Source organism: the organism of the source record quoted next, unplaced genomic scaffold (genome assembly GCF_019419815.1).
Source record: "Pyrus x bretschneideri cultivar Hongxiangsu unplaced genomic scaffold, Pyrus_bretschneideri_v1 Contig3, whole genome shotgun sequence".
NCBI lineage: Eukaryota > Viridiplantae > Streptophyta > Magnoliopsida > Rosales > Rosaceae > Pyrus > Pyrus x bretschneideri.
Genome location: NW_025999612.1, coordinates 4,555,635 through 4,626,448, shown reverse-complemented (window position 1 = coordinate 4,626,448; position 70,814 = coordinate 4,555,635). Strand labels below are relative to the sequence as shown.

The 70,814-nt window shown below is 36.2% G+C and overlaps 8 protein-coding genes across 13 annotated transcripts; 7 read left to right on the top strand and 1 right to left on the bottom strand.

Moving 5' to 3' along the window:
• Positions 1–4,883: 4,883 nt before the first annotated feature.
• Positions 4,884–10,607, top strand: LOC125479556 (cation/H(+) antiporter 18-like). Of its 3 annotated transcripts, XM_048589007.1 has the most exons (5): positions 4,884–5,067; positions 5,179–5,227; positions 7,347–7,592; positions 8,098–9,099; positions 9,201–10,607. In XM_048589007.1, the coding sequence occupies exons 3-5, from the start codon at positions 7,392–7,394 to the stop codon at positions 10,419–10,421; spliced, it is 2,424 nt and encodes an 807-aa protein (XP_048444964.1). In that variant the 5' UTR covers positions 4,884–5,067; positions 5,179–5,227; positions 7,347–7,391; the 3' UTR covers positions 10,422–10,607. The 3 variants fall into 3 exon arrangements, with proteins under 3 accessions (XP_048444964.1, XP_048444962.1, XP_048444961.1); XM_048589005.1 differs by having other exon boundaries at positions 4,884–5,227; XM_048589004.1 differs by lacking the exons at positions 4,884–5,067; positions 5,179–5,227 and adding an exon at positions 6,369–7,064.
• Positions 10,608–21,174: 10,567 nt separating this feature from the next.
• LOC103927295 (cation/H(+) antiporter 18) lies at positions 21,175–23,751 on the top strand. 2 transcript variants are annotated; one of them, XM_048590042.1, is made up of 3 exons: positions 21,175–21,436; positions 22,061–22,313; positions 22,882–23,751. In XM_048590042.1, the coding sequence occupies exons 2-3, from the start codon at positions 22,113–22,115 to the stop codon at positions 23,233–23,235; spliced, it is 555 nt and encodes a 184-aa protein (XP_048445999.1). In that variant the 5' UTR covers positions 21,175–21,436; positions 22,061–22,112; the 3' UTR covers positions 23,236–23,751. The 2 variants fall into 2 exon arrangements, with proteins under 2 accessions (XP_048445999.1, XP_048445998.1); XM_048590041.1 differs by having other exon boundaries at positions 22,054–22,313.
• A 13,780-nt stretch (positions 23,752–37,531) lies between these two features.
• LOC103927316 (dirigent protein 5-like) lies at positions 37,532–38,088 on the top strand. The gene is given in 2 exon segments (XM_018642578.2): positions 37,532–37,565; positions 37,568–38,088. Coding segments are annotated over 2 exon segments (555 nt in total).
• A 5,607-nt stretch (positions 38,089–43,695) lies between these two features.
• Positions 43,696–44,092, top strand: LOC125479694 (eggshell protein-like). The gene is made up of 2 exons (XM_048589410.1): positions 43,696–43,783; positions 43,827–44,092. The coding sequence occupies exons 1-2, from the start codon at positions 43,696–43,698 to the stop codon at positions 44,090–44,092; spliced, it is 354 nt and encodes a 117-aa protein (XP_048445367.1).
• A 2,624-nt stretch (positions 44,093–46,716) lies between these two features.
• Positions 46,717–47,594, top strand: LOC103927296 (disease resistance response protein 206-like). Its single transcript, XM_009336199.3, has one exon. The coding sequence runs from the start codon at positions 46,827–46,829 to the stop codon at positions 47,382–47,384; it is 558 nt and encodes a 185-aa protein (XP_009334474.2). The 5' UTR covers positions 46,717–46,826; the 3' UTR covers positions 47,385–47,594.
• A 6,196-nt stretch (positions 47,595–53,790) lies between these two features.
• Positions 53,791–57,721, top strand: LOC103927297 (putative disease resistance protein RGA3). 2 transcript variants are annotated; one of them, XM_048589349.1, is made up of 2 exons: positions 53,791–56,795; positions 57,541–57,721. In XM_048589349.1, exon 1 carries the CDS (start codon positions 54,187–54,189, stop codon positions 55,336–55,338), a length of 1,152 nt encoding a protein of 383 aa, XP_048445306.1. In that variant the 5' UTR covers positions 53,791–54,186; the 3' UTR covers positions 55,339–56,795; positions 57,541–57,721. The 2 variants fall into 2 exon arrangements, with proteins under 2 accessions (XP_048445306.1, XP_009334476.2); XM_009336201.3 differs by having other exon boundaries at positions 53,792–56,795.
• Positions 57,722–57,918: 197 nt separating this feature from the next.
• On the bottom strand, positions 57,919–62,467 carry LOC103927298 (ubiquinone biosynthesis monooxygenase COQ6, mitochondrial). 2 transcript variants are annotated; one of them, XM_009336202.3, is made up of 10 exons: positions 62,307–62,467; positions 62,002–62,119; positions 61,699–61,798; positions 60,978–61,121; positions 60,688–60,746; positions 59,746–59,813; positions 59,606–59,657; positions 59,101–59,268; positions 58,352–58,951; positions 57,919–58,268 (listed from the first exon to the last, which is right to left on the bottom strand). In XM_009336202.3, the coding sequence occupies exons 1-10, from the start codon at positions 62,312–62,314 to the stop codon at positions 58,053–58,055; spliced, it is 1,533 nt and encodes a 510-aa protein (XP_009334477.2). In that variant the 5' UTR covers positions 62,315–62,467; the 3' UTR covers positions 57,919–58,052. The 2 variants fall into 2 exon arrangements, with proteins under 2 accessions (XP_009334477.2, XP_048445305.1); XM_048589348.1 differs by having other exon boundaries at positions 59,782–59,813.
• Positions 62,468–63,436: 969 nt separating this feature from the next.
• Positions 63,437–69,378, top strand: LOC103927299 (GDT1-like protein 1, chloroplastic). The gene is made up of 12 exons (XM_009336204.2): positions 63,437–63,755; positions 64,199–64,283; positions 64,423–64,725; positions 65,009–65,062; positions 65,756–65,817; positions 66,193–66,261; positions 66,646–66,697; positions 66,837–66,911; positions 67,035–67,164; positions 68,069–68,139; positions 68,377–68,424; positions 69,181–69,378. Exons 1-12 carry the CDS (start codon positions 63,577–63,579, stop codon positions 69,250–69,252), a joined length of 1,200 nt encoding a protein of 399 aa, XP_009334479.2. The 5' UTR covers positions 63,437–63,576; the 3' UTR covers positions 69,253–69,378.
• Positions 69,379–70,814: the final 1,436 nt, after the last annotated feature.

The following is a 70,814-nucleotide window of genomic DNA, read 5'->3' as shown; positions in this document are numbered from 1 at the left end:
AATAAAAAACGTAAAAAAAAAAGTACGCCTCGTTAAAAAATCACTCCAAAACAAATGCCCACACCGTGAGTTTGTTTTGTTCTCATAATGAGTTTATAATTATTATATATAATATTAGTTTTTTAAATTTGTATGACATCTTGGTTAAATTTGACACGCTAATTTTATGTACGGTAGTTTATTATTATTATTATTATTTTTTAAAAAAGAAAAACCACATAAGACAAAACTTTTGGATACGGAAAAAAGCACAAATTACAATTCGAATCAAAGAAATTAAGAGCTCGTTTGCTATTGTTGCGTTTTAATAAAAAAATTGTTTTTGTTGTGTTGTGAGGATAAGTAGCTGAAATAAAGTAATGAAGTGTTTGGTAAACTACAGTTGTAAAAGTGCTTTAAAAAAAAAACAGTGTTGTAGTGTTTGATAAATTTTTATGTAAATAGAATGACCAAAAAAGGCATAATATTAGAATTGCTATTAATTTAATTGTTGGGCAAATGAAGGTCAATTATTAAATATACCAAAAATGGCATAATACTAGAATTGCTAGAATTGCCATTACTTCAAAATATTAAATATTCGAAACTGAATTGCTATGATTCATTAGTACAACATTGTTCATGCACTTAAAATACCATCAATCAATTGATACATACTTCAATAGAATATGAATAACAATTCAAAAGTTGTGCAATGTAAAAGTAGCATAGTTAGATGCATTCATTAAACTTGCGGCTATGCTATTTCTTAATACTTGTATCTCATGTAGTCATTCGGCTTGATAATTATGGTTTTCGTCTCCATCATCACTATCATTATTACTATCGCTCTCTTCACAAAAGTTACTGGGGTCATCAAAATGGTGATTACATTCATAATGCTTCCGTATGTAGTTAAAGAGTCATTGTAGTAATTGACAACCTTCACTTGCTTATTGAAAAGCTAATTAGGCATATTACTTAAAATTGCCCATTTTTTCTTCCATACCCTAAATGTCTGTTTAATGATGCTCCTAAGAGAAGAATGCATGTTGTTGAATACCTCGGGCACCCCTACAAAAGTCCGGGAGATGATATCTTTATGGTCCCAAATACCCTCTCATTTTTCCCCCCATCTATCAAATAATATTTTCCGGTAAATTGATGCAAATGTAATAATTACACAAAATGAGTATGTGATATGATATAACAAGTATAAAGATTCCGGAAAAATAACAAGAAGATTACCACTTGGAGGCTTAGAGAAATTTAAATATGAATTTTGTAGCACCGATAGGAAAACCCTTGTATCATGTGCGGTGCCTTCCCATCTGACACAAGCAAATGTGAATTGCATGCCCAAAATTACATGCTTCCATAACATTATGAGTTGGCCTTCCTTTCCTACCAATGTATGAAACTTGACTCATAGGTGGTATTGAAGCATCAACATGTACTCCATCTATGGTACCCATAGGTCCATACAATCCTAAAAATAATATAACGTATTATAGTTACTAAAGAAGTTAGAAGAAGAGTAAATAAACTTTACCTTAAAATGAGCTAGGCATGTATCTAGTATCTCCCCTTATTTCTTGTGGAGTGTCACTAAGCACCCGATCCATTGGTGTGATAATATCTATTGTCATCTTACATACAATATCCAACATATAGAGCACCAAAAAATATCTACTAATAGTATCATCAGAATGTTGATATCTCTCTTACGCTAATCTATCTTTTCACACCGTCCCAACATATGCAAACTGCTTGTCGGTCTTAGGTGGAGGATCAATGGTTCCATCAACCAAACCGAATTTGGTCTTCGCGCTTAAGCTAATTAGCAAGACTCCGGGTATTGTAGTTGTCTCCTTGAAGTGTTATGGAAACCAATTTTCCCAAGTTGATTGGAGGGATGTAAAGTAAAAGTGTTTGAGACATCAGTGAACATCTCTAATGATTTTGGGTTTGAGACGTCAGTGGACATCATAGTTGATTTTGGGTTTGCTACTGGTTCGCCCATGGTGGCGATGTTGTCTGCTGAGGTTGCAAAAGCGATGTGGGTATTCAGAGTCACCAGAAACGATGCTACAATACCATGTTGAAAAATAGAACAGCTAGGGTTTGATGAACACCAAGACTAGGAGATAGATGGAGAGAATCCTCAAATGTTTTAATTGATTATCTTCTTTACATGGAATACAAGGTTTACACAATACAAAGTAGGCTATTCTGGGAAGTCAAATCTAAAATATCAATACATGATTTACATGGATTCAATCTAATCCTACAATCAAGGGAAATAAAATATCCTAAATAATTGTCTTCTAATTAAAACCCTAAACTATTCAGACCTACTCAACCACTCTTGTGCATAGTAAAGGCAAATTTCAATGGAGCTCACACAGCCGTACTATATTTTTTTTGGGAAATTTTATTTGAACCTATGTAACCACTTTCTACACCCAACTTACTCTCTACATCCATACTATTTTTAGTTAAATACTTCATATCTCTTTAAACCCAAATTTACTACCTAAACTAACCTCACAAACCCATTTCAAAATGTAAATTTATCTTTACACCCATTTAGAAAATAAAATCTCAAATTGAATAATTTGGTGAAGTTTCTAGTTATTTATGGGAATTATGAAAGCTTTATGGAGTTCGACTTCGGTGGAGAAGTTGAATAATTTGGTGAAGTTTCTACTTATTTATGAATCTTCCATATACTAATAATAATTTCATTTTTAGTTTCTCCTTCAGATTGTATGGCTCGAATTTGACGAATTGTTGTGTTCGTTGAGAAGACTAGATACGCAGCAATGGCAAAATAGTTAAAAAAAAAACTTCAAATTAATTAAAAATATATCCATAAAGAATATTAGGGTTTTTCTGTCGAATTTGAAAGAATATTAGGTTAAAAGGGTGAAAATCCTTCAGCCTCTCATCTACTCAATGCCGTTGCTATGCCTCTGCATATATCTAGTAAAAAAGAGAAACATTGTATTAACAATAATTTCATTTTTAGTTTCTCATTCAGAAAGAATATTAAGGCTAAAATTTGTTTTTCTTTATGAGAGTTCTTAGGGTTTTAATTGGAATGAAGGTAAGATAAACATTGTATGATGGTAGGGTTTAATTTTTTGGAGTGGGTTTATTGATAAATATTAGTTTTATTGTTAATTACATTTGTACTTGATGATAATTATACAATAGGCAAAAAAAAAAAAAAAAAAAAAAACAATTAACATTTAAAGTTTAAGTTGGGTGTAGAACAAGGTTATATAGGTCCAAATAAGAGGGGTGTGCTATCCACACATCCCATTTTACTTCTCACACACCTCTTGATAATTTCTGTCCGTTGATCTTCTTTAATTCATCCGATCTGACAGTAGAAAATTAAAAATTGTGTGAGAAGTAAAATGGGGTGTGTGGATATCTCACCCATAAAATTTTCTTATTTTTTTTCTTAGGCTTTTTAGCCAAAATGATATCTGATATTTGCATAACTCTTCACTATGGTCCCTGAGATTTGAAATTGATAGAGTTTGTCCACAATCAATCATTTTGGTTCGTCATTGAAAAATCTTCATAGATAAAATGACAAAAATACCTTCAATTATTTTTCAAATTATTTTGGCCTATTTATTATTAACTTGAGGATAATTTTATCATTTTGATCTTTATTTAACATAATTTTTCACCGCATGACCAAAATGATTGATGGTGGATAATCTTAAAGACCACTTCTATTGATTTTAAATCGCAAAGAGCAAACTGAGGAGTCATGCAAATCTCAGAGACGATTTTGGCTAAAAAATAATTTTCTAATACAAAGATACCTTTATCTTAAAAAATGATGCAATAAATTGGTATTGAACTCAACATTCCTGATATTTAAATATAAGACATCTCACTTACAAGTGAAAAATAATATCAGTAGACCGTAGTATTAAGTGGTCACACTACCATTATATTAATTATTGTTGAATAAGTTTAGATACTAAAATTTATAATTATTAACTTTTTTTTTGAACTGAAACTGGAATTAACCAGGGCACGACCAGCAAGAACAAAGAAAGCCAACAAAGGCTAACAAAGAAACAGAGCAAGCAGCGACATCTAAGGGATTACAAACAGACTATTTTATAATTGTTAGAATATCTCTAATTATGCTCACTATTTTATAGCAAAACTTAACTAAAATATCAAAAAAATTATTTTAGGAGCCATCTGATAAAGTTCTACTCCAACATACTCCGTACTTTGAAAACTATGAGCCAATTAGTAGGCAATATGTATTAATATATTATTTACTTAAAATATTATTGAAATAATTAGCATTAACTACAGAGAACCACCCGGAGCTCCTAGAGAAATCTCTCTCTAAGGAGGTGGACAGAAATTGAAGTTGCATTTGAAATCCCCTCTAAGTGTTTATTGTAGCTCATTTAATAAGCTCATCAGAGATGCTGTTAGATTAGTAAATCACATTAGACTGTAATCAATGAGGCGATGATGATTCCACTTAATATTATTGTAGTAATATTCATCTTAATATATAAGTAAAAAATTTTATATTTAAATCTCGTAAACAGTAAATTTAATATCACTTTATTTATCCCACCTCTTAATGTAAATATATAATTTTATATAAAAAATTGACGATGTAAATCTCGACGAGGCTGGCAAGCAAAAATAGTAAAATACACCTAAATTTCAATTCTCGTTAAATTGACGATGGCTCGTAGCAATTACTCTGCTACGCTGCTGCCTACCATTCAGAAAAATCAATCCGTTTTCAGTTCTTTTACGATAATGTCCTTAAAGATTAGTGACAACCCAATGGACAAATGAATATTTCACAATTTCTCCCACGGTTCTATATTTTTGGGGGATGTCCTGTCCCAAACCAATTGGCTCACTTTTCCGACTCTTCGTTTCCTCTTCTCCCCGGTCCCAATCTCTGCTCATTTTCTCAGCAACCAAACACCCCCATTTCTTTCTCTGCCCTTTTTCTTGAAAGTCCACAGCCAATGACCCAGAAAAGGCTCTGCCTTTTTTTGGTAGAAATGAAGATAAAATGTGGGTCACAGACTCTCTAAAGAAACAGTCCTTTTTTCAGAATTTATTGAAAAATCTGTACCCCTCTCTTTCTCCACTCTGTTTTATGCAAGTTTCTGTTTGGTTTCCCAGAAAATCTCAGGGAAAGGGAAGGGAAAGAAGGTGCAAGTTTACACTCTGTGTAAGTACACATTTCCCAAGCCTAAATGCTAATTTTGTATTTATTGTTGGTTCCTTTATCCCAAGTAATAATTTTTAAACATAGGACCTGATATGACATTAATTTCCAAGCTCATTTTATTTTATTTTATAATTTTTTGTTTATTTTATAATTCTTGCGGGTACACTTTTATTTAAATTTTGGGGAGACTGTAAATTTGATGGGTTGTAGTGGTATTATTGTCTTTCGCAACCCAACCAATAAAATGCAGGCTCACCATAGCTTTTGGTAGTTTACTAGGATCCCTCAAGACCAAGAGGATCCTCTTCGGTTTTTTTTGGTAAGAATTATAGAGATTTATAAATTGTGTTTGTTCATTGTATATAGTACGATTAGTTTTTATCAAATACTGTTTGTATTTAATTTTAAATAAAAATATTCAAAATGATTTCTGATCGCACGATATACGATGAATAGATATGATTCACGGATCTTTAAAATTATCACAAAGAGAATCCGTGAGAATTCGAATTACCCTCAAGAGATTCAGCTGTTACATTCATAATTTAAATTTTTATTTTGTTGCTTTTCATTTTCTCTTTGTTTTGTTAAGGTAGCTAACAAGCAGGGGAGTTGGTATTTGGTGCTTAACTACTTGTATCATAATCAAATGCCAATTTGGTCACATAACTGAAATCTTTTCTCTTTTATCTCCATCTCTATGGTTAGATCTCCATTTTTCCAATCCGGATCCTCGCCGGATCTTCTTTGTGAGGATCTCGAAAATTCGTTAATTTTGTCCATTCATCATACATCATGAGGTCAGAAATTATTTTAAATATTTTTATTTAAAATTAAATACAAACAGTACTTGACAAAAACTGACTGCACAATATACGATAAACAGACACGATTCACATATCTCCATGATCATCATCAAAAGGATTTGGAGAGGATCTTGTTGGCCATTTTCCATCGTATCTGTGTTATTTTCTTATGACCTCGGTAAACAGTTTAACATATTATTTTATGTTGTGAGATTATTATTTTAGTGTGCATAACTGCATAAATTTATTTTATTTAACTTTGAGATTAATAGTTTGACAACATAACATGCAATCAATATTCTTTTGGCGGTCGGAAAATAAAAATCTCTCAAACATCAATCGTTTCGTCGAATACTTAGGTCAGTCAGACACGTTTCCTAGGCCTAAATTTTCATGTTGGTTTCAAAGTATATTTTAATTTGGGGACGGAAGCAAAGAGAGTTCATTCAAGTTAACCTTTTCGGACTACTTTCTGTTGTCTCACTTCATAAATATTAAACAAGTTTGCTTAACTTGGAATTAGTACATAGTCATGTATGTTAATCAACTTGACTCACTGTCATGAGGTTGGTAGTTTTTACAGGGTCAGAGTTTTCACGCCATTTTTTCTTGAATATTCAACAGGCCAACACAGCTATTCATATTATACATGTATATTATTTCACTAGAGTTAGTTAATCGTGCCCTTAATCCGAGTTAGTTCGTCTTAGGTTATAGTTTAGGATTTGTTTAGTGTTGTTTGTGATTGATTTTCGTCTTAGGTTATGTTTCGGATTTGTTTAGTATTGTTTGTGAATGATTGCATAAAGTCGTACGTTGAACACGGATATTCAAAGATTGCATGTTGTGTAAGGAACTTTTGCAATTATATAGCCCAGGATTCTTTTAATAACCGAGAGTATGAGCCTTGCACATGAGCATGACAGACCTTATCTGGAATATGCGAAGGAGACAACTTCTCTCTGAGACACTTTGAGGACCACATTCTTGGGGCGTCTTGTAGAACTTTTTGGTGGCATATTGATTGTATTGTAAGTGCTCATTTTTATTTTCGGGTGAAAAAAGGTGATGATTTGAACGTGATTCATGGTCACTGTTAATTACTGTGCCACTGAAATCATTGCAAATTTGTTTTGTTAGCGTAGTTCTTTGAATCGTAAAAATTGATTACTGTCACTGTTTACGGTTTTGAATTCTGAACTATCACAGTCGGGCTTTTCTGGCGTTTGTTTTGGGTGGCATTGAATCTGGAAGCTATAGTTTTAACTATTGGAAAGAGAACTATGCTGATATGTGTAAATCACATTTTGCAGGGATTTAACTCAGACTCTTAGTTCCTTGTCTTTTGCTGGTGCAAAATGGCTACAAATACCACAGTTGCAAATGCATGTCCAGCACCGATGCAAGCAACATCTAATGGGGTCTTTCAGGGTGATAATCCTCTGGATTTTGCTCTCCCTCTTGCCATCTTACAGATATGCCTTGTGGTTGCACTTACACGGATTCTTGCTTATCTTCTTCGACCACTAAGACAGCCTCGTGTGATTGCTGAGATTGTGGTAAGTATATGTACTTCTTGTTTGCTGTATATACTATGATGGCCTTCAAAACGATAGTCAATTATGCAAATGATGTAATCAAATTTATGTGTGCGGAAATCTTACCCCTTCTCTTTTTGCCTTTGATTGAATATTTACTTGAGAACTTTTTGTTGAATATGCAAATGATGTTATCACTGAGAGAGAGAGAGAGAGAGAGAGAGAGAGAGAACTATCATGCACCGCTACAGGTGACTAAGAGGAGCGATGCATTTCTGAACAATAAGTTGTGGGAGCTAACAGATATTGGTCCTTTCATTGGCAACTTCTCGTCTGAAAGACAGATGTTTTCAGTGGCCTTTGAAGTAAAACCATATGTGCCGTTCAAACAATAATTCCTCGCGTCCAAAAGGAAGAATGAAAATAACATAAATATTCGGTTCTATTTACGTTTTTGTAAGTAGACAAGTATCTGAACATCCTTGTGCATTGGAGAGAGTTTAACTTAGTATTGCTTTTTCTGCAGGGCGGAATATTACTTGGCCCTTCAGCTCTTGGTCGCAACAAAGACTATCTCGAAGCAATATTTCCAAACAGAAGTCTCACAGTGTTGGATACTTTAGCCAATCTTGGTCTTCTCTTCTTTCTGTTCCTAGTGGGCTTGGAGTTGGATCCTAAGTCCCTCCGCCGCACTGGAAAGAAGGCTCTATGCATTGCACTTGCAGGAATTACCCTACCTTTTGTTTTAGGAATTGGTACATCATTTGCCCTCAAGGGAACTATTTCTAAAGGTGTAGATGGACCACCATTTCTTGTTTTCATGGGAGTGGCTCTTTCTATAACTGCCTTCCCTGTTTTGGCTCGTATTTTGGCTGAGCTCAAGCTTTTAACTACTGATATTGGCCGAATGGCCATGTCAGCAGCAGCGGTCAATGATGTGGCTGCGTGGATTCTTCTTGCTCTTGCCATTTCCCTCTCCAGCACTGGCCGTTCTCCCCTGGTTTCGCTATGGGTTCTCTTGTGCGGGTGTGCTTTTGTCCTCAGTTGTGTATTTTTTATTCGACCAATCTTTAAATGGATGGCACAGCGCTGTCCCGAGGGTGAACCAGTAGACGAATTGTATGTATGTGCTACTTTAGTTGCAGTTTTGGCAGCTGGGTTTGTCACTGATACTATTGGAATTCATGCCCTATTTGGAGCATTTGTGCTCGGAATTATTGTCCCAAAGGAAGGGCCATTTGCAGGCGCTCTTGTTGAAAAAGTTGAGGATCTCGTATCTGGTCTGTTCCTCCCATTGTATTTTGTCTCGAGTGGATTGAAGACTGATATAGCTACAATTCGTGGAGCTCAGTCATGGGGCCTCCTCGTTTTGGTCATTTCAACAGCCTGTTTTGGGAAGATCATTGGCACAGTAGCTGTTTCCCTCCTCTGCCGAGTGCCGTTTCAAGAGGCTTTGGCACTCGGGTTCCTCATGAATACTAAAGGGTTGGTGGAGCTTATTGTCCTTAACATCGGTAAAGACAGAAAGGTAAAATTAAGCATTTTCCATTTTTTATGGGAGTCTCAAGGCTTTTTCTTTAATATTTGTATACGCGTGTAACTTAAGGTGCTAGCTTTCTGTTATTGCAGGTTTTGAATGATCAAACATTTGCTATCATGGTTCTCATGGCTATCTTTACAACCTTCGTTACGACGCCTGTAGTAATGGCAGTATACAAGCCAGCTAAAAGAAAGAGTATATCTGATTACAAGTACAGAACTATTGAAAGGAAAGATCCAAACACTGAGCTCCGGGTTTTGATCTGTTTCCACGGTACAAGGAACCTCCCCACAATGATTAATCTCATCGAGGCTTCTCGTGGGACTGAAAAGAAGGAACGTCTTTGTGTCTATGCAATGCATCTTATGGAGCTTAACGAGAGATCTTCTGCAATTCTGATGGTTCACAAGGCAAGAAGAAATGGTCTACCCTTTTGGAACAAGGTGAAGGATTCAGATAATAATCAAGTAGTTGTGGCTTTTGAAACGTTTGAGCAGCTGAGTCGAGTGGCTATCCGTCCAATGACAGCAATCTCTTCCGTTTCTAGCATGCATGAGGACATCTGTGCAATGGCTGAAAGGAAAGGGGCATCAATTATTATTCTCCCATTCCACAAGCACCAGAGGTTGGATGGAGTATTGGAGACAACTCGAACTGAATACAGAGGGGTCAATCGTAGGGTTCTTGAGCATGCTCCATGCTCAGTTGGGATCATGGTGGACCGTGGCCTTGGTGGAAGCACCCATGTATCTGCCAGCAATGTTTCTTCAAGCATAGTTGTCCTATTCTTCGGGGGTAGTGATGATCGTGAGGCCCTTGCTTATGGAATGCGAATGGCTGAGCACCCGGGTAACAGTTTAACTGTCGTCCACTTCTTAGCAAGTCCTGAACTTCAGGGGGAAATAGTCCAAGTGGATATAAACGAGGGCTCCAACACTACAGCAGGGTCAGCGACTGAGATGTTTCTCGCTGAATTGAAGCAGAAGATTTCAAATAACAGCTCAATCAAATATGAGGAGAGGGCAGTGAGAAATGCTGCAGAAACTACTGATTTGATTCGTGAGTTTAACCGATGCAATCTATTTCTGGTTGGTCGAAGGCCTCATGGTCAAGTAGCTGCTGCCTTGAATCTGAAGGGAGACTGTCCGGAGCTGGGGCCTGTAGGTATCTTGTTAACCTCTCCGGATTTCACAACTACAGCATCGGTCTTGGTTATGCAGCAGTATCATGGGCTGGAAGTAGTTCAAGGTTCAGTTGGTTTGTCGAAGGTAGTTGTGTTGCCCAAGGACGAAGATTCAGAAACCGGCTGATCAGCTCTCCCTAGCCTGTGTTGGTTTCACTGTACAGATGGTGATGAAAAGTATGGTTAGATAAATGTCTCTCTTTCCCTCCATTTAAACTGCTTGTTTATGAAAGGTCATAATTTTTAGTTGTCAATTGTCATAGCTTATACTTATGTATGGATGGATCTATCACCTGTATAGATCATACCTAATGCCTAAACACATAATACTCTTTGCAATGCAAGTATTCTTTCTACAATTCCAGATCTAAGGGTGAAAGAAAATAAGAACACTACTCGTCTCCCTTATTGTAAGGAATAATTCATTCTTACATGCAAGTCACAATTTCACATATAAGCAAAACTAACTGATGGAAAGTACAAAAGAAACATTTATGTATGTGTCAAACTATGAATTATCTGCAAACTAGATCAAAAGACTCATAGAAAATGAGCAAAGTAATTTCCAAAAATTGGAAGAGAGAAAGTTGTGGATCTGCATTGCACATAGAAATAGATTTGAACTGCCAAGTGTTAAATGCTATTATATGATTCACAAAGAGATTGTTCATTTGCATTAATCATTTGCATTAATCTTCTAAACTATGAATGAAGAAGGGATATTATTGCAACATTCTTTCATGAAAATTAGGTTTAATTTTATTTTATTTTATTTTAATTTTTAATATTTTTTAATTTAGGGCTTAAAATAAGATTCTTCTTATATTTTAACCTAATATATCTAGGGGGTGTATTATGTATGAGAGAAATGCTAAAGAGATTCTCAAAAGTGGGACTTTCTATGAACTCTCTGTCACCTCATGTTTTTGACACAATATTTTTTAATGTTGGCAGGAGAATTGAGACGTTAAAGTGTGAGGTGATAGAGAGTCTATAGAGAGTCTCACTCTAAGAGAGTGTTCTTAGCATTTCTATATATATGAAGTTTAATCATAGACTTCGCTTGACTCTGAAATCTAGATGTATTCAATATAAACTTTTAATGAGTAAGTAAAAATCACCCAATTTTGAATGAGAACCAAATTTTTGGTACCCAAAATAGGTGTGGCCTCTCAGTGGCCACAATAAGTCACTAACACGTATGTATTATCTTAACTTTTCTTAATTTTATTTTCATAAATTTAATATGTGCTTAACACTTATTGGGTCCATAGAGAGGCCACACCGATTTTGGGTGCAAAAAAGTTGATCTGGTTTTGAACAAAAACTTTTTATGACTTCTAAAAAGTTTTATAAAATTCTTGTGGTATTCAGTTATGCTTTTAGTGAGTCTACAAAAAATCGAGGTGTATTCTAAATTTCATTGATTTTAAAGGATTTTAAAAAGTCATAGATTTTGATGAACTTTTAGTGCTTTTATGATAAGTTTTTTGTCACATCAAATCCAACATTTCCCCCTAAAATTTTGATGGATTTCATTGTTTCTTAATTCTCTAATGGTAACTCCACCACCGACTATAATGCAATTACTATAATTATTACCACTTCCACCACCATGTCGCCACCACCACCTTAACATGACCACTCCTCCATCCCCACAACCACTATTGTTACCATGGTCACCACCACACTCACTTCCACGAGCACCATCACCAAATCCATTATGACCACCAACGACATCATCATTACCACCGCCCTCATCCCTACTTCTCCATCACCCAATAACACAGCACCACAATCACCACCCTATTATTATTATTATTATTATCATTATCATCATCACCATTCAAGACACCAGATTTACTATCACCATCTTGCTAACAATCACCAAGTAACACTTCCACCACCATTGTTCCACCACCTCATAAGGCCACTTGGTCATGGTCATCATCACCATTTCAATAGTAAAAACTTAAAAATAATAATGCTTATTAATAAATTAGTCATTAAAAAAGTTTATGAGAATCCATAAAATTTTAAAAATTTATATTATTGAACTCTCTAAAATTCTACAAATTTCTATCATTTAAGTATATTTTTTTCCACAAAAGTAATCATTAAAAGCCTATGCAATTTTATGGAGTTTATAATAATTAGTAAAAGCCTACTTAAATTTGTGAAAGTCTATCACTTAAAAAACTCAACAAAAGTCTGTACACTACACCACCCTAATTAAAGTCCATCGGTGTATCCGAAAGATGAGTGATAAACCACATGACGTAATACAAGTTGATTTACGGGCTTTTGTTTTTTCAAATATATAAAAGATTTTATATGCTCTTAGTCAACTCTTTGGGTTTGGAATAAGTTCAGAATACTAAGGCCCAATTTGGTATCTTGTTAAAAAAAATTCATCATTTCTCAAAATATTTCTTAAGAACGTTTCTCAAAAACATCTCTTGAAAACAATTTTCTTTAAGATTCAAAAACTTGTTTGGTATGAGATTTAAAATTGTTTTTAAATCTTAAAACTTAAACTGGACAAAGAGATCCAAAGAAAGGGAGTCTCTAGAGAGGAAGAAAGAGGAAAGGGGAGGAAAGGAAAAAAGAGATGATCGGAAGAGATCACTGTTCTAAAAATCCCGGCCTAGTGCCACCTAGGCCTTGCCTAGGCGATAGGCGGTTAGCCACCGTCCCGATTAATGCCTAGTCGTTTGAAAATTAAGAAAGGGCACCTAGACTTACTGAGGTGGCTGCCTAAACCACCTAGCCCGCCCATACCTGCATATGTTGTGACTCACTTAGATATAAAATAGATAACTTTCATTTTGCATTTTAGTTTTTCAATAAATTGTAAGAGACTTGTTGAATACTTAAAGGAACACACATTATATACTTGTTCTCCGTGTTTTCATTATGTTCCAATAGCTCATAATATATATGTCATTCCATTTTGTAATTTATGATGAAATCATATATATTTTAAGTATAAACAGACACTTATTTACACAAAATATAATAGATTTACTAAATCTGCCTAGGCGCCTGTCTAGACCGCACCTAGGCGCTAGGCCCCAACCTGCTGCCCGACTAGCGCCTAACGTCTTTTAGAACCTTGGAAGAGATAGAAAGAAAATAGAGGATTGAAGGAGATGGAGAGAAGGAGGAGAGAGAGAATAAAGAGAGCAAAACTGGAGAGAGAGAGAGAGAGGGGTTCAAGTGAGGGAGGAGAGATAAAAAAAAAAAAAAGGAGTGAGTTTAAATTTAAAAACTTTAAAAACTCACTTTTGATGTTTTTAGAGAATATATTATTTTTTTAAGTTAGTCTTAAGTTCAATTTTTTAAAATAGTCTTATCAAATAAGTTTTAAAGACCTAAAACTTGTAATGTTTTTACATTTAAAAATTTAGATTCAAATAAGATAGGAAACATGCCCTAAATGATTGGCATATATTTTACTTTACCCACAAGCAATCTCAACGTGACAATTTATATTATTTCTGCTACATTCCTTTCAATTGTCTCTGTTTTTGGTGCAATCAGCTTTGTTTATTCTCTCTCTTTATAGAAAAGAAAAGCTTTTGTTTGTTTTTTCTTAGGAATTTCTTAGTCCAAATGATATCTAGTCAAATGGCCGACCACTTTGAATGAGAACCCTTCATTAAGGAATCAACTAGGATCATGAGAACATGCATGCATTCGCATAATCAAAAGTAGTTTGCATGCCACGGTTATTTAATCTTAATAGTCATTTCTATAGCCACAATCATATTACAATATTGAATAGATGGGATTTTGGTCTTCAATTAAAAATCAAATCACCTGTGGATCATCACGAAAAATATCAACTAAATTGCAATTCGAGGCGGGCTAATGAATGTTATGAATTAGTAACATCGGCTGACAATACTGTGATGATCATACTAAAAAAACTCTAAAAAAAAATTGCATTATCCTCGGTCATTTGCTCCGAAATTGTGACCTCGACTCAAATTACAAATGCAGTGGTCATTCTATTAAATATACCAGATTGGAATTTTTTAAGAAGGTTCTTGGAGATTTGGCTAAATTTTCAAATTCTTCTTATGTTAGTAGGAATTTTTTCAATGCCTATAATAAGACATTTGTATGACAAAATATTTCATTGTCAAATAATTTGAAAATTCAAATTTAGGAAAAAAAAATTGAATTTCTTTGTTCATGTTCTCAATAATCGTATTGATATAATAATTTAGTAAATACATGCCCCGACGCCATGTTTATATAATATACATGCATACACGTTACGAGGTGGACACACATATTATTCTACATAACATATACCACAAATAATACCATCAATCCTTCCTGCATTTTCTCCTTTCCATACCTGCCCTTGATTTAATTAATTATTTGGTTTTGTAATAATTTTCTATAGGTTAATCAGTGACAGATACTTAATGACAATATATTGTCTGTTTACACATGGACTCGAAAACATTTGGAAGAAAGCATAAAAACAAGCATTCGATCGCATAGGTAAAATCGATAAAAAGGGACTAAACTAAGGAAATGACAAAAGTGTTTGATAGTTTCTTTTCTTTGACAATCGACATGTTAGTGGGGTAGTAAGGTTGACTAGGAATGTAAAATGTAAACAGGGCTCACCTCAACTGCTAGCAAAGCGCTAGCAGGCGTTATCCGAGAACAATTAGTTGATTTGGATTTGTAAATTATTATAGATTATTCGTTGTTAAAATAGAAAGAATTAGGGGAAGGGTCCACGAGTAATGAATGAGAAGATCAGAAAGTTAGAAGAAGAAGGAATTTTTTGGTTATATTGGTATTAAAAAATGACTCTTTTTTAATCGAAATAAATTTAATTAAAATTTGATTTATCTTATTTATTCTTTTTTGTTTGCTTCATTACTGGTAATGTTTTTATTAATAATTTCTTTTTTTCATTCAAGAAAAAGTTGTATCGATACGAGGAATGTTAATCATAGATAGAAATATATCTATTTATATCTTTCCTTATCAATATCAATGTGATATTATCTCAAATTAAATGGGAAAGAGCAAAAGTTAAAAAGAATAAATAAAGTATATGTTTTGTTTTTTCGTTCCTATTCTTCTTTCTATTTCTAAGACATAATCTTCTTCTACCTAAAGAAATGACTCATCGAAATAATAAGGCACTATTGATATTGACACATTTGATATCGCCAAATTTTTGGGAGTTCCTTTATGACCTGGACGTTCTCAAGATGCCCCTGATAACCAGCAAATGGCAAGTGCTTTTCCTTGTGTACATATTCTATTTCAATGGGAACTTGATGAGTTGATCTGCCTACACGTTTTGCTTTTACTGCTATATCGGGAGTTACTCCACGTATTGCTTGACGTAAAATAGATAGTGAATGTAATTGTATAATGGTATCTGAAAGCATATCTTGCGGGTGCCCTACAACGCTCATAGTATCATTATGAATATACAAACCAAAACTGTGAAAGCCTAAAAATATACATACCCAGTTGAGATGTGATATGACTGTATCCCGATGCCTAAGGACATAATCTAATACATCGCACTAGGTGGTGAAGGGCCGCAGTAATTTAGGGCAAATTGTTTCAAAAAATCGTTTTGGAGCTAGGTAGTGCCTATGCAGGCTAGGCAGTCCTAGGCGGTTGGCTAGGTGGCACCTAGGCGGTCCTAGGCAATTTGGTTTTTATTTATTAATTGTGTACTTTTTTTCTTTTTTAGTTTCATGGTGGTATACTTATGGAAATGGTGTACCTAATTTGCAAAGGATGGATTGACTACAAGTTCATCCAATTGTGAAATGCATTGGAGCACTTTTGAGGGGATACATATAAAGATAAGAAATAAACTAGATACATCAAGGTTAAATAATTTAGTCTATGTCCAATCCAATGCAAGGATCACAAACAAGAAGAATTTAGTCTATCATCCAAGAATACTCCTCATTATGATTGACACACACCAACTCAGATATCCTAATGACACCTGGATGACACGTGCGGGCCGACACTCAGGAGTGATGAAAGCCCTAAGTGTAGGAATAAACTCGAATGGCAAGGAACCAATAAGAACATGTAAGAACCTGCAAATTCAAATTCGAATAAGAAAAGGAAATAATATGAAAATATGAATGCTAAATGACATGGTGATAATGCAAAACTCCCATGAATGAAATAGGAAAATCAACGAATACAAGTCCGAAGTAAAGATACAATACGTCTAAAGCATACCACTAAGTAGAGTACAAAAGAAAGGTGAGCTTCAAATTACAAGAGTCAAGAAGAGCCACACATAGATGAAAGCAAATAGAGTCACTGGTATGGAAAAGCCTCGAAGCTCGGGTCGTACTCTTCTTCACTATGTCCTGAAGGGGGTGCAAAACCAGAAGAAGTGAGTGGACCTCTTCTTATCTATATATTTTTATAAATAATCAACCTAGCATGCATTTCATATTTCATGATTTGAATATGATTTGCATTATGCCTTTATAGTTTTCTATAATTATGGTTGATGAGAAATTAGGATTTATTAAAGTTACTTTTACGAATACCTTTTAATTATCGAAATCACATTCCACTAAAGGTGATGGATTATGGGTTGGCATTTATGCATTTCTATGGATATGAATTATGGGATTTACGTTTATGAATTTCTAAGGTTTATGAATATGATATTCCATGGATTTATTATCTTGGATTTAGGAAATGAGGTTTAAGCTTTTGAGCTTCGATGTTTGATACGAGTTTTGAGATATCTTTTTTTTAGTACTTGTCTAGTGGGTTATCATACGGCACATCTGCACACCACGTGTATTATGTCTATGGCCACATGACACATATGATGGAGGAGTGAGATATGATGGACAACTTCACTAGCCACGGCTAGTGTCGGTGTGGATGTATGCTATTTTATATAGCTTCACCTACGGGTGATGGACAGGTTATTCAGCTTCACCTTTGGGTGATGGACAAGTTATACAGCTTCACCTTCGGGTGATGGACATATACTGCCTTTGGGCGACTATGATACCTCTAGTTGAGTACTTCACATATATGATTTACAGAGGTTTTACAAATGTTTTACTTTATTATGTCACATCCTAGACCGGCTCCGCCGTAGCACGATATTGTCCGTTTTGGGCCATGCCTCACGATTTTGTTTCCGGAAACTCACACGAGAACTTCCCAGTGGGTTAACCAACCTGGGAATGCTCTCGCCCAAACTCGCTTAACTTTGGAGTTCCGATGGAATCCAAAACCAGTGAGTTCCCAAAAGGTCTCATACTATAGGTGGTGGGCATGTACATATAAGGCACATCACCCCATCTCCATTAGTCGATGTGAGATGTTACAATGATTATATGCTAACTGTTTTTTAAATATTGAACTTGTTCCATGGATGTATTTTTTGTATCCTTCTACTTTTATTTTTGCATTTTATCATTATTTTATTATCCATACAAGTATAGTTTTTTTTTAATTAATTAATTAATTTATTTTTAAGTGTAAATAGACACTTATTTACATGATACATTATAAATTTACATAAATCCGCCTAGGCCGCTTGGGCGCTCGCCTATGCCCTGCTCATCGATCGACTAGCGTCTAGCGTTTTTTAGAACCTTGGTTGGATAATAGTCTCTTACATTTAAATGTCCTTCAAAAGGAAGTAAATAAATCTGAAACATATAAAATACAGTTAATCCTGCTATGGACCAATCTATTATTGCAAAGGGTAATGCTAGGTAGACCAAATTTTTTAAACTAAATTTGCAAACTGAATGATATGGTTGTAGATGATTGAATTATTAATTTAGTGTGAATTAACGTGATTGTTTCTTATTGGTGAATCGTTATTTCATTTGCAAATTTGGTCTCCCTAGCATTAACTTGTTGCAAAAATAAGTGAATACAAATCGTTGGAATTCCCGAAGTGATGCCTTCTCGAAAAGCTGTATATTGTTCTTGCTGACCAACAATTATTACAATATCGAGTAACCCCATCATATATTTAATTCCGCCGAGATATGTTTGCAAGTGAAATAATTGTCTCTTCAACACAACCGCATTCCTTTTCAGAAGACGATTAAGTGTCCGAATTTTTTACGGTGGCCCAGAGTATAGAATACTTTGAATACATTTTAACCATTAGATTTTTGTTTAAAGATTCAAAACTAAAAAATTTAAGAATTATATTTTGGACCACTATAAAAATTTTGTTTTAGAAGTTGTGCTTTTGAGCAAATTTATGACTGTTGATATATTTGAGGCACTTTAGCTCATTTTAAACAGCTAGAAAAAAACATGGGACATATGCATAGTTATTCACGTGCGTTTGGGCGACGCAGGTTCGACCTAAACACCTGCATGTAAGAAATCAGAATTAACCTTGCAGGCAAATGAGTTTTAAGGTGGTTATGAACTTAGATGAATTGGATAAACCTCTACAACGGCATCCAAAATCTAAGTTGCTCTCGCAGTATACCAAATTCCAAACAAAGTACCAACCGAGGTCATGATCTCAATTACCCAACATTTCAAGTGGGTAGATCTGTTACTGTAGTGCTATAAAGTCATACAAGGTTTCCCTTTTCTGAATATTGAAGAAAAGTGACAAAAAGTCATTGTCTTGATTGCTTTTGCTTTCTACATTTTATATTCCACTTGACAACTCAAATCTCTGCTTGGTGGCTCTCGTTTATAGCAAATACAGACAATTGCTACCAACGATCCAACTTCTATTTTTAGGTTTTTATCACAAATGGTCATTAAGATTGATCAAACTCATCATTTTACTCCCTCATTTCAAAATCAATTAATGTCGTCCATGACCTTCACTACCGTACATCAATTTGGTCATTCCATTAAAATTCCGTCAACTATTCTGTTAGTTTGTATGTGAGACCCACGAATCCAATAAAATGATAACACGTGGATTACACAAAATAAGGGTTTTTATCGCAAATGATCATTGACATTGATCCAACTCCTGGTCATTAAGATTGATCAAACTCATCATTTTACTCCCTCATTTCAAAATCAATTAATGTCGTCCATGACCTTCACTACCGTACATCAATTTGGTCATTCCGTTAAAATTCCGTCAACTATTCTGCTAGTTTGTATGTGAGACCCACAAATCCAATGAAATGATAACACGTGAATTACACAAAATAAGGGTTTTTTATCGCAAATGATCATTGACATTGATCCAACTCCTCATTTTGGTCCTTGACTTTCAATACCGCACGTTAATTTAATCCTTTTGTTAAAGTTTTGTTAATATCTTTTGTCCCACTAATTCAATCATATATGGCGTGTCACATCCCGACCCATGCTTCACCACATCCTGGGCACGACTCTGCCGTAGCACGATATTGTCTGCTTTGGGCCCCGACCACACCCTCACGGTTTTGTTTCTGGGAACTCACAAGCAACTTCCCAATGGGTCACCCATCTTGAGAATGCTCTCACTCCTTTCTTGCTTAACTTCAGAGTTCTGATAGAACCCGAAGCCAGTGAGCTCCCAAAAGGCCTCGTGCTAGGTAGAGATAGGAATATACATATAAGGCTTAGAGGATCCACTCCCCTGAACGATGTGGGATGTTACATGGCACCACATGGATTAACTAGAAGAAGACTGTTTTTCTAAATATTTAAAACTAAAAGTAAAATAAGAAACTAAAAACCAAAACTAAAATAAAATTTAAAAAAGTCATCGTCGTCTTCATCAGGTTATGCTCAAAAAGAAAAAGGGCATTATGACACCATTAAAGTACTTGGTCTCCTGAATTCACTCCTCACTCCTCATTCTATCTATTTGGTTATAATCCTATAAAATTTGAATTGAATTTGGATTTAATTTTATCGAATTTAGATTGATTTTCTTTTTTTTTGCCAATTGGGGTTGTGGGATACAAGAAAATGGCAGTAGGGAATACTCGTCCGTTAGTTCACTCTTAAAAAATATAGTTTCTTATAGTTAATCTACGTGGAGCAATTTGATTGGATTAGTGGGATCACATCAGCACATAAACGAAAAATATTGATGAAATTTCAACGGAATGACTAGATGTGCGGCAATGAAAGTCGGGGATCAAATTTATCGATTTTTGAAACTCAGGAACCAAAATGAGTAGTTGGATCAATCTCAAAGACCATTTGCGAGAAAAAACCCTTATTTTATGTAATTCACGTGTCACCATTTCATTGGATTTGTGGGTCTCACATATAAACTAACAGAATAGTTAACGAAATCTTAATAGAATGACCAAATTGATGTAAGGTAGTGAATGTCAAAGACGATATTGATTGATTTTGAAAGTGAGAGACTAAAATGATGAGTTTGATCAATGTCAAAGACTATTTATGATAAAAACCCTCTATTTTTTAGCCATCTTACTTTTTAACCTTCATATTTTAACAAAGAGTTACTGGAAAAATAAGACATATGAGTAGTAGAATTGGTTTGGTTATATTTTATTTAATATAAACGATATTCTAGGTAAAAAAAACCGAGGGTTCGAATTTAGAACGACAGATTTGTAAAGGAATACTCAAATCAGTATAACAATTCATTATTTTTATTAATACTTAACCATTAATTTTCTTAGTGTACACACATAGTTTACCAAAAAAAAAAAAAAAAAAAAAATACTAATTTCGGAGTTGATAATTGGTAACGATGTTTCACCTTGAGCTCCTGAAGATTTAGAGTAGGTCTTACAATAAGCCATTCATAATAATTTAATAACAAACTCACCAAGCAAAGCATATGAATAAACCTGAGATCTCATATATTACAAATAAAATATTAGTTATGATGGTAGTGATAAATTCGAACTCAAAAACCAAAAAAAAATTTGCCACTGTCCTGACAAACCGACATAGACAAATTCTGAATTTGTTACCTAAATTATCTATTAGCAAAATGCTTTTTATCAACCAAAAAGTGTAAAAAGACAACTTCGTGGAGTTAACAGAGAATCCGGTGGGACAATCTCCAGCTTCAGGTACTGGCTACACTCCCAATTCAGAGCCATTTCTGAAAAGCTCTGTTTCTGCCAAGTCCAGGTGGGGATTCATATTTGATCCAACCCAACCTGCTGGCACAACAAACAGGTAAACTTATTACCTATCCTATTTTCTTGAATCGAAACATGTTTTGTTTTGCAAGATTTTTATGGGGTTTTGTGAAAAATGTGATTTAAGTTGTAGAGTTGGATTCTTTCCCAGAAATCTCACATGGGTTAATGCCATTGATTAGGAAGCTGCTTGTTTGCTAATTCATGTGTGTTAGTGTTGTTCTTCTTCTGTGATTTTTCAAATTCCATTTAAATTCATTGACTTTGATCAGCATTGGGATTCTTTAATCCCAATTGACTGGATTTAGGACTCTTTATAAACTAACCAATGAACCGTACTGTTTGATTTGGGATAGTGATCCAATAGAAAAAGGACAATTTTAATCTTTTTTAATCTCAGCCATTGGATCTAAAGCGACCCTTCCAGGTTGGTTAGGTACTGTGTTTGTTCTAACGCTACGCAAAGTGGCGCTTTGTGGGAGATGATTCACTTATTTTTTGGCGCATGATATGTTGTCCATTAATGTATATGCTCTTTTGTTGCGCATATTTGTCTTGTATGAATGTATATTCAAAGGATTCGTGTAGTGGAGGTGTGGTCCTCTTCTATATAACTTGGTGATTCTGAATTCGAATTCTGATATTGGGTTTCAGTTGGCAGATACTGAAGTTGAGTGTTCGGTTTTTTGTTTGTGGACGTTGATTTGGGAGAGATGGCTTCCAATGCTCCAGCAGGGCATACATGTTCACCTCCAATGAACGCCACATCAAACGGTGTGTTCCAGGGGGACAGTCCTCTTCATTTTGCACTGCCTCTCGCTATTTTGCAGATATGTATTGTAGTTATAGCTACTCGGGTTCTTGCTTATGTTCTGAAGCCGTTAAGACAGCCACGAGTCATTGCGGAGATTGTTGTAAGCTCATTTCTTACTTTTGTCTTGAAATTTAATCGAAGGGCAGTTAGTTTTGTCCTTGATCACGTTGCTATGTGTACACTCAGTCTTACTTGCCGGGACCAATTCCGAGGAGAAGAGCTTGTGGCCCTTCATTGTTAAATTTCTGTGTTTGAAGTTTGGTGGCGGTTAAGTTTCTTTACTTTGGATGTTAGGGGGTGTTGGACTGTAGTCTAGCGAAAAATAGTACAATGTTTCTGAAAAATATTTATTTTATTTGTTTTTATTTAAATGAATTCTTGGATATACAGATGTGTTTAGGATCAATACAGATATTCTTCTTTGCTTCTTCTTTGTGCTGTATGAAAATCCTTACATGACGTTTAGGCATATTGGAATGAAGATATGCTTCCATGGCGTCCCCTTTCGATGTCTTTTTTTAAAGCTTCTTCTGCCTGTTTTGAAATTTTTGCATACAGAAGCATGTTGTGAGGGTTAATAGATGTTTTTGTATTTAATTGAACCTAAAGCAGAATACCATGCTGATTGTGATACATCTAAAGGTTGAATGACATTTTTGGTTTGGCAGGGAGGAATCCTACTTGGGCCATCAGCTCTGGGACGGAACAAAAGTTATCTTCAGGCAATATTTCCACCGAAGAGTATCATTGTGTTGGACACCATAGCAAACCTCGGTCTCCTATTCTTTCTATTCCTTGCAGGCCTAGAGATAGATCCTAAATCCATACGTCAGACTGGAAAACAAGCCCTTGCCATTGCCGTAGCAGGAATAACCCTCCCATTTGCATTAGGAATCGGTTCAGCATTTGTCCTCCGAGAAACCATAGCCAAAGGGGTAGATGCTACTGTATTTCTTGTGTTCATGGGTGTGGCCATTTCGATAACTCTGAGAAACCATAGCCAAAGGGGTAGATGCTACTGAAACTCTTGAACACTGACATTGGAAAAATGGCTATGTCGGCTGCCGCAGTTAATGATGTGGCCGCCTGGATTCTACTCGCTCTTGCTGTTGCCCTATCTGGCAGTAACCAATCTCCCCTTGTTTCACTATGGGTCTTCTTGTCTGGGTGTGTGTTTATTATTTGTGCAATTGTCATTGTTCCTCCAATATTCAAATGGATGTCTCAACGATGTCATGAAGATGAACCTGTTGATGAGATCAATGTATGCGCTACACTAACTGCTGTTCTGGCTGCTGGTTTTGTTACTGATACAATTGGAATTCATGCCATGTTTGGTGCTTTTGTGGTCGGAGTTCTTGTACCAAAGGAGGGGCCATTTGCAAGTGCTCTTGTGGAAAAAGTAGATGATCTTGTATCTGGTCTCTTTTTACCGGTGTACTTTGTGTCTAGTGGACTGAAGACTAATGTAGCAACAATTCAGGGCTTCAGTCGTGGGGACTGAAGAAAAATGATGAGATCTGTGTGTTAAAAGTTAATAACTTAAAAAATAATATTTATCATCAATTACATAAAAACACATGGTGTACCACTCTTGTTCCCGTCACAATTAAAAATTTCTCCAACAACACAACCCCATTATTTGGTTTACAAAATTTAGTTTAAAATTTTAGTTTAAAATTTGTCTTCCTAGCATTACTTACCAGATAATACGCAAGTTTCAGTTAAAAAGCTTCAGCGAAACAGAGTCGTTTTGGTTGGTGGGTGTTAAAAGAATTAGGGCATACCAGTCTCATCTTCTTTGCTCAGTTGTATGACATCTACATCACACCACCATGGCTTCATCAAGGCAATACCACCGTCGTCACAGCGCTTGGGCTACGACTAGAAGTATAGCTTGTTTTCTAAAATTTCGCCTGGCTATAGCCTAGGTAGCCCTAGGCGTCAGTCCGTTCCTGCCTCAAATTACATCTTTATTGAGTCTTCATTTGAATGATCGCTCACATTATAATATGTAGATTAATAACACTATAATGATTCGCATGCAATTTTCTCCACATCAACCATATCACTTGAGCTAAACACTATATATATATATATGTGTGTGTGTGTGTGTGTGTGTGTGTGTGTCATCACTTGAGCTCGAACTACATAACATGTATAGGGATAAATGAGTGTTTTGTCATTTATACTACATTTACTGATCAGCTCTCTAATATTAGTAAATCATACACATGAGCACGGATCATCTCTCTAATATTAGTAAATCATATATGAGCGGAGTCTACCCTTATTAAAAAGGTTGCCAACAAGATATTAAGTTCAAATATTTTAACCGAGATAATAAAGCTAATTAATCCATGGTTGGAGACTCAAGTCTTCATATATATATGTGTGTGTGTGTGTGTGTGTGTATTGACGCCTAGGATATTTAAGTACAACACAAGAGTTAGCCTTTATATTATCAAATTGTGCCCAATGATTTCTTCATTCAATCCGCAATTAGCAACAATGACAACTTTTGCAGAAAAAAGTGTCCTTTTGCTTGTCCCAATTATATTCCCATCTATTTTAGCCACCAAAACCCAAAATTCCAAGTGCATAAATAAGCCATACAAGAGGCTCGTAGCCTAGTGCTTTATTACCATGCACGAATCCTATTTGATGGCGCGAATGCAGGCAACAGCTGCATGCCGTCGCAAATGCAACCAACCTTCGTTCCACAAACTTTGGTATGCCGGATTGCTGGTTGCCTTTAACGACCCCGTGACAAACGACAAGCTTCTGTTGCCACCTGTGGCAAAACCTCAAGGCTTCTATTTCTATGACTTTAAGGACGACTGCAGCGCTTGGTTTGCGTACACTTTGGTTTCCAACTCGAGTGAGCACAAGTATAATATGTTAGAGTAGGTTAATTAATACATATTATACTTTGGCTAGAGGGATGCCCCATTTAAGACTAATAATCAGCAGGGTTTATATTATTTTCACCTGAAGATGGACATCAAGTTGCATGAATTTTATTAATTACGCTCAAATTTGAGAAATTCTTGTATACAATGCTCTTTATATAACTAGTCACGTGAGCAGCACATGTGAGACAATTTGGAGAGAGTTGTTGTATATGCATGCAAAGAAATAAAAAAGAGACAAGGTTCGATTATAACTATTCTTAATTAGTTTGCTTTCCTTATGAGTATGGTCTGCACTTCTGTTGTGATTTCACTAATAAAAGAGGATTAAGGATGGTTTGCCAGTGTGCTATGATCATTATTAGTGATTCTATAATTTTCAGTTATCTTGTAAAACTTCTCGTTTGCAGTTGCTTTTCAGCAAGTATAAACAATGCCTATATGTATTTGAGGTTAATATAGCAGTCATATTTCAAGAATTGATTGAATACATTTTAATGTCTACAGAAAATTCAACAAAAAAGCAGTAGCATTCGCATTAAACACCAAGATTTACTTGAATTGAATTCTTATATCAATAATATTATGATCACCAAGTTTGGTCACTCAATCATGTGGCGGCTAGTAATAACTTAAAAGCTAGCACTGGCACAGAAGCATTTCTTGGAATCAAAATATGTATGAAGGGCGGAACAGATAGAACAGAACTATATATGTAGGCGGCTACCTAGGATAACTACAAAACCCTAAAAACTATATGTATGTAGTTTGGATTTAAGCCATTCTAATTTTGTGGAGGGCTACGTTGATGAGAGCCAAGTCTTAAGAGATTGATCCCAAGTTACCAAGGAATATATCATAAAATTAAATAGAGAGGATTAAAAATGCCCGTCATGAGCATCATATATGTATGTGAGAGAAATTTGCAATTTCTTTCTTAAAAAAATCATTTACAAATTCCTCTTCTATACGTTTGTATGCTCAAAAGGGGCATCTCTAGTCCTTCCTATCTAACATTTTGTGGTCCATCATTTATTCACTTGGCATCAATCCTTGGGGCTTAGAAATTACTCACTGACACACCCCAACCTGAAATGTTCATGTGGACTTCAAATCGAGCTGTGTTGGCCGACACCAGAGGGTGACGAAGCCATAAAGTGTAGTGATGTGGAAAATGTGAGTAAATTTAAACCTAAAAGTGCCTAAATGTAAGAGTGCGCTAGTGAGCGGGAATGAACCCATTCACGCGTAATGTCAAAGCATAAGTAAAGTACAGTAAGGTAGAATGAGAATTATACTATCGGAGGTAAACATTTATACCAAAGTTTGCCAAGAATCCTCATCGACACAAAATCTCAGTTACTAAAACCTGGAGGGATGAAAAACAAAGGTGAGTGGGCCTAAAAATAAAGCTTTGTAAAAACCTTTCTGAAAACATAATAACCCCTCGTCGTAAAACAAGTATAGTTTCCAAAATATACATACTACGTATAGTATGAAAATACTTACTGTAACCTGCAATATCTCAAGAATTCAATACGTCACAAAATTGGTAAATAAGCATATAACTTCTAGTAATCACAATACCTCGCAGAAATAAACATATCACATTAAGTGCTCATTGACACATGCTGACACACGAGTTCATGTAGAGGTATTCTGACATGAACAGGACGAGGTGTAATAATGATTTACGCTCTAGTACTACAATCCGGTGAAGACTGGCATTATGCGCATCCACATACGAGTCCTAATTGCCTATAGCAATCTAGGACATGACCGGCACCTACAATTAATCCAAAGTGAGCATACGGTGTGACGTGAACATACACGTGAAACCTGGCCCTGGCTCAGGTGAGTGCTGACACCAGTGTAGCACATGATGAGTAGATAACATAAATATAGTCATGCCACAATAATTCGATAATTCTAGTCAACATAATACTATTCATAGCCATAAATCTAATTAAAGCATCACGTAGGATTTATAATGATTTCCTAATTCTCATCATTATGACATTTCGTATAAATGTTAATTTAATTACGGCATCACATAGAAAATTCGTTATTAGATGTATATATGGAAACTAAACAAATATATATATATATATATATGTATATATAAAAGAAAGGACTCATTCACAGATACTTACGAGGTTGTAGCCATTCGAGCAAGTAATTGCGGATCGCTAATGCTAATTTACCTAAGCATAATAGACCCATTAGTAAAACTCAATTAAAACGTTTGAATTTGGAGAAACAGATGGCGGATTCGAAATTAGCGCGTCGAAATGCCCTAAGAAGGGTTCCAGGTAAATTTCGTAAATAATCAACAAAAAAGTCAAAGGTCAACCCTAAAAAATCGACCGAGCCACCCCGGCGGTCAACTACGTTAAAACTTTGAAATTTCACTAAATAGATGCCAAAAAAGGACTTGGGGCATTGAAATTAGCCTAGAAGGGTTTTCGAGAAAATTTTGAAAAAGTCAACCTACGAAACATTCTAAGAGTATTCCAAAGAATATTCTACAAATATTCCAGATCCATTTTCGGAAATGGGCCGTATCGGCCAAAGGTTTGGGCCGGGCAGTATCTTGGGTTTGGATCCAGATCTGGATCGTGAATCTAGGCTTTAGAATTTTATGTATTTATTTTTTTCTCGGGTCGAGTTGACCCGTTTGGGCTCGCTAGTTGGTCTAACCCAACAAAGAAGAAGGCCAGAACTAGACCAAGTTTGGCCAGGAAACCTTCCGAGCTCCGTTCAAGCTTGATTCTTAACTATTTTCATTGAAATAAAGATCAAAATGAAGCTTAGGAGATCAGGAATAAGGGTATGCCAAAATGAGGTTAAGCCAAAGTCGGGATCGGCCCAAAAAAACCCTGTAAAGGCTGGGTTTCTCATCGGAAATCTAGGGAACTTTCCCCCGTGTTATTTTTGTACCAAAACCCCCACCAAAAACCTTAGAATAACTAGAAATACATACCAAGACACGATCCACTAAGTTTTAGGTTATTTTCGAGACTCACCCTCACCAAAATCCATGAGGTCCTCGCCAAAAAAAATGGAGGTCACGATCTGAGTTCGCGTTCACCACCTGGTTCTCTATTTCTATACTTGGACATTGGTAACTTGATGAGTGGTGAGGTTAGATGGTGGTGGTGTGATTTGCCGTGGAAGGTGGCAAGGTGATGGTCTCGGCCTCACGGCATTTGGTGTTCGCAAAGGTGAGAGGGAGTTAGAGTGAGAAAGATGAAAGGGACAAGAGAGAGACTAAGAGAAGAGGGAAGAGAGAGGTCTGGGAGAGTAAGGGAAGAGGGACACGCGGTAGGGAGAAGGTGGAGAGTTTGTGATGTGTGGGCCTACTGGCCAAAAATAAATTATTTAAATATTTAAAATATCCAATCAGGAAATATTAAAATAATAATATGATAATTATGAAAAATATATAAAATATAAATAGTAATTTTTACCAAAGTATTTTTAGGATTTGTAGTTCCGTAAAACCTTCATCGTAACTCTAATTACGATTCTACTTGACACACCCCAATCGAGATCAGGGCATACTAGCCGTCACGTGGAAGTGACGCAGCCAAGTGCACAGTGCGGAAGCTAATAAAATAATAATAAAAGTAGTACGAATAAATAAAAACCAACTGCTTAACACAAGGTAAAAGCATACATGCGCAAGCAAAGTGTGAAACAAGGTTCAGAGCACAAAGACCTAGTGCAGTCCGGGAGAAAATGACACTACAAAAGCACACCCAAGGGTGGTCCTACTCTAGTGATAGTCTGTCAGTAGTACCGGGGAAATCCTCGGGGAAGCCACCAAACGTGCTAGTCAACTAGAACCTGGAGGGGCGCAAAACAAAAACGTGAGTGGGCAAAAACAAAGCTTTTCAAAAACCATTTCAAAACAAGTTCTAACCCCTCATCGTAAAACCTGTATACTTCCCAAAAAATATAACCTACGTACATATAAGTCATGCACAGAAATATGCCATGCCAAAACCATTAAGTAAAATGCAAGTGCTCAGGTAATAACAAATCAATGTCAGGTAATCTGTCAGCCGGAGTCACCTAACGTGACCTGTACAGCTGAATCTAGAGCTCAATCTCCATCTCACTAGCTATACCTGCACACGAGTCGGAACCACCTAAAGTGGTCTGTACGACAGGCCTGGGTGTAATATAATTACGCTCAAGTGCTACGATCACGTGAAGGCTGGGCGAATGATCGCGGGTCACCTACGAGTCGGAACCACCTAAAGTGGTCTGTACGACAGGACTGTGCACCTAACTTGGATCCAAGATGAGCGTGTGGTGCGAGAGGTGAACATCACGTGAAAGACTGTGCCCAACTCTGGGCGGGAGCACTAACACCAGGGGTGCAGGTTATGAGCTCTCTATGTATCTAGAATCACTACTGAACGTAAATATAAATTATACTCACCTGGCACTTACCTGTGCGTCCACAACACCAATACACACATATATGTATACTACTAATAATGCGTAAATAAATGGCAAACAATAAACATGGCATAAAACGAATAAACATTTCAAATCGATTTCTGGGAAAAGTATAAGTATATAGGTATATACGGAAAACCAAAAACCCACTCACTGGTAAGTAGAAGGGTCGTAACCCCCTTGCCTCGAGTGACCACGCTCGTCCTCGGGATAGGTCTCACCTATATGCGAAACAACTACAAAAACGTTAATTTTAAAGCACATAACCAACTTTATGAAATAACTTCTCATACAATGCTCAAATGGGGTGTATGAATACACCAACGTGATCTACTCAACCTCAGGAACATCCCCAAATTTTTAGAAAAAATTTTCACCGTCGCACGCGCCCCCACGCGCCGGCCAAGGCACAACCACACGCGCAGACACGTGCCTGGCACGCTGACGGCGTCAGTTAACGGATTCCGTCAACGCCTTTAGGAATATTCCGTCAATTTTGACGGAATATTCCGTCGTCTTCTCCGGCGAGGCTCCGGCGCCGTTGCCGGCGCCGGAAAATCGGGAAAACTTTAAATCGTCCTATCTTCTTCGTTTTTAAACCAAATTTCACAAAATTGGTACCAAATTGAAGCTTACAACGAGAGGAACAAGTTCATACCACTTTCAAGTGCTAAAATCCAAGAAATCTCGCCAGGAAAACACCACCAACTCCGGCCAACCTCGAAACTCACGATCCCGACGTCCAAAACCTTCAAACAAACCACCCTGAGACTCCTAGGGACCTCACCAAGCTTCCTACAAGCTTGAAATTCCCAAAAACATAAGAATTTACGTGTGCATGAACAGTGACAAGAATCGGGTATCCCGAGTTCGACGTGAAAACGAAGGTATCCTTACCTGAAATGGGTATGGTTGGACTCCCACGGACCTCACGAGCATGGATATATACTTTGTTTCTTCGATCTGTGAAGATTTGATGGGTTTTGGGGTGTGTCCGTACGTTTGGATGGAAAATGGGAAGGGAAATGGCACGGGACAGGTAGCAGGGACAGGGAAATGGTGAGTGTGTGTGTGTGTGGGAATGTGTGGTCCACCATCAGCCAACAACCAACCAAAAACAACCACACAACGTAAAGAAATCACACTAGGGGCAAAATCGTCTTTTCACGCGTACGTTTTAAAAATTTTCGGAACGGGCTGTCACACTACTTGCATCTACGCTTTTGTACCGTTGAGTACTTCAAGAATATGGTAAAATAATAACTCGTACGAGTCATGAAATGACGGTCAACGAAGGTCAACAATCTCGCCTCAAATGGCATTTTCACAATTTCACACTTTTAAAATTTATAAAATCGTAAAATTAGGGACGGGTTGTTACACTCACCTAGTTTGAGGTCAAGTTAAAAGGTTAGATGGATTAGAAATGTACCATATCCTACGCGCTTTATAAAGATATGTCAGGAGGATTTGCAAATTCCTACTTAGAAGGTATTCAAGGGCAGAGCCAGGATTTGTTTTATAGGTGAGCTATCTTAAATAATTATCTAAAATAACATCTTTTGTTCCTACATAAAATATATAATAATCAAATAAAAATAAAACTGTAAAATCTAAAATAATAATCCAAACAAACAAAAAAGATATAGAATAATCTAACAAATAATACAATTTCATTTTTTTTTTTTTTTGTTCTTAAAGAATCTTGCACTAAATACATAATAAATAGTAGTTTTTATTGGAATCGGCGAGCTATATAAGTATAATATTTTAGAATAGGTTAATACATAGACTATTAGCAGGACTTCAAACTAGGATCATTATAATCACAATTAACCATGTCAATAACTAAGGTTGAAGTTAAAAATATAGCAGAAAAGAGGTTTTTTTTTTCAGTGTAATGTCTTTAAGAAAGACAGAAAATTTCATACACAGAGAGAGTCTACTAGAGAAAATACCAAGTTTAATGAAGCGCCGAGGCTTATAGTGTGAATAGTGAATAGGATTCATTTTTATGGTTTTGAATTCAAAATTAAAAGCTTGCTATAATGTTAGACATAAAAAAAATTAAAATGATAGTATAAGGCATTTTTAATTGTTTTTTAATCTTATGGAGAAGCATCTAGTTGGTGCAAGCACATTCAAGTGATTGTCCAGGAATTGCTTGTTTTAAATAAAATCTCCAGCATGTTTCTATTAAAAATATCTGTAACATAAACACATATGGGCAACAATGCTTACAACAATAGTGTTAAAGCACTTTCCATCGTTTGCGATCTTGTTTAGTCCCCCAACGTAAATAATAACAATAATAATATGCTTGTCATTATGATTAGACAATGAATAACTTACATAACACGAATAAATTCATATGAAGTCATGTGCCAATAAATAAGGATATTTGGACCAAAATTTGCACGTACTAATTTTATTAGCATTGGTACACTCACATGGAGTCATGTGCTAATAACAGTGTTCTGAAAATCGACTTAGGCGGTCAAGTAACGCCACGATTTAGGGCAAATCATTTCAAAAATTCGGTTTGGAGCTAGGCGGCTTGGTTTTTTTTTTTTTTCATTAGTTGTGTCTTTTTTTTTTTTTTTTAGTTTCATGGTGGTATACTTATGGAAATGGTGTACCTAATTTGCAAAGGATGGATTGACTACAAGTTCATCCTATTGTGAAATGAATTGGAGCACTTTTAAGGTGATACATACAAAGAAAAGAAATAAACTAGATACAACAAGGTTAAATAATTTAGTCTACGTCCAATCCAATGTAAGGATCATGAACAAGAAGAATTTAGTCTATCATCCAAGAATACTCCTCATTATGATTATATGCTTACTGTTTTTTAAATATTGAACTTGTTCGATGGATGTACGTTGTGTATTCTTCTACTTCTATTTTTGCATTTTTGCATTTTATCATTCTTTTATTATCCATACAAGTATAGTTTTTTTTTTTTTTTTTAAGTGTAAATAGGCTTATTTACAAGATATATAATAAATTTACATAAATCTGTTTAGTCGCCTAGGTACTAGGCCCTTGCCCGCCGGCCGACTAGCATCTTAGCATTTTTTAGAACCTTGGCTAATAAATAAGGATATTTGGAATAAAATTTACACGTATTAATGTAATTAACACGGGATGTCACCGTAACAGTATACCGTGTCATATAAGTTTTTCTCTGGAAGACTTTTTTTTTTTTTTTTTTTGGTTAATAGGTCTATCTTATTATTTACAAAGGCGCTTTATAGGTCGGTGCTAGTGACTCAAGTCCTATGGCTGGCTTTTTGTCTCAGTTCCTTCTGTTGTGTACATCACTTTGCAAAACAGCCAAAGTTGATACGGGCCACTTCAGTTTCAGGCCATTTGGGCACTGGCTCCATATGGTTGAGGATAAGTACAACACCCTAAGTCTTTTCATTAATATTGAACCATAATGATTCCGGACACAAAGTAGAAGACTTTGTGCTTAAAATTTTGTAAAAAACAAATCCGGCATATTCTATTGGAATAAGTCAATATTTAAGAAAAAAAAGAATATAAATATTTTGTAATTATTAGAGTCATGTTTTAGGAAGGATATTGTGTCCTTTATTTTTGTTTCCTTTTGTAACAAGGATTGTATGTACTTTTTATTCAGAATTGTGGAATACATAAAAGTTAAGCCGTAAAATTCTGTTTGGCATCATAGCCAAATTTTCCGTAACCCTAGAAACTGTAAACCAATATTTTCTTCCACTGTTGTGTTCGATCGACTTGTTCCTGCGCTGCTTGTTGCAGAAATCGGTCAGGCCGTGTATATTGGATTTGTAGCAGTGTGATCTTGCTGCTGCCATGTGTGGTGCTGTGCTTTGTATTCCAATACAGCAACACCGTGTTCAATTACTGTAACAATTTGGTTGTGTCATGTATTGGCTTCTGGTTGTGCTGTGTGGATTGTAGCATCTTGGATTTTGTGCCTTTTGTCTGGATTGCAGGGTGGATTCTTGGTGGCAATTGAAGCTTTCAATTGTTGCCTTGACTTCTTACTTTCAATTTTTTGTTTCTCTTTTTGACATGAATTATTGATGTACTTAAGCAATTGGAGGATAGTCTGCTGCATTGCCGTGTGAATTACAATTTTGGAACGAGATTTGTGTGTTTCTTACAGCATGTGGTTCTGTTTGTTTGGTACTATAATTGCCGTGTATTATTATCGCGTGTGTGATTACAATGACCAATACAGGTTAGATTTTAGATTCTGGTGCAATGGATCATATGACGTATGATAGAACTTTGTTTCAGTCCATGAAAGATTCTCATAGAAAGTGTGTGGCAACTACCAATGGTACTACTGCTGCTGTTGTTGGAGCGGGAACAATGTCTATTACGCCCTCTCTTTCGTTACATGATTGTTTATTGGTTCCATCATTGTCCCATCACTTATTGTATGTACCTCAAGTCACTGAACAATTAGATTGTGTTGTGGTAATGTATCCTTCATTTTGCTTGCTTCAGGATATTCAGACAAATGAGATCATTGGGCGTGGCATTAAGAGAGAAGGGCTATATTATGTGGATGACATGGTTCCTGGAAGAGCTAATTTGATTCATTCGTCACGTAATAGTAATCTACAGAATGTATTGTTATTGCATCGTCATTTGGGGCATGCATCGTTTGGTTATTTGAAACATATATTACCTGATTTGTTCAGTGGTATTGAAGACTCATAATTGAAATGCGAAGTATGTATTTTAGCCAAAAGTCACCGTGCTTCATTCCCTCCAAGTATGAATAGAAGATCTTCTTCATTTGCACTAGTACACTTTGATGTGTGGGGGCCTTCCCCTGTTAGTACTACGGGAATTAGGCGGTTTGTTACTTTCGTGGATGATTGCACTCGTATGACGTGGTTGTATATGTTGAAAAATAAAAGTGAGGTTTGTGATGTGTTTCGTATATTTCAACAGATGGTTAAGACTCAGTATTCCACTGATATTAAAGTTTTGCATTCTGACAATGGTGGAGAGTACATAAATTTTGAGTTATCTCAATTTCTACAAGATAGTGGAATTATTCATCAAACTACCTATCTGCATACTCCGCAACAGAATGGGATTGTTGAGAGAAATAATCGTCATATCTTGGAAACTGCTCGTGCCTTGCTTATTGGTGCGTCTGTGCCTAAGCGATTGGCCGAAAGCCATTACCTATGCTGTGTATGTGATTAACCGTATGCCATCTTGGGTTGTAGAATTTTGTACACCTCTTCAAGTATTGGCGGAACATGTTCCTGCAGTATCCACTAATACCCTTACTCTTCGTGTGTTTGGATGTGTAGCATATGTTCATATTCACAAGATTCATTGTAGCAAATTGGATCTATGTGCCATTTGGTGCCCTTTGGTGCGTTTTTGTTGAGTTTGCCTCCCAACAGAAAGGGTATAAGTGTTATCATCCTGAAACTCGACATATGTATGTGACTATGGATGTTACTTTTTCTGAATCAGAGTATTTTTATTCTTCGATCCCATCACCTTCAGATCATCAGGGGGAGAACACTAGTGGTGATCAAGTTGATCTTGGGTGGTTAGAGGTACTAAAGGATGTGATATGTAGTTCAGGGGAAGCATGTGTTAACGACAAGGATGAAAATGGGACACCAGTCTCTCGGGAAGAAACTGCCGAGAATGATATGGGCCTTCAACTGCTGCCTGCCGAGACGAGTGTAGGCTTTTGGCAGGGTCTTGTCGAGGAAGCTATATCAGTCCAGCAACCTACTGCCGAACCATGTACTTCAGGGGAAGAAGTGCCACCTGCAGAACCCACATCACCTTCTCTCTCTAGCTCGATAGTGCTACCCAATGTGTCTACTCTGAATATCCTTGAGGTAAGTACTACAGATGCTCATGTAATTAATCCAAATAATGATGTAAGTATGTATAAGTTGCCGCCAAGGCAAAATCGTGGTGTTCCTCCTCATAGGTTCTCTCCTAAAAGAAAAGTAAAGTATCCAATAGCAAATTATGTGTCATGCAAGAACCTTGCACCGGAACGTCAAGCCTGGGTAAATAATGTGGAAGCAATCCAAGCACCAACCCAAGTTGAGGAGGCCTTGAAGGATCCTAAATAGGCTGCTGCAATGGATGGAGAAATGATGGCACTACACAAGAATGATACATGGGAGGTAACGGAGCTACCTAAACGCAAGAAACCGGTTAGGTGTAGATGGGTCTTTACGATCAAGTACAAGGCAGACGGATCAGTAAACATGTACAAAGCAAGGTTAGTAGCAAAGAGTTATACTCAAACTTATGGTGTTGATTATCAGGAAACTTTTTCTCCAGTAGCAAAGATGAATACAGTACGAGTTCTGATTTCGTTAGCTACAAATTTGAATTGGCCAATGAAACAGTTTGATGTGAAAAATGTTTTTCTTCATGGGCACTTGGAAGAAGAGGTATATATGGATTTCCCTCCGGGGTACAATGTCGGAGGAAAAACCAGAGTATGTAGGTTGTGAAAGTCACTTTACGGACTTAAGCAATCACCTCGTGCATGGTTTGGTAGATTTACTCAAGTTAAAAGGACGATTGGGTATTATCAAAGTCACTCGGATGATACATTATTTGTGAAGTGGAGAAGTGGTAAAGGGATGGCCTTAATTATTTATGTGGATGACATGATAATAACGGGTGATGATTCTGAAGAGATGATGAAGTTAGAACAAAACCTTGCAGCCGAGTTTGAGATGAAGAATTTGGGAGATTTGAAATATTTTCTTGGTGTGGAAGTCGCTCGGTCATCTAAAGGTATTTTCTTGGCTCAAAATAAATATGTTTTGGATTTATTAAAAGAAACAGGCATGCTATGATGTAAACCTGTGGACACTCCCATCGTGGGAAACATTATTTGGGGATTTATCCAAATCAAGAACCGGTTGACAGAGGTAGATATCAAAGACTAGTGGGGAGGCTGATTTATTTGTCTCACACTCGTCCGGATATTGCCTATGCCGTAAGTGTGTTAAGTCAATTTATGCACTCACCTAGTGTGGATCATATGGCGACGGTAATGAGAATCTTGGCATATTTGAAGTCTGCCCCGGGTAAAGGAATTTTGTATGAATGTCATGGACATATGAGGATTGAGGGATTTACTGATGGTGATTGGGCAGGTGATGTGACTGATAGAAGGTCTACATCTGGTTATTTTACATTTGTTGGAGGTAATTTGGTTACGTGGCGGAGCAAGAAGCAGAATGTGGTATCACGGTCTTCTGCGAAGCCGAGTATAGGGGTATGGCACATGGTGTGTGTAAGATTCTTTGGCTACGAAAATTACTTTGGAGTCTCGGTTTTAAACAGAAGGAGACAATGAAGTTGTATTGTGATAATAAGTCCGCTAGAGAAATTGTTGAGAATCCAGTACAGCATAACAACACTAAGTATGTTGAGGTTAACAGACATTTTATGAAAGAAAAGATGGAGAAGAAGATTGTGTCAATACCGTTTGTGAACTCAGAGGAACAACTTGCATCTATTCTTACCCATATCGTGTGTAGTAGGAGGTTCGATGACTCGCTTGTCAAGTTGGGCATGAGTAATATATATGCTCCAACTTGAGGGGGAGTATTGGAATAAGTCAATATTTAGGAAAAAAAGGAATGTAAATATTTTGCAATTATTAGAGTCATGTTTTAGGAAGGATATTGTGTCCTTTATTTTTGTTTCCTTTTGTAACAAGGATTGTATGTACCTTTTATTCAGAATTGTGGAATACAGAAAAGTTAAGCTGTAAAATTCTATTTATTCTTCAACAAAAATCCTTCCACTAAAAACTAAAATGACAGACCAATCAACCTCCAAACTCCACTATAAATGGAAACAAGTAGGTAGTTCTATCTAAGCAAGACAACAATCCGATCAAAAGTAGGAAAGTAATACCATGACAACTTTTGCAGCAAAATTTTGTTTCCTTATTTTGTCCTCATTATTTTCCTCTCCGTGTTATCAACCAGAACCCCAAAGTTCAAAGGAGAGAAACCATGCATGAGAATGCAGCTGTATTATCACGACAAACTTTTTGACGGCACGCAGAAGGATAAGACTAATGCAACATCTGCTGCAACCGTAAATCCAACCAAGCTTGCGCCAGGCTCTCAATTCGGTATGCTTGTTGTCTTTAATGACCCTATTACAAGGGACGACAAGTATCACTCTCCGCCCATCGCAAACGCTCATGGCTTCTATTTCTACGACAGGAAAGACACCTACTCAGCTTGGTTTGCATTCACATTGGTGTTCAAATCAAGTGAGCACAGGGGTACATTGAATATTATGGGTGCGGATTTGATGCCGGAGAAAACTAGGGATCTTTCGGTGGTCGGAGGGACTGGAGACTTCTTCATGGCTAGAGGGATTCCCACTCTTCAAACTGATACTTTCCAGGGGCAATATTATTTTCGCCTCAAGATGGATATCAAGTTGTATAAATGTTATTAATTACGTTAAGATTGGAAAAATATTGCTTAGGATTAATGTGCCGGTACAATGCCCTTCCTATAATAATTGATCAGGTGATCTTTACTGGAGGGATTATTGGTTGTGAGAAAGCTGTTGTATGCACCAGCCCTTTTCTGTAAGATAATGATAGGAAAATTAAATTTAGAAACTAAATTATGTGTCATTAATAGGAATGAGCACGTTTATTAACGATTAAGTAATAAACCAATAATTAACTTTCATGTCTTTTAATTTTCAAAATTTAATCTACAAATTTAGTCTCTCTAACATTAGCACGTTATACTGCTAGTCACATGTCCCCTAGTGTGAAAGTGATTCCATGATAATTTTCTAGATATTTGCTTGCACTATGTAGCGATCGAGGTACTTCTATTGCAATCTTAATTACTAGTAAATATATAGAGATGATTAAGTTCTAGTGTGCTGTGACTAGTCATCACAATTAGTTTCGGAACTTCTTGTTTGAAGAGGCGTATATGCCAAGGTTAATATACAAGTCACCTTTCGAGAGTTGATAGTTCCCATATTAATTTCTGGTGATATATTCCAACAAAAAATCATCATTGGCATTTTCACAAAGAATAATAACAGATATCCAATTTCTGTTGTTCATTTTTTTGTCAATTTCATCAAATGATACGACAGTTCATTAGTTAATTTAACTAATTGCATTTTATGACTAAAATTGGATTGTTTTATAGATACCCTACAATTTTGGTGATAGACCCACTTCATTATTTTATTTTTACACTCACATTATAATCTCATCAATGATAAAAAAAATAAAAAAAATAAAATGTTATTCCTCTACCTACCATTTTTCTTAAAATAACTTTTAATATATTTTATTTTAACACCTCCACCCAACCCTATCAAAAACCAAAACCTTTGACATCTGCTTGGTGGCATCTCCTTTGGAAAGAGAGAGAAACAAGAGCGGGAGGAAGAGAGAATCACGGGGGACGAAGAGAGAGAAACAGGAGGGGAGGAATAGAGTGAAGACGGGGGAGGAAGATTGCTCCAAATCGTTTATTCCAATTGGGATTTGGGTATTATTCAATTTGAAAATCTGGGTTGTCATTGTCCTCTAGCTTCCATGGCTGCCTCCTTTGTTGCATCTCTATTCTACACGTGTTCGGTGACCATTGTTGTTTATCTATGAGGAAGAGGAAGAGAGGTTGGAGGTGGTATTACCAGAATTAAAAGAGAGAGTAGGGTGATGTTTGCTACTGGAGAGGTGTGATGGATGATTGGGGACTTGATAGTCGTCGACCCATGATGGCTGATTTAGGAGGGTGATGGATTTATTTTCTTTAGTTTTAGTTTTTCTTTATTTTGTTTTAGTTATTTAATTAAAATTATAAAGAATTTATAAATATGGATTTAAAAGTCTTTTATTAAAAGGATAAATAAGTGATTAACATTTTCATTAAAAAGTGAGTGGAAAAATAAGACAATTTTTTTTTTTTTTTGAGTACATTGATATTTTTTACACAGGGAGTTCGGCAAAGTCACACGATGAGAAACCTAATTTGGTATCGAATTCACCATCCACGAGGTTCGAACCTAAGACCTCTCACTTCCAAATAAAGAAAAATATCACCAAACCGCAGTACTAAGTGGCAACAATAAAGTGGTTTTAGTAGCACAATTATGAAAACACCTCACATTCATTAAAATTCCAGTTTTGTCCCTCATTCTTCCGAAGCCGCCCCACCCACCCACCCACCCACGCCACCAGAAAAGGGTAAAAAGACCAAACAACCCAATTCGACGAGCACCCAACCCAACACCTCAACTCACTCGGATACTCCTCCACCTCCATCACCTCCGACGCCAAGCTGTCATCCCATGAGGCCACCGTGTCTCCGAATTCCCTATTGCAAAACTTCACCAACCAAATGCCTCCAAATAGATTTGAAGAAGCATGAGCAAGTGGTTGGAACTTGTATTAATTTCTTCCAAAACCAACTTGCTATCTAAATGAGGAGTTTTGTTCTTTAGAGAGTTATTATGAGGTTATGAGCCACCTAAGGTGAGTGCACCGATATTCTCTGAATTATTGTTTGTCAGCTACCACACAATAATTTAGAAAGCATCATTAATTATACTAAAATAATAATGACAATAATATATAACATATAGCTAGTCCAGAGTAGGGTGCATATTCCCAGTTAATAAAGATTCGATAATCAAAAAGGCCAGTATTGACCAACCAAAGCACATGACTAGGCTAAATGGTCTACCGGCCCTACCAACCTAACATTAACCTTTCGCTTTCTATAAAATAATAAAATAAAAACTAATAAAAATAGTTTGAATTTTGAATTTTAACGAAAATGATAATAAAATGTTGTAAGTGAATAATATTAGGATTGATTTTTAAAAGTAAAAATATGGTTTTTCGTTAAAGTAAACAGTACATGAAATTTTTCATTAAAGTTCTCAATAATTAAAAGAAGATTCAATTTCATCCATAAGCAAAGACTCCACTAGTTGTAACACTACCTGATAAATTAACCAAATAAATCATTGCATCCTACTTTTACTTAAAAGAAACTCGAAAATATTTCTTAAAAAAAACTCGAAAAATACTTCTTAAAAAAACCAAAAATATTATTATCATTCACTGCAAATTAAGAGCATCTCTAATAGAGATGTCAAAATATAAATTTCAAATGTTAATTTGATACCTGACGTGGCAATGTCATATTTTCTCTTCCTCCAACCGATATATTTTTTTTGTTATAAATGATATTTGTAGAACCATTTTTTAAAAAGAAATCAATTAAATAAATTTTCAAAATCTATAATTGGTGCATTAACAGAACTCACATAATAAAATGATTAAAAAATTATTTGACATCACATTTTTCATATGTCAATCCACATAGGATTGACATATCGGTTCGACCTTATTCCAACCTTCAAATTTGATTACATGACATTCCACTTAGAATTTGATATCTCATTTGAAGATGGTCTAATAGAGTCAATTTCTCACATGGAGTCAAGACTTAGAGCAAGTCCACCCTATGCCAATTAGTTGGACAATAGAGCAATTTAATCCCCAAAATCCCAAAAAAAAAAAGTCTATCCACCCTAGCCTAATCAGTTGGGCTATAAGGGACCCCAGCAAAATCGGACTACTCTATTGGCAAGAATGCCTCATCTCAGCGACCGAGTTGATCTAACGTGAGGATGATGTCAGCCACGTTCCTTTTCTTTTTTTTTTTTGGTCAGGCGCATGGTTTTCACGTGTTGATAAAGGTGATTGAGCCAACCAAAAATTGGTGTTGGGGCCCGCAGTACAGGCGCACTCAACCCAACCGAATGAGGGGCAATGTGGCACATTATGGGCCATTGGATTTCCGACAACTATATTTCTAGACCGTTGGATTTCCAATGATTTATATAATTTTGAATTTAAATCCTAACGACCAGGACACGTGGTGCAACTTCAGCCGTTAGCATTTATTATTACTAGTCTATATTTTTCCTACTTAAAAAAATTAAAAAGAAAATCATCAAAAAATGTCTTATTGTATTTAGGCCTGAGTGGCACAATCTAGGTTGTTGGATTGCAAAACAAATATAATCCAACAATCTATACTAATTAGGTTATTAAAAATTAAAAAAAAATACAAAATAAAAAATTTCCTATAAATACTCAATCATCCTCTTCCACTTTACACCACATTTCAATTTCAAAATTACTTTCAAATATCCTCATGACATGTAGTGCTACAAGATTGGTTAAAAATCTAATCGAAAGTCTATCCATATAAGTTATAATTTTAGATAATGATACGTGGCGTGACGGAATAGTTAAAATTTCTATCCAAAATTAAACATAAAATTATCTTTGATTATTTAAAAATAATAATTTTAATACAATTGCATGTGCAATTCATTTATGAGGTAGAGATGCACTCGGACACTTACTATTCACTAGGCAATAATTGTCTTTACCTAATTGCATGTGCAATTATTGCCTTAGTGGGATGAAGTTGCTCTTAAGTCTGTTGTATGGCAATGCAAGTCACTAAATTTGTTATGAGTAATGCTAGGAAAACTAAATTTGTAGACAATGTTTTGAAAACTAAAAGATATGGAAGTTGATGATTGGTTTATTACTTACATGTTGATAAACGTGTTTATTTCTATTAGTGACACATCATTTAATTTGTAAATTTAGTCTTCCTAATATTACCCATTTATTACAGACCACTCATTCTCTACTGACCACTTATATTATTGCTACGACTTATTATTTGAGGAGGTTAACAAATTATAATTACCATGTCCTTGTTAGGTTTTGGCCAAATTTTCAGATCTATTTTATTCAGCCACAGTCATAAAATTAAAATAAGTTTTAAATCCAATAGGGTTAAAATTAAATACCTTATGTACAAAAATGTTTAAAAGGCTCATGAGCTAATTAAGAGGTAAAATGTTAAGAGTCATTTGGCGATAATTTTCGTTTTTGTATTCCTCTTTTTATAGATATGAGATAACAAAGGGGAATAAATGCAACGATCATATTCACAATATAAGGTAGGTTTGAAAAACTAAAACCACTTATAAACTGATCATGGCAATCCTTGAAAACTCCTTCACAAGTAGCAAGACCAAGATTTCCTTTAGACAAACTATCTGTGTTAAGTTTAATCCAAGGAAACCAAGGTGGAGACTAAAGCAGAGGAAGAATAGTGGGCTCATTTCAAGTGATAGTTTGGATCCCAAGAGAAGAACACGAGTGTCATAACCTTGAGAAGAAGAAATGGCATGAGTGTCATAACCTTGAGAGTAACCAGGTATAAACTTCCTACCATAAACCAACCTAGAATTGATAGACATGTAAAGTCGATGAAAGTAGATTGGCCGACCTCAAAATAAATTTATTTCGAGCTTTCCAAATATTCAGAGATTATGCAACTGTTGGAAAAATGGCTTATGCACAGACATCCCAAAACTCAGCCAAAGAATCTGAAAAAGGCAAAGAAGTACCAAATTGACATGCTAACACCGCCAAAGCAGCCTAGATATCGGACAACCAAATAAAAGATGAGCAGTAGATTCCTCAGAATTATGACATAAACAACAAAAAAAAAAGCAAAATATATACCACGTCATTTTAGTAGTCAAGCCAAAATAGATAGTCGCGGCGGAATAAAATGATGCCAATTAACCTCAGCCCAAGCACAATCATTATGTTTCTTTCAAATAAGATGATAACCAGAGAAAAGCAAAGATAGACCCCTGCTCAGAGCATCCTCCACCACATAGAAAATGAGTGGAGAAAGAGGGTCTCCCTGATGTACACCTTGATAGCAAGAGAAAACCCATGTGGTGTGCCATTTACAAAAATTAAAAAGTGAGCTAACTATGATAAAACATGCACACAGTCCACAAACATACGAGAAAAACCAAAGCTAGAAAGCACATGGAGAAGAAAATTTCAGTTCAAAGTATCAAAAGTTTTAGCAATATCGACTTTTATGCCCACGTTAAAATCAAAAGCCTTTCAAAAATGTCGTTTGTTCAAGAGACATGATATAATTGTATATAATAACAAAAATAAAAATGGTAGTCGAGGTAGTTGCAACGACAGCGATTGGGGGGGGGGGGAGGGAGGGGGGAGGAAGTGGTGGTGGTGATAGCAGCAACAATGGTAAGGGTATGGTGGTGGTGATAATAGCGGGTGTTGTGATTAGGGTGTAAAGGTAACGATAGTAGTAGGGGTGGAGGTAGCATCAATGTTGGCGGGTGTAATTGTGGTGGCAGTGATGACAGTTGTGGTATTGTTGGTGGCAATTACAACAACGATGGAGGTGGCAATGGTGGTGATGTTAGTGGCGGCGATTGTGGTTGTGGTAGTAGTCATGGTGGTTATGGTTGTGGTGGCAATGGTGGTTGTGGTGGCAATTATGATGGTCGTGATTATGGTTATGGTGGTAGTGGTGGCGGTGGTGACGATTAGTAATGGTGGTGGTTTAATGTTAGTATTTGTAGTGGTAGTGGTGGCAGTCACTTTGTTTGACAATGGATGATATGTGTGTAAAAGGATAAATAATGTCATTTTAAAAAAAACAAACTAATGAGGATATTACAAAAATTGAAAATATTCATTAAAGACTCAACTCTTTTTTCTTTTTCTTTTTTTTTTTTTTATGAAAATTGTTGTCAAGAAGTCATTTTTTTTTTTTTTTTTTTTGGTTAAAGAGAAGTCATTGCCTTTAAAATAAGTAGGATATTTTTTTTACTAAACTTTTTTTTTATTACTTAACTTTAATGTAAATTAGCTTTTGATGAAAAAAAATGCAATACCAGACAAAACCTTATGATGTGTGGTATATTTAAAGTAAAGGTTGTGTGAATAAAATGACATTTAATATTCGGAAATTATGCAAAAGCTAATGTTAGGCCGAAAACCATTTGCAGTAATTAGTTAGATTTTTTTTCTAGCGTTTTGGCCCCAATATAATTAGCTAGGACATAAAATTTCACAAGGTCGATATATGAGTCCTGATCGAGATATCATCTCCCAATCTCAATCCACATATCACTTACGACACATTTAAAAAGCAAACAACCATACAATAATAAAATGTGGTATTTTCTTTCAAATAAAAACATAATGATTAGATTTTTCTTGATTAATGATAGAAATCTAGATTTCCAATGAAAAGATGCTTAGTATCTTCTTTGAATTTTATGAGGCAGACATGGACTACTCGAGCTTGGACTTACCAGAACTCACCTACCATTTTATGTCACTTTTCATTTGGACCAACATTAAAAGCCAAATCGACACCTACCTCCACTAATCTCCCACCAGAATGGAACGCAAAATGGTGCACAAAATTGAGAATATATATGGACCCCAATCAGTCTTAATACTTTTCTCCTGCTGCAACTAGTCTTGTGCACATATAATTGTTTTCACCCAAAGGCTAAGAATATGAAAAAGTATCATTTCCGGATCCACTTTGGGATGATCTTAGGGATTCTCACATTGTAATCGTTCATCATACATCATGTAGTCACTTTTCGTCAGATACTATTTACGTTTAATTTTAAATTAAAAAAGTCAAATAATTTTTGACATACATAATAAATGACTAAGATATGGAAATTCTTAAGATCCCCACAAAGTGAATCGGGATGGAATCCAATTCTTAAGAATATCACTCTAAACTTTGGGAATTTTACATTTTATGAATCTGTCTTCGGAAATAAAACATTACTCTTCTACTTAATTTGCTTGTTTAACATTTGTGACATCTCAACCTCGTATATCTTTTTGCTCGTTTTTCCTGGTCCATTTTTCCCCATTTTTTAACCTTACTTTTATTTTTGAATTTGTCATCATTCTTAAAGATCGAGTAACTTTACACTTTACAAGGCCACCGGAATTTGAGGCCAACTCTTATTAAAGCTTTTTCTTTTTGTTATTATATTTAGCAGCCTGGCCTGAAATTTTGATTGATCTCGTTCTTGTCGTGCTCTTCACTGTACAACTTGAGCAAAAATCATAAGTGGCTAACTTTTGCTTAGAAAATATTTAAATGATGAAAGGCAATCGATAAAACTAGTTAGTATGATATATTATTTGATTAGCATCAATGAGTAGTCACCAACCAGAAGAAGTAATGATACCAAAGCACAACGCACCAATGAAAGGGTAATAGGAATTGTTCATGTATTTGGCTGTTAAGCCTACAACTTTTGGAAAATTTTTTGAACTGCTTAATGCTTGGTTTATCTCAAAAATGTCAATCGCACAAGACGAACCGTCTTTCAGAAAACTCCTCTTAAAAAAAAAAAAAAAAAAAAAAAAGTAATGTTATGAAGGTTAAATTTGTAGATAAAATTTTGTAAGGATAATGCTAGAAAGATCAAAATTTTAAACTAAATTTACAAACCAAATAATGTAAATTTGGTTTGCAAATTAATCAAAGATTAAATAATAATCCAATCATCAACAACCACATCATTTTAGTTTGCAAATTTGGTTTAAAATTGGATCTTCCTAGCATTATTCATTTTGTAAACCAAATGATATGAAAGCTGATGATTGAATTATTATTTAATTGTTGATTAACGTACTTATTTCTTATTGGTGACACATCATTTGATTTGCAAATTTGATCTATCTAGCATTACCATGAAGAAGAAAAAAAGATAACCATTCGTGTATTCTCTACCTAGTACTAGAAGTAATATTACTAGGGACTTTAATCACTACATATAAAAACACTTGGGTCATTTTCTTGGTGATGTACATTATATTATATTATAAGGTTATAGTACTGGTAGTGGGTGGCAAGCAAAACGACAGTAAGAGGAAAAGTCTATTAACAGAAGCTTGGAATCCTCATCTCCATTCATACAGTAAACAACAATATATATAATTAATTTAATTTGAAACGTGATATTGGCATTCCAAAAATCTCATTTTACACTTCTTACAAATGTATTTTTCTTTCTAAATATAGAAAATTTGGAGTATAGAATAAGAAATTTGAAGTGCCAATAACAATTCCCTTTAATTTTAGCTTTTTAGGTTTTGAAGCTTCCAAGTGCTTATAAAAAGACAGACAGATTGCAAACTCACAAGTAGAGCAATAACAAAAGCTCATTTTACTGAGCTTGAAGTATTCCTCTCCTTTTTGTTTCTCTCTTTGCATCTGGTCTTCTTTGCATATCCCACAATGGAAGCAAGAAGTTCCTCAGTTCTAATATTCTTCTTCATGTTCCTGGCTATATCTTCAGCCTTCCCAAAACACAAAGACAAGTACAAACCGTGCAAGCACTTGGTGCTATTCCTCCATGACATTATCTACAACGGAAAAAATGCTGCCAATGCTACATCTGCGATTGTGGCAGCCCCTCAAGGATCCAACCTAACCATCTTGGCACCGAATTTTCATTTCGGGAACATAGCGGTTTTCGATGACCCCATTACCCTCGACAACAATCTGCACTCCAAGCCTGTGGGCAGAGCACAAGGGATGTACATGTATGATACAAAGAACACATTCACTGCTTGGCTGGGCTTCTCATTTTATCTAAACAGCACAGACTACCAAGGCACAATAAATTTCATCGGAGCCGACCCCATTTTGATTAAATATAGGGACATATCCGTCGTGGGTGGCACCGGGGACTTTTTCATGCACCGGGGAGTTGCAACCATACACACGGATTCATTTGAAGGTGAAGTCTACTTCAGGCTCAAGGTGGATATCAAGTTCTATGAGTGTTGGTAAATTTGTGGTTGTTAATAAATATATATTTAGTCTTATGAGTTTTGGTATGTGGGGAATTACTGAGAATGGTGTTCAAATATGTTCCGCTTCATGGAGTGCTTAATTAGACTTTGCTAAGAATGCGCTTGTAGTCCATCAATAAGTGATATGCTTAAACAGTCACTTTTGTAATTTCAATCATTTTGCTTACATATACTTCTTTTTGACAAATAAGCTGCATTTTGATCCAGTGCATGAATTTTAAGACTATCCAACTCCAAGCCTCATATGGAAATGCACCATTGTTTTATGAACATATACAACTACACAAAAGAAGTTCAAGAACAGAGGCGATTTAATTAGTACTTCATCGTGATTAGGGGATGATTACAAATAATTACGATCACAACGTGGAAATAGCAGATCATGTACTAAACAAACACACAAATTTTGCCATTTTGAGAGAAGGGATGAACTTAAAAGTTAAAACAGTGATACTTTTTATAAGAGATTCTAGCATATAACCGGAAGATATACTTATTAATATGTCTCATTACGTCTTTCACATCACTTTGTTGAAAAGCAGGTTATGAACATCACTTTGGTGAAAGCAGGTTATGAATCCTAAAAAAATATGAAAAGCTTTAGAGGCAACTTGATGACTTCTTGAGTGGACTTGAGAATGCGTCACCCGACTACTTGTGATTGATACAATACTAAATTACTTATCATTACTTGATTACATCATGGAAAACTCAAATGTTTTGGCTCAATATGACTGATCGCCAACGTCCATTATTAGTAGGTGTAGAATTTTATCGCTAAGTCTCAGTAATATTAACGAACCTCCCATGTATGAAATATATATTATTTTGTTTTATATTCGATGTGAGACTTCATTCTTCTGCATATAAAGTGGGTGGAAAAATAAGCGTGTAAGTGTGTACAACAAATACACAAGATGGTAACTGCTTGTCGGCTACGACCACTATATCAAATGCTTTTCCTGCTTAATGACATTCAACAAAGATCACCCTCAAATTAACTATGTATCTCTTAAAACCGTGGCCCAACACCATACTTGTTGGCCCCTTACTCCGGCTTGAGGGTACAGTGGCATCATCTATCGCCCTCCTCTTAACCACCCCTTCCTAGTCCATAGAACCCCTACTCCCATCCCCCTTCATTTCCCCTTGACCGATGCCTCGGCGCCCCTTCCCCTTTTCCCCTTTTTCTTCATTTTATTGGTGTTGCCCAACACCTCTTCTCCCCCACCGTTTTGTGGGCAACCATTTTTCATGTCTTTGATGGAGCCTCTGCCCAAAAATAGAGATCTACCCCTCTCAAGCCCTAGATATATGACTTTGAGTTGGTTCTCTTATTCTTGGTGGGTAGGATCCGCCTCCTATAACTGATCTTCATAGTGGATTTACTCTTCCTAGTCCTGTTTGTGGCGGCACAACCTTATTTGGCTAGATATGTGGTAGCCCCACCTTACTTAACTCTTGGTAAGCGAGTGATGTGGCCTCACTTGTCAACAATGATTTTGACGTGATCTCACTTGCTAGTAATTACATTGCGTGTGTCCTAATATGGTAGTTTATTGCACCTACCGTCCTTGTGACAAATCTTTACCGGTGAAAAAATAACTTTTAGGGTTGCATTTCAAGCATCTTTTCATATCTAAACTATATATTAACAAAACTTTCTTTGTCAACCAAAACAGGGTGAAAAAACAATTTGTTATTATATTACAAAGCAAAATCATCGATAGTAATGTAATTTCGCACGAATCATATTTTGCTATTTTATTTTTTGAGTGTTGATCAAGCCACACACATGTCCTATTTCTCCACCCACCTGTTAATAAAAACTTTAATGACATATTTAACCATTTATCAAAAGACCTTTAAAACCCTATTTAAACTAATTTAATATGCAAGTGACACTTTACTACAATGTTGGAAAGGTGTTAGTCTTCGCATGACGGCATAAGTTCAAATCCTGTCAGTGGCATCTAATCTAATAAAATATATCGTTTAACTAAAATATAAAATAAAATAAATAACTAATTTAATATATTTCTAGCAAAAATAGAAATATAAAATATGAAAAAATAGGTAGAAATGCGATGAAGAGCCCAATTCATTTCTCCCTCTTCCTCCCCCTCCTTCATTTGTCTTCCTACCCCCAACCCTAGTTCTCTCTTTCCCCTTCTCCCTTGTTCTCTCCCACTTATCAAGTAATGAAATCATATCTTTCATAATCCAATCTCTCCCTAAATTTCTCTCTCTCTCTCTAAAAACTCAATTTTCTTACTCACTAAGATAACAGTTTCTATATGGTATCACGTCACTCTGCTTCACGACGATTGATCCTCTTCCGCTGTTCAAATCGATGAATGTTCATTGATTTTCTCTCATTTTCTTTGAATTCATACCTACAATTTCTATTTTGAGCATTGATTTAATTTCTGTTAGTCATGGCATTGCTCTCGGAGTCATCTTCTCCAATCAAACTGACATTGCCAAACCCTAATTTTTCTTGAATTTCTGGAATTTTTCCAGCATCAAATTCTTATACCTCTCTGACGATTCAAAATAGGTAGTATGGTTCTGATCAAGTTGAAACAATCGAATTACCTTCCATGGTGTGCCTTGTTTGCACCTATTCTACGTCAGTTGAAGCTCATCGGCCTCATTGACAACATTGAACCATGTCCATCGCTGCTCTTGCATGATCGCTCTCTCAACCCTACCTTTGAATCATGGTATGAAAAATATCAAAACCTACTTTTTTTTGTTGAACTCTACACTGTCTGAGGAGATTATTCCCTTCACTGTTGGTGTTTCATCATCGCATAATCTCTGGATCAAACTTGAGCAACGATTTGGTGGTGTATTGGATGCTCATATTCATCAACTACGATCTCGTCTTCAAGTAGTTCAAAAAGGCTCTGAATCGATCTCTGAGTACCTATAACAAATCAAAGAAATCTATGACTCTCTCATAACCGCTAGATCTGCTGTCTCTGATTGCAACTTAATTGCAGCAACTCTTCATGATTTGCTTGATGAATTTGAGTCCTTCATTGACTCAATTATGCTTCGTCTCTCATCTACCTTTCTTGATAAACTTCATGGCTTGCTTCTTACAAAAGAGATCTCTATGGCTCGCATAAAACAATCCATGTCATCCACCACTATTGAGCCATTTCAGGCTTCCTCTAAGCAGTTTTAGGCACCTCTTCTCCATACTCCTCCACAAGTCTTTGTTATTCAAAATCAGCCACTGCAAAACTCATTCAGGCACAATTCTAATCAAGATCGTAATAATCGAGGCTACAGCACCAACAGAGGGAACAATCAAGGAAATTTCAATCATAACAACTATCAAGGCAATAATCGAGGTAACTATTCTCGTGGCAATTATTAAGGCTCTCGTGGCAATTATTAGAACTCTTCAATTCACACAGATTATAAGGTTCCTTGTCAAATTTGTGGCTCCACTAGTCATGAAGCAATTTATTGCTTTGATCGCATGAACCATGAGATCTTTGGAAGAGTACCACCAGCAAAATTGGATGCTTTCTGTGCTCCCTACTCTTCCAAGTCTAATCTATTTTGGCTGATCAACTCTGGTGCCACCTTTCATATCACAAATGATATCGCAAATATCTTAGCACCATCTTTATATACTAGTGAAGACAAGGTTTACATTGGTGATGGTAAAGGTTTGTCCATTTCTCATGTTGGTCATTCCTCTTTGAATACTTCTCATGGTTCCTTTAAATTGAGCAATGTCTTACATGTTCCTCACATGAAACACAATTTATTGCCTGCTTATCAATTTCTAAAAGACAATAATTGTGCATTAACTATTGACCCTGATGGAATCACTGTCAAAGATCGTATTTCAGGAAAGATGCTTTTGCAGGGACCAATTAAAGATGGCTTATATCCATTTCAAGCATCCAGTACACCCTCTTCATTTCCTTCAGCCTTAATAAGTGTCAAAGCTCCTGTCAAAGTTTGGCACAAAAGATTGAGACATCCTTCATCATCCATCTTTAAAAGGATATTGTCTAGAAATAAAGTAGCATTACAAGAAAAGTATGTTGTTGATTTCTTTTGTGTTGATTGTTCTCTTACTAAGAATCACAAACTTCCCTTCAATACTACTAGATCTGTATCTACACAATGTTAGAGTTGCTTCATTGTGATTTGTGGGGTCCTGCCTTAAGGATTTCACTTAGTGATTTCAACTATTACATGTTACTTGATGACTATAGCAAGCATACCTGTTAGTCACCCACCAAGGCTCTCTTAGATGGCCTAGGTGGTCTAGGTGGAGGAGTGAAGGGTTTATGGGAAGAAAGTTCAAATAAAACCCAGAATTGAAAACACTCTAGCCGCTTCGACTCCCTCTCTCTGCACCACGACTTCCTCTCTCTCGCCATCGCAACTACCTTTATCTCTGCACTCCATCGAAGAAGGAGAATTATAGAGCAAAACAAAAGAAGAGGAAACGGAACACAAAAAGAAGATGAGAATTTACAGAGTAATTAGAGAAGAAGAAGAATAGGAAAAGGAAAAAAACCCAAAGTTATAATGCTTTCCTCTTTCCAAAGAAGAAGAGGAAACCAAAAAATAATAATGTTGTCTACTTTCCAATGCGTAAAAATGACACTTTAATCAAATTTCAAAAAGACACAAATGTTTAGGGTAAAAGACATAAAAAAATTGTAGGGGATTGTAATTTTCTCATTCCATTTTTCATTCCCCTCTTTTCTCTCTTATCCCCTGCCCGCAGACTCCCTCCATGTCCCTGCCTCCAATTTCTCCATTCTTCTCTCTCCGTTTCTCGATCTTCTCACTCCAGGGTGAGATCTTTAGTCTATCTTATTTATTTTGTCGATTTACGGGTTTTTTTAGGGTAAATTCCACAGAGGGAGGCTGAAATTTTGGTGTAAATTTATGGGTTGTTGTTTTGGTTCGTATTGCAGATTTCTTCGATTTTTGTGTTGTGGGCTTGTTAGTTATTTGTGGGTTTGTGTTGTCAGTTCGTATTGCAAATATGTTTTCAAGTTTTGGTTCTTTAAGGATATTTCTTTATGATTATTGTTTGATGATTTGTTGGGAGCATATTTTCATGGAGGGATTGGTTAGAACTCATGTTGAAGATTTGTTGTATTCTTGTTACCCCGTCTAAGGGATTATTCAACATTAAGGACTTTAGGATTTACAAATGTTTATGTTCGTATTGCAAATATTGATGATTTGTTTTATGCAACCATCATTGCGAGTCACCCCAGTTTGTCTTCATTTGAGGCAAAAGCACCAATATCCAGATTAAAAAAAAAAAAAAAAATCACGAAAAAAACTGAACCGGACCAAAACCAAATCGAAAAAAACCACACTAAAAAAAAATGAAACAGACCAAACCAAAATTTTGGTTTGGTTTCGATTTTGGTGAAAAACCAAACCCAGCCCTACTTCCTTTCTTCGTATGCTCTTATTTTATAAGATCACTATAGCATTTCTATTCACTTTACAAACTTTCCTCAAATGAATAGTAAAATACTGCGCATGAATAGTAACACATCCGTTTTTCTTAATCCATTTGATTTTTCTTTGGATGAATAGTAACAAACTATTCATGTGAGCCATCCATATATTATATTCAACAAACTTATTATTTTATACCTACGAATTAATTAATTTAAATTACCAAAAATTCAAAATGTTATGATTTAAGTTAATTTATATAATATATAATACATATACTTAAAACCGTCTAGCCCGCCTAGACTTTCGCCTAAGCGCTAGGCTCCAACTCACAGCTCGACTAGCATCTAGTTTTTTTTAGAACCTTAGTACAAAGATAAGCACCAATATCCAGATTTTTAAAAACAAAAAAACAAAAAAATCACGAAAAAAACGGAACCAGACTGAAACCAAATCGAAAAAAATCATACTGAAAAAAAATGTACCGAACTAAACCGAAATTTCGATACAATTTCGGTTTTGGCAAAAACCAAATTGATTTAAACCGAACCCAGCCCTACTTCCTTTCTTCGTATGCTCTTATTTTATAAGCAAAGGATTACTATAGCATTACAATTCACTTCAGAAACTTTCCTCAAATGAATAATGAAATACTGTGCATAAATAGTAACACATCCATTTTTCTTAATCCATCTGATTTTTCTTTGGATGAATAGTATCAAACTATTCATGTGAGTCATCCATATATTATATTCAACATACTTATTATTTTATACCTATAAATTAATTAATTTAAATTGCTAAACATTCAAAATATTATGATTTAAGTTAATTTATATAATATATAATAAATATACTTAAAACCGTCTAGCCTGCCTAGACTTTCACCTAACCGCCTAAGAGCTAGGCTTCAACCCACAGCTCGACTAACGCCTAGTTTCTTTTAGAACATTGGTACAAAGATAAGAATTACTACTCTACGAAGAGGACCCGGCAAGGCATATGGAACCACATTGATCACACTTGCATTATGCAAGTTGCATAAAAGAAGAGATGACCGCCCACTCGGTTGGGCCCTCTCCTGCATCACACAAGTGTTTTGGTCAATTGGATTTTACATTTTATATTTTGTATGGCGTGTTTGTAGCGTTTGTTTTCTGGGTTCCCAGTATGTTTCCTTGAAATTGCAATCGGTGACTTCAAGTCTTACAGCTTGCTCACCAGCAAACACAAAGAAAAAACAAAGAAAGAGCTTGCTTGTGTTGTATGTGTGTACCTCCTTCAAAACATCTCTCTTGTTTCCTCCTGAATAACTAATGGAGTCATTCTCCTTTAACGTTGTAGAGAGAGTGTTGGAAAGGCTTGCTTCCCATGCTTACCAAGAATTGTTTTTGGCATTTGATGTCAAATATGAGCTAAACAAACTTCGGGAAACCCTATCAACCATCGCAAAAGTTCTTCTCGATGCGGAGGAAAAACAGCGGAAGGATCACCTTCTCACTGATTGGTTGGGAAAGCTGAAAGACGTTTGCTATGATATAGACGACGTCCTCGATGAATTCGAGTTTCAAAAGTTGCGGATGCAGGTGCTCAGCCTTGGGACTGGGAGTAACACCATCAAAGGAAAGGTACGCAACTTCTTTTCACATCGAAATTCATTCGTGTCAAGCTACAAAATGGGCCATAGAGTCAAGGATATTAGAGAAAGGTTAGGTGAGATTGCAGCTGCAAAAGCTCAATTCAATCTCGCCGAACGATCTGCAGATTGGCATGGCATGCACATGGAGAGGGAGACCCACTCTTTTGTGCACGCCCCAGATGTTATAGGGAGAGAGAGCGAAAAAAAAGAGATTGTCGTCCAACTTTTTAAGGACACTCACACTGGCCCAGGTGATGAGGAGAATGTTTCTGTTATTTCAATTAATGGATTAGGAGGATTGGGAAAGACTACGCTTGCTAAATTGGTGTATAATGATAACATGGTAGTGACCAACTTTGAGTTAAGAATATGGGTTTCCGTCTCAGACGATTTTGATAGTAAAAGATTGCTTCGCGAAATTGTTACTGCGGCAACCAGCCAAAAATGTGGTGACGAAAGTATTGAACAGATGCAAATGAAGTTGCGACGTGCTTTGACTGGTAAAAAACTTTTGCTGGTGTTGGATGATGTCTGGGACAAGGGGCCAATGGGAATAACAGTCAAAAAATGGATTGATTTAAAATCGTTGTTAAATGTTGCAGCTTGCGGGAGTAAAGTTATTGTAACAACGCGCAATGAATCAGTAGCTTTGCTTATGGGGTATGCACACATGCATCTGTTGAAAGTTCTTCCCCTCTCAGATTGCATGACCATATTCATAAAAGTGGCATTTGCAAGAAGAGAAGAGCAAAACCATCCGAACTTGATGAAAATAGGGGAAGATATTGTGAAGAAGTGTGGAGGGTTCCCCTTGCCTTGTACACCCTAGGTGGCCTACTCTGCTTGAACAAGGACGAACGTTATTGGTCACGTGTAAGAGATAGTGACATATGGAAATTGGAACAAGGAAGCGACGGCATTTTACCTGCACTCATGTTAAGCTACGATGCGTTGCCAGTTTACTTGAAACCTTGTTTTGCCTTTTGTTCACTGTTCCCCAAGGACTACATATTTCGAAGTTCAGAATTGATCCCGTTGTGGATGGCTCAAGGCTTTGTTCAATCCTCCAGAGGATACCAAGAACCTGAAGATATCGGTCTGGACTACATTAGGAAATTATGTTCTAGATATTTCTTCCAGATTGAGGAAGATAATGTCCGTTTTGTACGGTTTAGAATACACGATCTAGTTCATGATTTAGCAATCTCAACAGCACAGCTAGAATACTCATCTCTAAATTTTCGTCCTGGTGAATCTTCCACGATGATCCGGCATGTGTCAATATCTCAAAAGGAATTGTCCAAGGATAAAGAAGAAGACCCCAAATTCTTACTCCCTTTTGAGAAATTGCGAACCATTCTAATTCCAGACTTGAATAGTGAATATCTTCCTACAGAAGTTGGTGTCAACAATCAATCTTTTTTGAAGAGATGCATCTCAATGTTCAACTGCCTCCGGGTTCTAGATCTTAGTAACTTGACCCTCAAGGTACTGCCTAGTTCCATCGGTAGCTTGAGTCACTTGAGATACCTCGACCTGTCGTATAATCAGCGGATAAAGAAGCTTCCTGATTCCATTTGCAAGCTGCAGCATTTGCAGACCTTACTGCTTATAAACTGTGGAAAAATCAAGGAGTTACCTGAAAACATGGGAAACCTGATTAGCCTCAGGTACTTAGGTTTAACCATAAACCAGCGCCATTTGCCAGAAGTAATTGGACGTCTCACCTCTCTTCGAACTTTATACATCACTGCGTGCAAATATCTTGTATCCTTCGGGGAAGGGGTGCGAACCCTGCCTAATCTTCGAACGTTGATTATAGTGAACTGTCAAAATATGAAGTCTCTGTCATGTAATATGACTGCATTGGAGAATTTGGCTATCTATAATTGTCGTGTTCTTGATCTGATGAGGTCGGGAGAAGGTATCCGAGGTCTTCAATCATTGTGGATTGTAGGTTCAAATTTGTTGGAGTTGCCGCATTGGCTTCAAGAGTCTGCAAACACTCTGAAAACGTTGCACTTGGGATATTGTACTTATCTCGAGTTACTCCCGGAGTGGTTCGAGAACCTCACTTTTCTCCAACAAATAAAGATTAGAAACTGTTCCCATCTGTCTGATTTTCCAAAGGGCATGCATCGCCTCACGGCATTGAGAGAGTTGGAGATTTACAACTGTCCTCTAACCAGAAGATGCAGACCGGAAGAAGGTGAGGATTGGCACAAAATCGCTAATGTTCCGAAGATTATACTTAATGGGCGTATTATCTCATCGGCTGCTAACTAGGTAACAATATTCTAGTTCTTGATCTCTTCAACTGAATGTGTTAACCTGTGGTTCTTCTGACACTAAATTTTGCTATATGCCTTTTTATGTTAGTAATTCCAAATCCAAATGGTTCTCGTACTAATTTTTCAATTAGATTTATTTGAAGGATATTGTGCTTTTGGAGTGGTTAAAATCACTTTTTAGTGCGATTTGTAGTGCTTCTTTAGGAACTACTTGCATTTACAAATTCATGCATGCTTATAACGAAAGTGCGTATGAGTAGAACCAACGGGCACTTACTCTCGCATACATTGTAATTACTTGAACGTGTAGGATCTATGTTTTAAGTACAAATCTTTTAACTACCTAGTTCCCTAACACTATGTTTGGATGAGGGAAATAAACATGGAATTTTGTTAAAAGTCAGAATTTGTAAATTGACAGGCATCAATTCTCTTGTTTGGATTCATAAGCATAGAAATTTAGAATTTCCGCATGGAAAAAAAACTTGGAATTTGGGACCTCTAAATCCCAAGTTCAAATTCCATGTAAATAGGTGTCATTTCTCAATTTCTATGATTGAGAGTTTAAAAATAACAAATTCCGTATTCAATTTCATTGTTCTTTTAAGTTAACCAAACAAGAAAATTTACAAATTCTAGAAAATAAAATCTCGTCATTTCAATTTCCGTCATTTTTAAATTTCTTAGTAATCTTAAATTTCTTCACCCAAACATAGTATAATGTTTTCAAAAAATTGCAGATCGCATGGATTGCAGAAAAAGGATGGAGCATTGTAGCCATTTTTTGGAGTTTGGAATAAGTGAGTGTGTGTATATGTACAAAGTGTGATGCGAGGATGTTTTTCCAACTTTTATGTTTTTTTTTTCTGAATTGTGGATGCTATAATTTGGATGATTAAGAGAGTGTTTACAACTTAATTAGTCACAAGGGAAACATCAACTTTGCTGGTGTTGATCCGCTCATGAAAACAAGACCAGTTATGCTTCGATGGTCCCGCGTTTTAAAGGGCGTCGTGTTCTTCCGGCTTTGCATTGACGTAAATCTGTACGAGCGTGACAGATTAGTTTATGGCGCTCGTGCTTTTGAATTTGAGTTTCTGAAATTGCACAACTGGGAATACGAGTTGTAAGTTTTACTTGAAAAGAAAATGGCTCAAGAATCCCCGAGGCATAAGATTGCTGACAAGAACATTTATTCTTTTACAAGACTGACGGAAAAAATGAAAACGTCTCACAATATTTACATCTGTCTCTAAGAGAAAATTGGCAATCTTTGATCCCCTGATGCGTATGAAATAATACTCCTCTTAAGGGGTGGAAAGTACTGTGCTCCACTGAATGCAGCTGCCCGTAAAACATTTAAAGGACCGAAATCAACGGAGTAAGCCTTCTGGAACCCGTCCAGGATTGCCATCATTGTGACATTTGCTGATTTCCGCTCTGCTTCGTATTTCTTCAACAACGATACCTGCGTAAGTTTAGAGATTCGTCGTCAAATGAGTCGATTCAAGCAATGAATTTTGAATAAAAGACTAAAGAAAATTCACCTACCTCGGCAACATCTGCTCCCACTGCAATTCCCTCCGAAATGATTCTTGAAAGAGCAAACGCGTCTCCAAAACCCAAATTAACCCCTTGTCCAGCCAAAGGGTGAACGGTATGTGCTGCATCGCCGATGAGAACCACACGCTTTGACGCGTAGTTGTTGGCATGCATCAAAGACAATGGAAACACCATTCTTTCAGACGCCAACTTCAACACTTTCGGTGGAACTTTGAAGCAATCATTGGCAGATGAATTCGTGTTTGTTTTAAACCAAGAAAATATGCCTCCACCTCCCGAGGTGCTTGAATTAGGATGTGGACCAAATCCATAATCCAGAGCATAATTGACATCTTTCACAAATTCATCCTCAGCCTTTAATTTACGGTCAGTTGCTTCTTTCGGTTTCATAGTCCAAACAATATTGCTGAAATTATCACCTATTGGCAAAAGTGCAATTGGCCCAGCAGGTAGAAAGCGTTGCCATGCACATCGGTTTTCCACACTATGTTCGACAGTACAAATGATTGCATTCTGCGAGTAACTCCATCCAGTTGTCTTAAATCCTGCCAACTCTCTAACACGTGACTTGGACCCATCAGCTCCAACCTGCAGTAAGACTATGTGACTTGATGCCAATCCATAATTTACGAATTACAGTATTTTCTGAAACTTTGCCATTATGACTTTAGCTGTTTCTGTGATCTTATTATCATTTAAAGGGGAAATAGAATTCTTCAAATGCAACCGAAAATTACCACCAATTTTGCATATAGACTGTTGCCATCAATTAGATCAAGCTTCGCTAAGTTCCCCTGCTCATTCAATCCAGATGACGTGCTTCCCACCCCCATGGATAAGTTTCTTGGCTGTAAAGTCATTGTGGACAATCTGGAAGGGTAGATAGTCTTCTGGAAATCTGTATTCTGTTAAAGTTTAACCTTATTAGCAAATAGAAAATATTAAGACTTGCATGCAACAAATGAAAACAACACATATGTCATTTCTCAAAAACACGACAGAGAATTAAGAGAAGAATGGACGGTGGTTTAGAGAAACTTTTTATCAAGAAAAAAAATGTCAGGAAATGATATCTTCAAGGAAAACGGATAGATAATAATAAATATGAGAACACACAACTCAGCCACCAAAAATAAAGAGACAAAACAAGAACAATATGAACCAAGAAATTACACGAGTGATTACAGGTTTCGTTTGTAATAAAATAAAATAAAAAATTAACCATTCAGCTTTGCTAGATACCTGCATACATGACAATAGAGAACTGTGCAGTACTTTATTCTCCACTACACACCTGATCATAAGTCGAAATCGGCATCAGATCCTCCTAGTAATGCTAATAAATGAATTGCAAAAAGAAAAAAAAATCATCTACTTCTTACCCCAGAGAATCTTTATGTACATCTCTTGCATCGTACCTTGTATATCCTAAGCCAGTATAGTCCCAAACCTACAAGAGATCATAGAAGAATAGATAAGTCTTTCACTAAATTCAACCCCCACCAATCATCCATCATATCGCGTCAGCTAGATGGAAATATTTAAAGAGCACTGTAATTCATTTTAAGACGAAACCACAGTGAGAGTAGGACGCAACAGAACAGAGTTGGGAGAAAATATAAATTCACTATAAAAGGCCATTAGGAGTCAAACTATTGATGTAAAAACAAAAAGAGAAGTTCAGAACAAAATTTTATTTAAAAACATCAACTCAGTCAAGCTTGAACATAATAATGAGCCTTGTATAAAATTAATCAAAGTATACAGCATATCTTTCAAATTACCAAACCTTTCAATAGTGAAGCACAATTCTCTCAAACTGGGCTATCTCCCTTTCAGTTGACAAGACCAAATTCACTGTGAGAGAAATTATTTACATAATGATTATTAACTAACGCACTAGCCATGAGTAATTACTGTGGTCCCATCCTAAACCCCTAAACATTGGTCAAGTTGTTTTATTTCAACGAAATGCACTCATTCGCACAATCTCTCATCTATCAGATTCTGTTGCCCATTATTCCTTGTCAATGATCAGACAGTAGAGTTTGCAATGGGACTAAAACAAACAAGTCTGGTCTGAAACCATCTATCAATTTGTTTCTCATGATCAACTACAATAAAGATGTGTAAAAGGTATAAAAGCAAACTAACGAGGGAAAACTGAACAATTAGATATGTATACTAGTGGTTGAGATCATGATTTTTCAGCAGTGAAAGGTTTATTAATTTGAATCAAATCTGAAAAATACAGTAAGTCAACATGGGAACACAAACAGAATGGTAACTACTAAACTGCTATGAAATTTGGAAAAGTCAGTCACCTGCATTTGATCAAAATATGCATGTCTATTCTGTTCCACATATTTCCAAGCGCCAATATCTGTAAAGTACAAGTGTTATTGAAATTCCATAACAAGTTTAATATTTGTTTCTGACTACCCAAGAAAGCTGGTTAAAATAAAAATAAGTAAGCAAGTCAATCGTTCCTACAAATGGGGAATACAAGGTACATCTCATCTTATTTGAGCTCACTTAACATGATTGCTAGTGGAGAACGTGAGAAATTGATGCTGGCACATACAAATAACAACAAATATGTCGAGTTCAATACCTTTGAAGAGAGATATGGTCGCAGGTGTTACTGTACTGACCCTTGGATCAGGGGGGTCTTCCTTCTCGATGCTAAGCCCATTTGATACTGCGGGATTGCTATCAATGATGGCAACTTTCAATTGCTTTGTCAACGGCATTTTTGCTAAAGCAGCACAAGAATAAGACGATAGATTGAAATTTTTAGTGTATCAGTGAAGAAATGTGCTACATCACGAAATAATTCTCCTACTAAAGATGAATTTATTATTAGACTATTTAGCTTGAGCAACAAAAAGCACAACATCACAAAACAATTCACAAACTTTCTTCTAATCTCTTTTGACCTGAACCAAACCAAAGTAATATTAACCGAGTGAAGTCACGTCTTTAAGCACACATTTCGGGTGCTCCACCAAACCCATTCAAAAAGTCACTCATGTAAAAGTTGTCAGTCTATCTGCTGTAAATCTAAGAATCCACACTAGATGAATCATACATGTTAAGTAAGTCAATACGAATGAAAAACTCGATAACTGTTCAACTGGCCTTCGACTGGTAACAAAGCGGGAATATGCCGGGTGAAGGAACTAAAAAGAACCGGCGACATGATATCAACCGTAATTGCAACTTGATTTAGTTAAACAACTTATTCCCTGAGTCTCTAACACAAGAAAGTACATAATCATCTACAACAATGAAGTTATTAACAAAATCTAAAACAAACAAAAAACACTACCTACCCAAGGAACAAGCAAGAGCCATGCCAACCATCCCTCCTCCAACAATAGCAATGTCATACGGATTGCTTTTATTCGAAAAATTCGGCTGCTCCACACGACCCTGTGGATTTTAAAAGGAATCATCAAACCCAACAATGGGGAAACATTACTATTCTTGCAAGTTAATCCACTTTACTGGGTAAATACAAAATATACTGAGCTGTAAAAAAAACACTTATTTCGGGTCCGATATATGGTCAGAAAAAGAAAACCCATGTAGCAAAATATGAATAACATGTAATGGCTGAAGTTCAAGAGATTTACATTGCCGGGTTGGGCACCATTGGAGCTGGAAACTTGTGCAGCTGCGTCAGTACACAAAGTCCTTTGAGAAAGCTTCAATCTTTTGATACTTTCAGCAAGATTTCTTCTGATAATCAAGCTGTGTTATGAGAAAACAATCACAATTAGACTAAATCCCAACATATTTGAACCTTAATTTGCAGAGCCTAATCGCATATCAGCAAAAACGAATGGAAAAAGGCGTGAAATTGTGGCAAATTCGGGACCGGATGGAGGCTAGGGCACATAATGATAGGAATGCCGTCGTTTTGATGATCAAAGCGTACCTGTTCATTGTCGAATTGCAGGAGCTTCCACTGGTTCAGACTTGAGAGAGAGGGAGAGAGATTCGCTGAGTTGGAGAGGCGGTGCTTGCTTTTCTCTATTGGGAATTTGGCTTGAATAGCACTGTTGCTAAATCACTAATCTGAACTATCCATTTCCCTGTCCGTTACTAATAGGGCGATATTTTTTCGGTTCAATTTTTACCAAAAATGGATTTGAAACACATCGTTAATATTATTGTTAAAAAAAAAAAAAAAAAAAAAAAACCAATTCTCCTAAACACAAATCTGTACTAGCTTTTTTTAACGAAAATCTATTTTCTCTAGTATTATTCACGTAAAAAATTCTTTATACTATCCATGTGTCATTGTTTTGCATAAAAAAATCAATTAAAATTTCAAAAATATGCTTTGGCAAAATATCAAGGCCATATCAACAACGTCATCGGTGACATATGAACGTCATATTGACAACATATCATAGCATATTAACCGCTAAGACTTTGTGACTTGATAGGGTTTCCAACGAGATCGATCCTCTTCAAAAGATTGCCAATGAATTTGCATCTAGGATGAGGAGTTGAAGGGCGTGCTGCTGGTCATTGAGTTCTTGAATAAAGACTATGATGAGATGCGCATCGTCAATGAAGACTTTATTAAGACGAATGAGTAGTTGAAGAGCGAGAAGACAGGTCATGAAAGCGCTCTTGCCTAAGCTCAAGTCGACTTCTATAAGGTGGGCTATGTTGATCATCTTCAAGGAAGGTCGCATGACTATATATTTCCTGAGGGGAAGCCTAAAGACTTTCTCTATCTTCTCAGAGGATATGCTCAAGTTCGATTCCTATATAACAAGTTTATGGGAAAGGGAGGATGAAGAAGATTGATGGGAGAAAGGGGAAGAAATAAAGAACCTTGACCTCACATATTTCATGCATATCACTAACACAAAACGTAAAAACAAAATAATTATCAAACGACCTTTAAATGTGTAAGAAAAGTATTAAAAAAAAAAAAAAAAAGTATGCGGGTTTCACAACATAATTTCGAGAAAATAGCGGGGGTAAATGCAATTTCAATAAAGCAGATAAAACGGTAAGGATGTCTTGGCGCTTCATCATCCACCCTCTCCTCCCATTGCTTATCTTTCCCACTTGAGTTTCAAACTGTCAAACACTTGCAACCCCAAACACCAAAAAGCTTTCACTTTTAGGGAGAGAAAGAGAGGAGAGAGAGAGAGAGAGAGAGAGAGAGAGAGAGAGGCAGTTCCAGAATGCGGAGCATAACTCTCTCAGACAGCTTTTTGGGGGTGCACTCGCCGCCTTCGCCATTTCTAAAGCCCCCCAAGCCGCCATTGTTATGTTCATCCTGCTACTTGCTTTCCTTCAAATTGCGCTCGAAGAAGCTCATTTCCAAGCTTTCTCTCCCAAACCCAACTCTCGTTTCCACCAGGTGACTCCAGTACATCAACTCCCATCTCATTTTTTTCGAAAAGTTTTTCGAATTATGAATAGAAATTATGGGTTGGTTTCTCTTTTTGTTGGAAAATTTTGCCTTGTTCTTGAATTTTCGTGTGGAGAAATCCAATAATTTTTCCTTTTCTTACTCAAACGGGCTGGAAAAAAAAATGGAAATGCGAAACTGATGAAATTCATATGGAAAATGTTGTTGCAAGAATTTTTTTGGCTTAATTGCTGATATGGTAGACGACTAGCCGTGCCACTGTGTTGTTTGCGGTACAAGTTATATGTTTGGTTCTAAGTTCTAATTAATAAATGCCACTGGCATTGCATATATTTTCATCAATAAGAATGCAAACAAAAGTTGCTTTTTTAAAAATGTAGGTGAAAAATGGAACTGAATTGTAAAATGAAAGCAGGATTCTTGTGTTTCAGGTCTTCAAGAAAGTGGAATGCGGCAGACACCTCCGAGGAATGGATTGGACGTCTTTTACAAACTTCTGAAAATCCAGATGGCCTTGTAATGAATCTTCATGCCATTTCTCATTTATAACCTTGAAAGAAACAAAAGTGTATCTTTTTGTTCTCTGAGCATAATTTTGTAGTAGATGTTGCAGAAGATATGCAAATATTAAATGAAACTACCGATTTTGATGCAGGAGTTACAGTACCTTAATCGCAAGAAATGTCGGGTGACCACAGAACAATTTCATGTTGTGGATGATTACGTGGCTTTAGATACAGTCCTTGCAAAGGAAAACTCAAAAGCGGATAGTCACATGGACAGAGAGATGCACATTTCTTATAATCGATTCTCTCATTTTTGGAAGGCTATCATGCTGTGTGGATTTCTTGCACTTCAAGGCTCTGAACCTGCTTTTGCTGTTTCTGATCTTGCAAGTGGGTTGCCCTCAATTCCTTTTCTGGGGAACCTTGGCGATCTTAGCACAGGTTTTGCTTCAGTTAGGAAAATCTCCCTCTAACTTATGTAACCTGGCATTTTTGTTTTTGTAAGTGAAGCCTGAATTGTAGTCAGCACATCGTCATAAATTAGAGAGAACAATCTTCTGTTAGGCTTTGATGACTTCATTATATTTTAGTGCCCTTGAGCTTTCTATTTGGGATAATTTCTAGTGTACACATCTTCCTTCTTTCTTTCTTTTTTACCAAAATTAGGATAACCATTTATTAACATGCATCTCTGATGACAAGTAAATATAAGAGTGCGTTTTCCTTCTGTTGCAGGCATTTTTGCTGATCTTTTTCTCAGAACTAGGGGATAAGACCTTCTTTATTGCGGTAAGAGCTAAACATTTCATACTCCAGTAGTACTTCAATGTCAAGATCTTAGTGGACAGGGTAAACTTGTGCATATGGCGATTGATCTATTTTTGTAGACTCCATATGAACATTTTTCTACGCATTAGAGAGATTTTCATCTTCCTTATTTATTTCCCAATTGTCTTATCAACTGACTTATCAAATATTGTCCAAGTCTAACGAAAAAGGTATAGTTAGAAGAGAGAGATGCTAATGACTTTGGGTATGTTTGGGTGAGGGACTTCCAAGTCCCAAGGAATTTAGGCCAAGTAAAAAACATTAAATAGGAGGAATTATAAATTCACCCATATGAGCATTACAAAGACATGAAAGAACTATTTGTGAATGACTCCTTCCATGCAGGTCATTTGCAAAACCCTCTCGCATGTCTTTGTAATTTGCAAGTGGTACATTTCTAATCCCTCCTTATAACATTTTGTAATCCATTCCTTACTAATTTGGCCTCAATCTCTTAGGACTTAGAAGTCCCTAACACAAGCATTGCCTTGGGGATGAACCTAATTCCACAGGAACTCTCACAGTTGATTTGTTCTTTCTCTAATCTTATCTATTTTTCTTTATAATTAACATGTGCATATAAGTTTTTTTAGTGTTACGTAAAGATAGAATGCTTTGATCATGCATAAGTTTGAATTTTTCTGTTTTCTGCAGGCACTTTTAGCAGCTAGGAATTCAGCTCCGGTTGTTTTTATTGGGACCTTTGGCGCACTTGCGTATGTTATTCTGTTTGTGAATGGTGTGATACAAATGTTCTTTTGCATGATCAACTTCTGTTTACTAGATTATTGGAAAAGCGTTGTGTGAACATTTCCAATAATGTGTGAGCATAGGTCAAGCTGTAACTTTTAGGTTAAGCATGAAATCCACATGGCAAACTGATGCTTTTTAAAGCTAATAGCAATACATAGCATTTCAAATCTTATTAACCAAGTAATTGTGTTTTGAGACAAAAATATTTTCTTTCAGTATGGTAGTTACGAATAACACACACACACACACACATTCCTTATACAAGTGATCTATATTATCCAGAACTATTGTTTTGTAGTTGCAGTACATCCTTAAATCGTAGAATTGTTTACTTACAGGGCAATGACCATCATATCTGTTGTTCTTGGACGAACTTTTCACTATGTCGATGAAATCCTACCATTCAGGTATTTGAGATTTTCATTTCAGTAGGTCTTGATCATTGTATCTGTTAATTGTTCTTTATAAAATTATGCTATTGAGTGGTGTGGTACCAAACATAGCTTAAATGGTTTCACGGGGTATATTATCTGGGTCACAGCAGTAATAAATCTTTTCTGGTAATAAAGAGAAGCTGAGAAGATGAGAAACTTGGTTAAATTAACTTGTGGTAGGTAATTGCCAAATGCTACACGTAAAATGATGCTTTTGGTCCGATTTCTCGGTATTCATATAATTCTTAGGTCCTCTGCCTACTAGTATACATCACTTGGATATGTCTATACAATTTGTATCTCTTAATTATACTGTCATTTGTTCTGTATCACTCTGATTTGGTCTTTTGAGTACAGATTTGGCGAGACTGATCTACCCATTGATGATATTGCTGCAGTTTTGCTCTTGGTAATTTAATGCTTTGATTCTTAACGAGAACAATAGAACTACGATGCTTGCTTATAAGCATCCCTTTTTCCTTTTTGTGCTGGCATGACCACCAAATCTTGAAATCTGCTCCATAACTATTAAACATACGTAATTTCAGGTTTACTTTGGAGTTTCAACTTTGCGTGATGCCACCTCAAGTGATGGTACGAAAGCAGAAGATGAACAGAGGGAGGTAAATAATGGACTTATCTAGACTGTTTTTCTTTTCTTTTTTATTCCGTCTTTGTTTCCTTTTGAAGCTACATTTTTCTTTGTAATAGTTAATCTTGTTGTCATGTATGCATTCTTGAATTAGGCAGAGCTAGCTGTTTCAGAGTTTTCAGGAAATGGTTCTGGAATACTAGCTGCTGCTAGCACCGCCGCTAGCACCTTCCTTCTAGTTTTTGTTGCTGAATGGGGAGACAAATCATTTTTCTCCACAATCGGTGAGTTGGATCGTATATGCTTCAAAGTTCTGAGATATTTCGTCCCCTAACGAAAGATCACTCTTTGATTTCCTTTTCTTTTAGCCTAGGAAGAGTAACAAGATGTTAAAATTAAATTGCTTATTCTGATGGAGTTGGCATTTGAGAATGGCTAATGTGTATAGTTCAACCTTCAATTAATTTGAAGGAAATTTGTTCTATTCTCAATTTATGAAAGAACAAAAACTAACTCATTGAAAAATGTAAAAGTCAAGTAACAGCCAAGAAAATGTTGAATTTTCATACCCAAAAATGAAAATACAGAAAATAAGAAAAGCAGGAAGTGAAATTCATTTTAACATCACACATTACTTTTTATATTTCAGATTGTGGAGTCGGTTATACCGCTAATGGATGACCACACTTCCTTTCTTTCTGCCTGAAGAGAGTACAAGTTAATCTTATATGGCCAACAATGATGCTAGCATTTTGCGCTGAGATTGGCTAATATGTCGATTTGTTACCCAATTTCTGTTGAATTTGAAAGACGATATTGTCATTTACCAAAACACAAAATGAATTAATTCCTTGCAACATGCAACGTGTAATAGTCAAGTAGAAGATAAGTTAATTAATGTGTCAAACTTCATGTCCTTATAGGAATATGGAAGTGAATTCATCTGACGTGCGATGTGCTCTTGCTTATTTAGTTCCAATTTTGTTTCTGGTATGTTTAAGTTTAACGGCTTATCACACTGCTATAAAATGCTATTTTAAGATGGTGAGAAAGTCTGGATCATAGATTATATAATACATTTACGTCTAAGTTTGTATGGAGCCAGGGAACATAGGTCCCACTATTTTGTACATACAGTCTCCCTTTGATAATTTACATTAATAAGACAATGGTTTGCTTCATATGCAGCACTTGCTGCAGCCTCTTCACCCCTTGGAGTCATCGGGGGAGCGCTAGCTGGTCACGGTGTTGCAACTTTGGTAATGTTTCTTTTACTGCTAATTTTTATTATGGACAAGAAGATATTGGCCGTTTTGGAGGTGCTCTTTGATGTCGTAGTTAATCAACTATGTGCAATTTACAGCAAATCAATTGACATCAATCTTGTCCCTTGTCATTTAGATTAACTTTTCACTTTCTCCTTTGACTCATCTTTGTTACTTATTTGTGGACCTAAGCCTATTGTTCCATTTCCTCTTTTCTTTTTTTGGGTGCAGCTTGCTGTTTTGGGGGGTTCTTTACTGGGCACATTCTTATCAGAGAAGGTAACACCGAACTTTTCACCTTTTTACTCATTAGCCAATGTGCATCCTCTGAAGTTGATTACGTTAAGCAGAACCGTCATGCAATTATGTTTCCAACCTTTCTTGTTCAATGGAAATGACATGATTCTGTCATTTGGTGTCGACAACTTATCAAATATTTCAAACTATCGTAAGACATGAAACTTCACGTAAAGGTAGCAAATATGATTAAACATGTCCTGAATTGGTCCAAAATTATCCCCAACCTATCTAGATTACAAAGTACTTTCAAAACTTCTTGTCTCGGTTTTTTTGACTTCCGCTATTCTCCTATTTAGTAGAAAATAAATAGTGCATTGAATCGGTTTGAACAATGTGGAATACAGCCAGTGGAATTCCTTTTAGTCACAATCTGTAGACATAGAATATAAGCATCAAAATTCTGTGGCAACCGAAAATGAGTCAACAGCACCCTTCTCTGCATGCTTTTTCAAAAAGGTTGTTTTGTTGGACTAGCACATTCATTCACCATATCAGTTTATGCCTTCCCAGGTTGAATCGCTAGCAGTCAGCCTACATGGGTTAAAAAGGAATTTTCTTATCCTTCCCAATCAAACGCCACTGCTAACGATACATTTTCCATTGTGTCCAAATGGAAAAATCATCGTATTGCTCTTCAATATGACTTGTACTTTAAGTAATTTCTTTCATGGATGAATTATGTGTAAGCACACAGCAGACGAATGGATGACAGTCGTTTTCTACTTCCTTCTGCAGGCCATTGCGTACGTCGGAGGCGTTCTTTTTCTGGTGTTTGCAGCTGTAACACTGGTTGAGATTGTAAGTTAAAGGTAATAAGATTCCCATATTCTTTTGACTTGATCAAAACTCATAAGCACGTTGTTGATTGTAATTATTGTCATCCTGTCAATATTAATCAGTTTATTAGTACAAACATTGATTCTTTGACTGAAACATCTTTTGCTTTGGGGGTTTTAAACAATACTGAAACAAGGCGGTTTTGAACACGAGACTTCAGGTGCAGCAATAAACCTGTTAACCACTTGAACACAAAACTTCAGGTGGAGATAGATTCACACGCCTTTTCTAGCTTCTCACACACACCTTTTTTGATTTCTAACTGTTGAATTGAATAATCGAACAAAAACGAATATGTGATTAAACAGGAGTGTGTGAGAGACTAAAAAAAGCGTCTATGTAAAGTGCGTGATAGAAAAAGTAGCAAAAATGGAAGGAACGTGGCACGCCCTAACCCATCAATAGAAGCATTAGAGGGAGAATCAAAAGTGATGGAAAAAGGATGATGGTGGAGGCAGACAAAACCCCACTCTCTCATCTTCTCCCTCTTTACTTTTTACGTGAGCCTTGCTTTCCACTTTCCACTTTGGCTCCGTACGCTGCTGGTCTCTCAGTCTCATCTTTCTCTCAAAATTTAAATTTCAAGTGCTCCTCCACTTTCTTCCATTTCTTTCCTTATTTATGTAATATAGTTGTCACCCTTTTCATATTGCTTTGATTTCCATCTTTCTTAAATGCTTAATTCGATCCCACACACACTATTTTATTGAGTGATGTTATTAATCTCATGTTACAACTGTTCTTTTCATTAATATAATTGGGACACATTAATATTGTTGTTGACAAATAAGAGTATAACACTACCTGAAGGTACACACAAAAATTTCTCTTATTTTCTAAGGAGTAGGGGTGGGTTTTTTTTTTTTTTTAGAGAAATAAAATTATAAGATGCCATGCTAAACACATATAGTGACTTGTTAGTCAATTTTTTGAAGTTTTGATTCGTACATATAGTTCTAGTTAAACTTCTGGTAGCTCTACTAAATCGTACTATTATTTTTTATCTTTGAAGTGAAACGATGGAGGTTTTATTGAAGCATTATAAGAACATATAATTTTCGAAGAAGGCGTCCTAAATTAAATCTGGAGGCTTCTCAAACCAACAAGAAACAAAATCAGAAACTAAGATCAACTTGGCCATTCTCTACTAAACCGTACTAATATTATATCAAAATGAATCAAACTCTTAACATGACCTAATCGTAACTTAGTTCCCCACGCTTCCTAATGAGGTGGCTGTATTCTTCACCTTTACCATAATGATGGAATTTTTTTCAAGCGACAAGATTTCGTGGGACCATTTTTGTGATGCATATGGTTGGTAGGGTCGATGAGCTTTTGTCCCACAAAATTAGACGCAGACAAACATGCATAGTTGCAAACTGCAAAGCAAATGCAGTGGCCTTCCACGTGATTAGTGGCACGTGCATGAAACGGCACCCAAGCACCACCACCAGCGGAGGGGCCGCCGAATATAATAGAGCATATTCTCGGAAGGAAATGTTAAGAGCAGGCACCTGAACTCGACCTCT

Coding starts and splice junctions, on each gene's coding strand:
- LOC103927297 (XM_009336201.3), top strand. CDS start 55,443: ATGTTAAGCTACGATGCGTTGCCAGTTTACTTGAAACCTTGTTTTGCC.
- LOC125479694 (XM_048589410.1), top strand. CDS start 43,696: ATGGTAGTCGAGGTAGTTGCAACGACAGCGATTGGGGGGGGGGGGAGG. Junction 43,784..43,826: donor TGGTGATAGCAGCAACAATG/GTAAGGGTATGG, acceptor TGTTGTGATTAG/GGTGTAAAGGTAACGATAGT.
- LOC103927296 (XM_009336199.3), top strand. CDS start 46,827: ATGGAAGCAAGAAGTTCCTCAGTTCTAATATTCTTCTTCATGTTCCTG.
- LOC103927299 (XM_009336204.2), top strand. CDS start 63,577: ATGCGGAGCATAACTCTCTCAGACAGCTTTTTGGGGGTGCACTCGCCG. Junction 64,284..64,422: donor CTGAAAATCCAGATGGCCTT/GTAATGAATCTT, acceptor ATTTTGATGCAG/GAGTTACAGTACCTTAATCG. Junction 66,262..66,645: donor GATGAAATCCTACCATTCAG/GTATTTGAGATT, acceptor TTTTGAGTACAG/ATTTGGCGAGACTGATCTAC.
- LOC125479556 (XM_048589007.1), top strand. CDS start 7,392: ATGGCTACAAATACCACAGTTGCAAATGCATGTCCAGCACCGATGCAA. Junction 7,593..8,097: donor GTGTGATTGCTGAGATTGTG/GTAAGTATATGT, acceptor CTTTTTCTGCAG/GGCGGAATATTACTTGGCCC. Junction 9,100..9,200: donor ACATCGGTAAAGACAGAAAG/GTAAAATTAAGC, acceptor CTGTTATTGCAG/GTTTTGAATGATCAAACATT.
- LOC103927298 (XM_009336202.3), bottom strand. Junction 61,799..62,001: donor ATGGTGCCCAACCCGGCAAT/GTAAATCTCTTG, acceptor TAAAATCCACAG/GGTCGTGTGGAGCAGCCGAA. Junction 59,658..59,745: donor GTACATAAAGATTCTCTGGG/GTAAGAAGTAGA, acceptor ACTTATGATCAG/GTGTGTAGTGGAGAATAAAG.
- LOC103927295 (XM_048590042.1), top strand. CDS start 22,113: ATGGCTTCCAATGCTCCAGCAGGGCATACATGTTCACCTCCAATGAAC. Junction 22,314..22,881: donor GAGTCATTGCGGAGATTGTT/GTAAGCTCATTT, acceptor TTGGTTTGGCAG/GGAGGAATCCTACTTGGGCC.